General features: G+C 36.3%; 2 protein-coding genes across 4 annotated transcripts in view; one reads left to right on the plus strand and one right to left on the minus strand.

Moving 5' to 3' along the window:
* LOC106662709 overlaps window positions 1-5356 on the plus strand; it is an 8992-nt gene extending 3636 nt beyond the window's left edge. The window contains exons 3-4 of the mRNA XM_014386947.2: window positions 2193-2249; window positions 3756-5356. Coding sequence (XP_014242433.1) covers window positions 3801-5324 — 1524 coding nt within the window. The 5' untranslated portion in view covers window positions 2193-2249; window positions 3756-3800 and the 3' untranslated portion in view covers window positions 5325-5356. The remainder of the gene's footprint in view (window positions 1-2192; window positions 2250-3755) is intronic.
* Window positions 5357-12055: 6699 nt separating this feature from the next.
* Window positions 12056-56051, minus strand: LOC106662846 (mucin-3A-like). 3 transcript variants are annotated; one of them, XM_014387250.2, is made up of 4 exons: window positions 55857-56051; window positions 19296-19391; window positions 18236-18290; window positions 12056-15162 (listed from the first exon to the last, which is right to left on the minus strand). In XM_014387250.2, exons 2-4 carry the CDS (start codon window positions 19375-19377, stop codon window positions 12612-12614), a joined length of 2688 nt encoding a protein of 895 aa, XP_014242736.1. In that variant the 5' UTR covers window positions 19378-19391; window positions 55857-56051; the 3' UTR covers window positions 12056-12611. The 3 variants fall into 3 exon arrangements, 2 of the variants coding, with proteins under 2 accessions (XP_014242736.1, XP_014242735.1); XM_014387249.2 differs by lacking the exon at window positions 55857-56051 and adding an exon at window positions 24911-24996; XR_001339967.2 differs by lacking the exon at window positions 55857-56051 and adding an exon at window positions 24911-24996 and having other exon boundaries at window positions 15081-15162; window positions 15269-18290.
* Between the last annotated feature and the right edge of the window lie 6902 nt (window positions 56052-62953).

A 62953-nucleotide genomic window follows, 5' to 3' on the forward strand; every position in this document is an offset into this window, starting at 1 on the left:
GATAATGAAGATAAATGAAAACAATTGCCTCGACATTTCCACTCCGAAATAAATCTCCTCTTACAGTATGCGTTCGTTACCTTTGGTTCCACCTTGACCATGCTTGACATAGAATCATCATACTGAAACAGATGCTACTGTCTACTCTACAAACTTTTAGAACTACAATCCAAGATACCTACGAAAACAAGCTTGCAATCTGCCAAACGCTGATACAGCTGAATCGAACATAGGTATAATGATGGGGAACCACTCCGTCTTTCACTATCCAACATCTCCAATCCTATCAGTCTAAAGTCCTCAGATCATTTATAAATGCTCCAGGTTTACTAACCTCCACAACCACCTTAAAATCCCATTTATCCAAAACATAATTCCAAAAATTTCCAAATTCCCGATAATCTATCTCATCACACCAATAGTCTCGCCCAAGCATTATCCAACAGAATCCATCCGTACAATACCGCAGTCTCCTGAGGAAATGGCCCCATACCTCATTTCCGAGTAGTAGCCCGTGAGGTTTATTTAGTGAAGTAAAGTGGGAGAATAATATTGATTATTTTCTCCCCTCAAGGTGGAAGTTGTATTTATTAGCGTGAATGTACTTATTAGCGTGAATATGTAATGTGGGAGTTTCGATGGGGGAATATCGAGTACCCATCGATCCTCAGGGTGTACTGGTATGTAAATTGGAGTATTTAAGAATGAGTACGAATGGGTTTCGAACTGCATGCATTGGATTGACCCTAGCTGTTGACAGCACCCTCTCCCGGAGCCCAACTCCTGTGGCTGGATTGATAAGACTGAGTTCTGCCTCTAGACTGTCAACACCGATTAACGAGTCATTTACTTAAATAGCAAAAGTTGGAATTGCCAGTGGACTACAAAAAAGCGAATAGGCTCAGCTCGGCACATGTTTATATGTTGGTACATGTGCGGATTTGAGCCTATATAAATCCAAAATCAATGTAAATATGTAATTAGTTGTAAATATGTTTATCTATCATAAAATTACATATTGTAACCAAAAATGCAGATTGAACCAAAATATTGCAATATTTTCAAAAAATCTTTTTTTTAACTGTACAACTGTTTATACTGTATGATAAACTGGGATTATTTATGCAGAGGTGAATACACTAAATCTTTATTTTTTATTATATTTTTGTTTGTTTATGTTTAGTTTTGATTTTTCAACTTTTATTGCCTCATAAGAGTTTTGGTCAAATCGATTGTCTGGTTTTTTCATCCAGGTTTAATTTTTAATTTAAAAATTCCTCTTAGTTCTAGTTGTTCGTTTTTCTTTTTTGTCATTTTCTTTAGCACTTTACGTTTATATTTTTAGAGTAGATGATGAGTGTTGGTATGCGAGTCGGTCAACCCAGGTTGAACCGGCATAAGCTCACTTATTGGGTCCGCCTTCACTCGCAGGTTTGTTGAACCGACAAACCCAATGACATATATAAAAAAACTATATTATCTTATATTGATAATACTGTTGTTGTTATTTTATTCTGTAAGTTGTTGTTAAAATTTAGATTCCATAGATGTGAACAACTAAAAACAAGGACATACAAACCCTATAGCCAGTTCTCAATGAAGCTGCAAAATGCAAAACGCGTTTGATTAATTCAATTAAATAACTTTTAATTACTATAATTACAATTAAATAATTTTTTACATGTTGAAGCAAAAAAAAAACACAGCATAAACAATATAGAACACAGTTAAAATATGATAAAATTTAAGAGCAGAATTTTTTTCTTAAAAAAAATTGATTGGGTGGAATTTTTGTGCTTGTCGGAGATACAATTTACATTGGATGAAGGAGCTGTATCGATTTCGATTAAAAAAGCAGCTGCTGTTGCCGTCCTGGACCGTTCACGCTTTGAAAGGTCAAGGTTCCACGAATCACTTTCTTTCGGATGTTTTTCCCACCGTGACCCATTTATTTTACGTCGGTTGCGGATCGTATTTTTAGAAATTCGAAAGGGAGTAATTTCAATGTTACGAGTAAAAGTGTTGTGGATTTTTTTTGCTGGATATTCCTTTCGGAGAAAGTCGCCTTAATTCTAGTTTCAACCTTCACTTATCGTAATACATGAATAGATGTAAACATTTTCAACTTCCTTTCACCCCCTTCATCCCGTCGGATGTTATATTTTCGACTGATTGTTTTCCTCTCGTTTCAGATCGTCGCGGAAGTGTCGGTCGTAAGTGCTGAAGGAGAAAGAAGAAAGAAGACTCAAGTGAGTTGAAAAAAAATACTACAAACAGAAATTGTATAAACTTGATCTGTTTTAAAGATTATAAAATCTTCTAAAAGTTTTAACTTTTCTGGGCCCGTCTATTCTCACTAGCCTGTACGTTATTTTCATACGTTTTTTGGCAGTATTCCAACTAGGAAGACCGGAGAAAGCCGAAACGGTATGAGACAGCGAGATTAGACGGATCCAGAAAAGTGACCAGTTGACAACCAGCCCATAAAAAATTACCTAACGAATAATCCACAAACAATGTGAAACAAATGTATCCTTTGTTCGTAGTATTATTAAGTCGAAAATGATTTTAAAAAATTATTTTATTATTAACTTTAATATTAACTATTTATTACTACCTACCTTTTTTTAGTTTTTTTAAATAATTTTAATTATAATTTTTCCAACTAAAGCGAAGTACTACAGATAGAAAATAGGTATGCTTCAGAACTGAATGTTTGAAAGACGGCGCTGTGCCTAGGCTAAGCCATGCTGTCTGCCCTGTGTGACAAATTTAGTATCCGCCCCGGATTATTTTTTTTTAAATTTTGGATAGACAAAGACAAAAAAGACAAAAATAAATTTATTTGCTGTACATTGAATATATTATTTTGAGAAAAAAATTAAATGATGTTTGTAGAACAAAATAATGTAAAATGAACAGCTTGATCTCTGTAAGTTTAACTTGTGGAGCAGGAGTTAAATAGAGATAGACCAACTTCTACATTTTTATATTCTTAAAAGTCGATATTAGACTTTAAAAAGTTATTCTTTTTGTAGAACTTTTTTTAACGATATCTCAAAGTTGTTTAACAGAACGGGAATTTTGGCAAACGACAAAATAAGCGGTTAAACAAAGGAATAAAGAAATCTTTTCATGGTCCATAAAACATCCGAGAAAATGAGCCCGCGAACCATTACAGCCGAAAGTGGATCTGCGGAAAGTGTTTCCATTCCGGCCACTTTCTTTCTCCCCTCTCTCTACCACAAGCACCGATTGTTTGCATAGAAAATGACATGCTTCGTTTTGCACTGTTTTTCTAACTGTGTCAATTTGCTTTTTTTACACATCGAGTTGTACTGAATTTGCACGCCGTGAAGGCGTAACTTTAAAAATGGCACTGTTAGATTGTGCGGATCTCGTGTGTTTCTATGTAAAGTACAGACTCGACGGAAACGGTTCTCTTATTGTCTACAAGTTAATTAAGCCGTAAAGCTTTGTATTATGGTTTATGGGACAAGCTCTTGTTTAAAAACAGTACATACCCTACGGTAGCAATTAGACTTATATGATTATAAATTTGAAAAGGAGGAGAATGTTACTAAAAGAAGGTCAAAGAATTTATAAATAAATTAATAAATAATGCGTGTTTTCCATACAGAAAACAAACAAAAATTCTTGAAATCCAACTAAATCAAGAACAGAAAACTTTTTTTGTAGTAAACTATCAATAAATTGAAAATGTTCAAATCTAATAATTATTTTTTATGTTTTAGGTGAATTCCCAGTGATGAGATAAAGTTCTTATTTAAAATTAAAAAATGGGAATTTTGAGCATAATATGCATTGCTTTTGGTCTCATCCAGCTGGCCATAAGCACTGCTGAAACCTTTGAGACGCCTGTTCACCTTTACAAACCTCCTTCGTCCCATAAATCTCCAAAAGAGCACATTTTGATCAATGTGCAACCGAGTGATAACAAATCGACAGATAGGCTTGAAAACCGAGATTATTGGAAAAGGGAAATCGTCGAGATCACAGCAGGCGACCCGACTACCGACAGCACTTTGCACGTTCCGAATTATGGGATAGATTGTGTGAACGAGAAGGAATGCGAATCGGTCCGCGCGGAGACGACACCGATGCCGACGTTCAGGCCTTACTCTCAAGAAGAGCTCAACGTCTTTCTTAAAAAGTACGTCGAGACTAACGGCAAATATCCCGACCAGCCGACGAATAAACTGGCCAACCTTTACATGGACGAGCCCGTCAACGTTTTAGAAGGTTCTAAAGAGTCGGGTAAAACGCAAGAAAAGTCGAAATCGTGGCAGTTGATGCAGGCTCACGCCCACAACCACCCTTACGACGACAAAACCGGATGGGTGACTCTCGAACCTATCCCCTGGTCGGCGAGCCAAGTGCAGAAATGGGAGCCGAACAACCGTCCACAGACTCCACAGTGGGAAAAACCCGGATATCAACAGCAATACCAACAGCAAACGTCAAGCCCTCCGTGGAATAAACCTAATAATAAATGGCAAGACAGACCGTGGAGCAATAAACCGACTTACGAGTACCCTTCGAGCCCCAAACCCCAGTCCAACTGGAACGACAACAAGTTCAGCAGCAAACCCTCGGGGTGGCCGAGCGATAATTGGGGATCCAGTTCGGACATAATAACAGACGGGGGTCCGTCGCATTTCCCCAGCGATCCTCCGAAGAAGCCCACTTGGTACGACAGGCCCCACACGGAAATTGTGTACCACGAAGGAAAAGAACCTTACCAACCCAATTCCAACCCTTCAGAAGGGGACGGACACTGGGTCCTTTTGTCGAGCACCAAGGGTTACTCAGTCCCGCACAGAAACAGGGCTTTCCAACGGGCCCTCTTGATCAACTCGCAGTCGCCCACGAAAAACGGAGTTCCGTCGGTAAAATCCCACAGGAGTGTTAGGTTAACGGTCCTTCCTCCTATGAACGGTACAAACACGACGACTTCGCACGGAGGCCTCCTGGAAGTCGAACAGACGTTTCAGACGGTAGACGAGGCTCAAAGAGAACACGCTGCCAAAATGTTGCGCTTAGAAACTGTCAACAGGACATCGTCCGGGCCGCCCCCGCCACCCCCAGTCGCGGCGAAGAGATCGGGGACGGCCGTCAGGGTTTACCCTATTAGATCTCCGCAGTCGCAGGCCCGCGGAAACGCCGTTCTGGCGGCGGTCGGGGCCGGGATGGTGCCCGCGACGATGGCCATGCTCCTGCCCATGGTCCTCGGAAAACGACGTAGGAGGAGCATCGAGCATCCCTTCAACGTTTTCAGACCCAATCATTTATTTAACGACTAACATAACATAACTTTTTTACTGCTAATGTACAAATTTTTAACAATGTATATTTATTTTTAGATTGTATATAAACAATTTTTTTAAAATATTTTTTTGTACAAGTTTTTCTACTTTTTTAAAAATAACACTCAGGATTTGTCTTATCATTATGTTAAGCCAAAGATGTACATAAAAGAAATTTTTATCGTCATTTGTATTTTGACATTAACTTATTATATATTTAATAAACGTTTACACATTATCCAGTCGATTTAATTTTTGTCGCAAATTAACAAGAAAACCCTAAATTAAGAGAATTTTATATGTAACCAGAAATATTTTATGGTGGCCAATTACAACGGATTGTCTGTTAGTCTGGATAGACTGTTGGTAGCGCTTGAATTAAATAAATGTCTCTTGTATTTTTATGTTCAAAATTTCTAGTTTGTTTAAGTTTCTTAATAAACATAAAAAAATCGTACATCATTTAATGTATTATGTCTGATTTTATTGTTATCTTTATGTTTTACCAGTACACTTCTGTGATCTAATGTTAGATGTTTCTAATTTAGTTTTCAGTTCGTTTTTTATACTTAATATTGTTACATTTTATACTACATAGACTTTTCGTTACACTAACTTATTTAGTGCTAATATTTTAGTAAATTTTTATAATGTTGAACTTACAGAAGGCTTGGCAGTAAAAAAAAAGATCGTTGAAAGTTTTTTAAATAATAGAAAAAGCATCTAATTTTTATCCAAATTAACTTATGGATCATTGATCTGGTGGACCACAGCTCAACACAAAGTGGCTACTCAATCATAAGGCAACATACAACGACAGGGGCAATGAGAACAACACCTACAAGTGCACTAGAAACTGTGCTAAACCTACTTCCACTGGAAACACGTTTATACGAGGAGAGGCTAGGAAAAGCTCATTTAGGCTCCAAAAACTCTCAAATTGGATAGGAACGGGGTCTGACTATATGATGCCGGAACCATTCTTTGCAACATCCTGTAAAGTCTCAACGGACCATAAAGAAGAAGGACCTAGGAGAGCATCAGACACAATGGTATACAGATGGCGCCAAAACAAACGAAGGAACCGGATCGCGCATTTTCTGTACAAGCCCAAAACATGAGCAATCAAACTCATTAGGGAAGTGCACTTCGGTTTTTCAAGCAGAAATACATGCCATCAACGCTTGTGCCCTGGAAAATGTTAAAAGAATTTACATTGGCAAAAAAATGCTCATAAGATCTGATAGCCAAGCAATTTAATGTATTAGCATGTAAAAAAAATCATATCAAAATTAATTAGTGAATACATCCAAAATCTGGGGAAACACAACAACCTGATGATATTTTGGGTGCCAGGGCACAGGGGAATTTCGGGTAACAAAAAAGTAGACAGACTAGCCAGAAGAGGATCTGGAAGGCCCCGAACCTACATTGGGATAACAAAAATAAATATAGAATCCTCCATCGCAGAATTTGTTCCAAACAAAACAAGAAGAGAAGTGGATAAAGCCTAGCGGCCCTAGATACAGTAATCTTATGATGAAACAACCCTGACCAAAAACTCACTGCTGCAATTGGAGAGGACTAAACTCAGGGGAGAGATAGGTCTAGTAACCGGTGCCTGGCATCTGAGAAAACATCTACACAACATGGGCATGTATAACGATGATCCCATCTGCAGATTCTGCAATGAGGAGGAGGAAACAGCCACCCATATCATCTTCGAATCCGAAGCAACGCTCAATGATGATTTAATCTTGCATACGAAAACATCTCCAGAATGAAATTGTAGCAGCGACAGTCTATAACCTGATACTTCTGAGAAGAAGGATTGAGTATACTGCACTGAACTAAGGAACTAGGAAAGTACAAGACAGTAGGCTGCAGTGCCTGGGGAGCACAAACATCCTAGGATCCTTATTGCCATACCACAACGTACTATCCAATTTGAATGGAGGTGGTAACAAAACCAAATCAAACGCATTCTAAAAGTTTAGCTCACATTAAGATTGCTTAGTACTGTGGTCTTTATAAATGTTACTTTATAATATATTTAAAGTATTGATTATCTTAATTTTTAATTTTTTAGATTTTAATAGTTTTTTCTGAAAAATTTTACTTGACCAAAATCCTAATATTTATACAAAATTCTATATGTGAATCTGTCGTCCACTATAAAAATGGTAGCAGGCATGATCTGAATCTTAAGAAGCCCTGTTAATAATTGTCCTGTTATCAATTTTTAATAATATCAATGAGAAATTAATATATAACCTCTTAATAGACTTCACAGAACAGTTTGATTATTTTGTTAAAATTCCAGTTTGGGATGCCTTCTGATAAAATAAAAGGTTCAAAAATGAAAAACCTTTTAGTAGTAGGTACCTTTCTTGACCTAACTTTCTCTTCGAACATGTCAACCATGTCTTATAAATTATAATACTTGAATCTTTTGATTGACGTAAGTCATACCTTTCTGAACTCTCAAAAAGTATTTATAAATAGGCATTCCCAGTTCCACAATTTCTGTTACTACAGGGGTCTCACAGGGCTCAATTCTGAAACCACTTTTCTTTAACGTTATCAATGACTTAGCCTGTTAAGGATGGATTTTCGAATTTATTCGCAGATGATGCCACTATCATTGGGTACCAGTGTGCCTGTACTTCGTTTAAATTCAAGTAAACAGTCAAAAGGGTTGAAAATCATTTTACAAAAAGGTTTTCATGAACTTTAACTGTGATAAAAACCACTTACCTTTAAATACTAAAATATGGATTTTTCTTGGGCCGAATCAGTAAGAATTTTATTGTTGAATAGTGATTCTTACAAGGGAGGGTTATATAAATGATGCCATAATTAAACAGGGTTGCTTTTTTCAATGCAATAATGATGAATTCAAATGTCACATTCATAAATCTGTGTGTACAAGTAATTTGGAATCACTCCTCTCCTATGGTCTGGTTTTTCATGTACAGTACTGCCGCTATTAAAGTTTTTTAAAACCCAGAAAAAATTGGTCGCGTTATGAGTGGTGTAGGAATAAAACACACTTGTAAATAACAAAAATAATGGTATTGACTTGTTTATACATTTATAGAATAGCCATAGGACTTTTCTAAATCATTTTTTCTCCTAACTTGGACTTTCACACCAAAGGGTTGACTTGGTTGAAGTGGTGCCTGGATTGACATAAGTCATACCTTTCTGAACTCTCAAAAAGTATTTATAAATAGGCATTCCCAGTTCCACAATTTCTGTTACTACAGGGGTTTCACAGGGCTCAATTCTGGGACCACTTTTCTTTAACGTTATCAATGTCTTAGCCTGATAAGGATGGATTTTCGAATTTATTCGCAGATGATGTGCTAACCCTAAGGTTAACTAAGGGGAGTTCACATAACCCCCACATAAGCCAGGGGTTAAATTTAGACAGCTAGGTCATTTCAGTCCCTAACGCATCTATTATCTAGCCTAAAACTAACTAGCTTTTTTAATACAGCCGCTCAAATAAATACATTCACATTTATGTACATTGCACTCATTCTGATTAGTCGGTGAAGTACTCTATATTCCTCCGTCGACCTACACACAATATTAATAATCTAATCTAAATTAGGGTCTATGAGGTACTTTTATAAATATTCCGTCATCGACTATAAATACACATACACTACTGAAGGGGCGATGATAATGCTATATTTCACTATTCATGCTAATAAATACAAGCAATCAAACAAAGCACATAACCAAAAACACATAAAAAAGATCTATATATAATTTTTAAAACCCATGGCCCCCATAAAGGGAATAAGGGACAGGAACTTGTTACTGTGCTCGAGAACCATTCTTAAAATCGGCGGCGTAGCTACATGGTCTGTATAAGGAGCCAAAGCATGACGAGTGAAGTTTGGACACTATTTCAACACTATTCTTAAGTTAATTAAGGTTTTCAGTTGAGATACAAAAATGGCACGAGCGGGATTCGAACTTACGATCTTTGGCTTGATACGCTGCTGCTCTACCACTTGAGCTATCGTGACCTCGATCCACTCGGACACCAACTTCCCATCTCAACCACACTTTTTGAAATTTCCCTCCTTTTTGCCATTTTTCAATCCGAATCCCGCTCGTGCCATTGACTTTTTTATCTCAACTGAAAACCTTAATTAATTGGAAGATATTAATTGGTCAAGCGGACCACGAAACTAGTAAATTTACTATTCTTAAGATTTTATTTTAAAATGTTTATAGTGTTCATAACTTAGTTAATTACAACCCATACCTTTCTGCCAAAAGTGGTCTGAAAATGAATCTGAAAGGGGAATTAACCGTCTATCAAAATCAGTGTGGACAAAATGAGAGCGATATAGTTTAAAATTGTATGATCTGATGACATCTTCATGACACAAAATCCTTCCAATCTTTCGAAGGGAGGAGTTTGGATTTTCGAGAACATATAACAAAATGTATAGTCCTTCATCAAAAAGGTATGGCAGGTTTCTTGGTGGGCCTTCAACGGATCCACATCTCTTTATATTGTGTGCCACACAGCGACTGGTAAATTACTTCGAATGCAACTCGACTGCACGATGGGTAATTCCGCCACTTTCAATCATACCACATATCAACCCGATCATGAAAATCGCAGCCTTCGGCTCATTTAACCGATTGGTAAAATCTTATTGAAGAATATTTAACGGCCATAGAAGTAAACAAAAGTTGGAATGTAGCATGTTTTTCATGTTGTCTAAATCCAATAAGATCAGTTGTGTAAACAGTATCGAAACTATCATTCATAAACCAAAGAAAAAATGAAGAACCATATTATGGAAAATACTTATGAACTTCTTGGGAAGATATTGATGGGTCTGCTAGCAGTGGGTACGCACGTTTTTAAGAAACAGTTAAAAAAAATGTTTGCTATATGTTTAGAACGAGACATCAGACAACAAACTGTAACATAGGGGGAAGTTCCTGTAAATAAATAAATAGAAATGTTCGAGTCCCACTGCTAGTAGATCCATCACCCTAAGAAATTCATAAAACCAACTAGCACCAAAACATCAATAAAAATGCTTTTCCCCCTTTTACTTATTTATGTCACAATCAATCAGTATGTTTTGCAATTTACCCAGGCCCTAAAGATGACGCGAATAACGGGTCGAAACGTCGGCATAAAAATGAAAAGGTTGCTTTTCTAAACTACCTCATTCTTGACTGTTCCTCACGACTTAAACAAATTATTTATTTTACAACTGCTACAAAATACAACAAGGAAAAATTATGTTATTTACAATGCATATGCACATACACAATATTGTCTGCACGTTTACATGTCTGGTATGATTGATTTGAAAGGCCACTATCCACTTAAATTGGCCGTAATTGGCCATTGTCGTGAACCCTAGAATGGCCGAATTACAAAATCAGATAGTCACGTGGCCATCTGCGCTTCAGTCTTCTACGAGGGTTAGAAAGAGGTGTTGATCTGGACAGGTTGCGAATTAGCAGGTCGTCGAAAGGAGAGTTTGGAGTGAAAATTATTGTAACGGGACGTAGATGGTAAGTTGAGATCGGAGTGGATGGTATGTTTTGTGACGTAGAATGGAACATCAACTATTGTACTACGAATTTTGGATTGTAAGGATTGGATTTTGTTAAGTTTGGAAAGCTTGGCTGTCCCGTGAAGTCCGTATTATTATAAATGAGATTTGGACCTGGTGAATGGTCAAATATAAACAAAAAACAGCAATGACTTGCCAAGCTTTCAGCGTTTGTAAGGCCTCAAAGCAGTAATGCATCTTACAAGTTAGTTAAATTAGTTGACTTAGTGTGGTTGCCAGAAGGTTTTCGGAATGGACAACCGTTCCAACTCAGGATTTTGCTTTAAAGGTACTGATCCTGAATATTAGGATAAGGATGCCCAGTTGTTAGTATGTTAATTAGTGTTGATTATAACTGGGCCTACCGAATAAACTACGTTGCAACTTTATTATTTTCACATTTTTAGAACCAATACCTTTAATGGAAAATTCATGTGTTGGAAAAGTTTTCAATTCCGACAACCACACTATGTCAATTAATGTGACTAACCACAGGTGCAATACCGCCCTAGGAATGACCTTATAAAGGCCAAAAGCTAGGCAGTGGTTGCAGGTTCTTTGTTCCTGTTTGACCATACACCAGATCCACATCTTATACTAAATACCACTGGTCGATAAGAGACGTAGTCATCATAGGTGATATATTTTAAATAGTTATTCGTTCGTTTTTGTACTTATTATACTCATACACATTAACACAAATTCATGTAATGACAGACAAAGCTCACATTAGAAGCAATTAATTTCAAGCTTGACAACTTATTCAGTGTACATGAAAAATCATAAACGTATTGTCGTTTACTGGAACATCAGTACAAGAACAAACATAAATATAAAGATAAGACATTATTTTTAAGATGAGAAAAATCCTAATTTCAAAACGTTTTGGAATAACAAAGTGAAAAAATAAAGGCTACAACTATATACAAGACATCATCAAATTAAATTTCTGTATATCTCGTTCACTTTACACAATTATACTATGTGTGTGGGTATAGTTAAAACAACATTTATTATTGTTATTAAAATATAAAAATCTTTTATAAACTAACTGAAAAAAACAAGTACACTATTACATAAATATTAATAATTTAAGGAATTTTTTAGGGAATAAAGCACAAAATTGTACAAATAACTTTATTACTTAATTGCTATATACATTGCTATCCACTGTGCATTGTAGTTAACATTTTTCCCATGTGTGCACAAAAACATTGTTCAGTCATTGCTAAAATTAATTTTCCCAATGTATTCCTTGTGACCAATGATTCATTCAGAAATTGTATCACGAGAACTTGCCCTTATCTCGTGTCCAATATTATAATTTCAAGGATGAATTGGAGAATAAATAACGTCTTGACTTCAGGTAACGTTTTTATAAAACTAAATTGAAAAGAATGATAAGAATTGCTATCAGCAAGAACCCCTCATACCAGTTATACAAATAAGACTAAATTTGAAGAGGAATTCATCCTGAAGACACGTCTTGATGTACTTTTCCACAATTAAATCAGTCCCAAGAATGTAAATATTATCTTGAAGGTCTTTATGATTATCTAAAGCCGATATATTTACAGTAAATGTTAAGGTATGGCTTTTAAAATCATAAAAAGCTTTAACGACTACAAGTGATTCAAATTAAAATTGGAGTTGCAAATCATGAATAAATAAGAATAAATTAATTTTGTTTGTATTTTTTCGATATCCTTTTTTGATAAAAGGCATTTCTCCTTTCCCGTTTGTTATTATCGTGCTGTAGCCAATTTTGGTATGACATTCTCTTTTTCTCCATAGTCCTAACTGCGTTTTCCATCCTTTTAGCCATGGTGTTCAAATACCTCTGGAAGGCTTCCCCAGTCGTCTTGAGTATGCTGATTCCCAGTTGTAATTTAAGCTGGGCTAACCTGGCTAAAAATCCCAAAAAGCCGCCGTTGTGAGCATTGTCGCTAATTGGAGGTTCTGTCGAAACGTCGCCGAATTTATTGGTTTCGTCCGAAGAGCCAAACAGTGGATTCACAGTCGTCTCTGAAGTGTCGGTTGAGTCAGCGGCGTTTTCTGTCGTCGCCACCGGTTCTTTAGTTGTTGGAGTGTCATGATCGGTTGTCGAGATGGGTGAAAAAGTCGTCTGATCGGTTTTGGTGCTCTGATTCGACGCTGTGGTGACTTGTGGGTTCTTTGAAAGTTTGTCGTCGGAGTCGTCGATTTCATTAGAAAAATCGTCATGAACATCTCTTTTTGATATATTTTTCTCGTGTGTTTCTTTCGGTTCGCTGTTGAGGCTTCTCGGGCCGTGATCGGATGCCAAAGCGACAGTTCTATGGTGGACATCCTGGGTCCCGTAACCCCCCGTCAAAGAAATCGAGCTGACAAAGTCAGTATTTGTGAACTGAGGAGTGCCCACTAATGCCGAGAACTGCGGTTGGCTTTTGTCCGACTTGTCCTCGCCGACTGGAACGTCTGTCTTGTTTTGTTGAACGCCAGCTCCATAATTACTCGTTCCGACAGATTCCGGATTTGTGTATGACGTGTACTCGGTGAAACTTGGATATTTATCAACATTCGATGAGGTGTCTGTTAATTTGTAGTGTGAGCTGACGGGGTCCATGCTGTAAAATTTGGAAGATTCAGGTATGTAATCTGAGGTTTTGACGTCCGGTCTAGAAAAGTCAGGTGCAGTTTTAACCGGCTCATGAGATGAACTGAGTGCAGAGCTGTAAGAGTCGCCAGTTATTTTGTCGTGGACTCCGTAATCGGAAGTCTTTATCGAATCTGGTAAGGAGTAATCGCCGTTCTTAACAGAATCTGGCAGTGTGGAATAATCGTTGCTGCCGGCGTAACCGTTCACATTCCCCACGCTGTAGTCGTGCAAATCATATCGATATTTGTTATTACTGGCCGTGTATTTAGTAGAATCGAACGGGGTGCTGTAAGCGTTTTGGCTCATGCTGGTCAAAACCTGACCGAATACCTTTTCTTCGGGTTGAGCGTTTGACGACTCCTTTTCGGGAGGCGCGTAATTGTTGTAATAATACATGTGATGATCGTTCATGCTCCCGGTTCCTTTATCATAATTTCTTCTTGCTATTCCTCCCCCGAAAGGATACAAAAATAAGCCGGCGAGACCCGCTGTAAGCACTAAGCCCACTATTCCGACGCCGACGCTCGGCATCACTTCTCTTGCCAGGTAGTTATAAATCCTAGTAGAAATAGGTCTGTTCGTTTCTATTTTATTGGATGCAACCGACGTTTCCTGGATTTTGCTTTCGGCTGTCTCACTACCGGGATTAGACGGTCTGCGTCGGCGATTTTTGTTTTTCTTCTTCTTTTTATTCGAAGGTCTTCTCGTTCTTTTAGTCGTGTTCGGGGTTTCAGTAGTCGTAGTCTCTTCCAGGGCACCGATCGGATCGCTCTCGACTACAAGAGACGTCGTCGGTACGATATCAGGAACGTACTTGGTCGGAGACGTAGGGCTAACAGTCATAGGCTTTTTCTTCGGAGTCGGAGTAGTGGTCAAAGTCGAGTTCACCGCAGGCGGTCCACTGTTGGGTTTTTTGTATGTTTCCGTTTTGTTCTGTGGAGCCGGTACTCTGCCCACCACAACGGGGGTTCTATTCTTGAATTTCGAATCTTGAAGAACTATAGGCGACGCTTTCGACGGGCTCTCTTTTGTCGTGTTTTGCCTTTTCATCTGTAAGCTCGGCTTGACCTGCGGTTTCGGTACAGTGTTATCTTCTTTCTTTGTTAATTTTTCGGGCATTGAAGATGTGGATTTTTTAGGATCTGCCGTTGGAAGTACAGCAGGTTTCTTCTTATTCGAAGCAATCGTGCTTTGTTCTCCGTTGCTCAATAAAATCCAAGTGGAAATTCCTCCTGGGGATTGGGTCGACGGCTTGGGAGAAGACGCTGTCACGACCTCGTAAGCGGAAGACTCCTCCATGGCAACGGGGGAAGCCTCGCCTTTACCGTGGGAGACGAAACCAGGGTTGGCTTCCTGAGCGATCTTATGCTGAGATTTCACCCTCGGAGGTGTGCGTACATCTGTTGCGACCATGTCCGTCGCACTGGGAGCCTGTAACAACTGTTTCGTCACAGTCTTGAACGATTCGCCGATCGGAGCTGCTGTCGTCGCAGGATTAACAGCGCTGACTGCTCGCCCGTCCTCAGCGCCCAACGCTGCAGCGACCTCACCTCTCTCGACGATCCTGCTCTCGTTCTTAAGATCTCTGGTCCTAAAATAAGTAAAACAAAAGTTAAAAATCCGTCATTTGCATAATCATTATTGATAAAATATTCACATATATCATTAGAAGCAAAATTTTGACGTTTTATCATTACCTTTGAAAAAACTCGTGAAGAATTTTATTCTTGAATTCTTACAATTATAAAATCAATATTTACAATATGCAAGTATTGAAAGCATAAGTAGTTGCATACAAAATCGGTTTGAGCCATTATTACAAAATAATATAGCACTTGCTAGATATTATGATCTGTACTCATAAAGTACAACATTTTAACCACTGACAACAATATTTATAGCTAATGTTTCTACTATTATGTTATCATATATACTATTTAATCTTATATTTCTTCTATTTAAATTTGGCAATGATGGCAATTTAATTAAATGTTTGTCTAACCTTTCTACTTTTCTCAAAACTATAATTCTCAACTAAATCTAGACAAAATTGAAATAATCATTGAAAAAAAAAAGATTAACACATCAGTGAATAATTACATACAATATACAAAATAACTTTTGTCTTTACGCATTTAAATAACTGTAATTTACATAATGACTCATTATTTAATATGTTATAAGTTTGGAAAATTAAATGTTGCTGTCTTGGCACGAAATAGAGGAGAGCAAAAATCGATCATTCTTTCAAAATTATTATTTATACCTAATGGTAAATAAGTTCAAAGAAGACAGACGTAAAGAAATTGCCAGTAATTTTTTAATAGAAAGGTAAAGAAGGATAGAAATTATAGAAAAGAAATTTGTTAGTTAAGAAAAAGTATATTGTCTGAAGTCATCTAAATCAGATACATTTGAAGTATTTTTGGTTGTTAATGTTTTCATTGAAATAGGAACATGTTTGCTTCCTCATTTATCGAGGTAAGCTTGAAGCTTTCAAGTTAGTTACAAACATAACTCAGTTGTATTTGTTAAAATATCCTAATTTCAAGTTCCTTTCAAACAGTATGGCCGAATCGGAGAATCGAGTTTCGTAGCGGGCCGATCGTCGTCTACGTTTACCTACAACAGTCTTAGGAACAATCCATGGCAACAGCAAAGCTCCGATTCCCAAAGCTCCTAAAAGAATGAACACCATCGGCCCGAGCAAAATAATCCAAAGCGAGACACTGAGAGGCCCTAAGAACGGAATCGTGTGTGCTGCTGTGAAAATCATGTCGTTGAAAAAATTATGAGAAGTATGAAAAAAAAGATGATGATTCGGTCTGTGCGTAGGTTTCGGTGGTGGAGGCGGAGGCGACGGGGCCGTCGAGTTGATATCGTAATCGTAGTCATCTTCGTCGTCGTCGTCGTCCAGCGGATGCAGAGACGGATTTACACCGCCTACCGAATGGACTGGGTCTGCCGAAACTGGGGGACCATAAAGAACTCCACCATCAGCAGCTCCTGCTCCTGCACCTTCGGACGGCGCAGCAACTGCAGCCCCAGCAACTCCAGCAGCCCCTGCAGCTCCAGCAGCTCCAGCAGCCCCTGCAGTCCCAGCAGCCCCAGCAGCGCCTGCCGCTCCGGCTGCTGCAGCTCCCCCGACACCACCAGAGAGAGATCCTCCTGCTCCACCACCGCTACTGCTCGTCACTGTTCCGGTTCCTACAGCTACCGGAGAATTCAGAAAGACCAACACATCGGAACAGGCTTTTTCACTCATTTGATCTGTAGTACTTTTTGCATTGCTCACTACCTGCACTGTGCCGCAATTGTCCGTTGGCGTAGAATGAGTAGGATAGCCGCTGTCTATAATGACGATGCTCGGCGGAGGCGGTCTAGATGGGGTCGTCGTCAAAACACCGTGGGAAGTAATTATAGTCGGTCGGATGGGTTTTAAGGGTTCAGACGGCAGAATACTGTGAACGGGCTTTACAACGTGATTGTGAGGCTTGTAAGGAGGGGGTTCGGGATTCGGCTGAGGTTTCGGATACATGTGCACCGGTTTATAATTGTGTTCACCGACGTCCCCATATATCGACGTCGGGTCGTTAAAAACAGGTTTCGGCTTGCCTGAAACGTAAGGTGGTCTGTAAGGGTTGTGACCTACAGTAGTGGGAGGAGTAGATACGTCTAAAATAATTATACTAGGTTTACTCGGAGGTCTCGGACTCGAGCTTGTCATATAGGTCGGCTCGTGATGAAAATTGGAAACGAATGCGGTAGGGAAATTGTGAATTACTCCTGATGGTTTGTGAATATCCGGTTTTACGACCGGTGGCAAAGTCGGGGCTGGGTTTTGAAATATCGGTTTTTGTGTTACAGGCTTTGGATAATTGAATTGAGGTTTAGGAGAACTAGGGCCGTTTTGAGGAGGCCTTTTAGGCGGTTCGGGTAGCGGATCATACTCATAAACCGGCTTTATAGTAACAGGTTTCGGTCTGCTCGTGACAGGTTTCGTCACAATTTGCACAGGGCTATATTCGACATTGTTCGAAGACCAACCAGAAGAAGTTTCAGGTCTGTATGTAACGATCATAGGAGGCGATGACGACGGCCGATTGTTATGATGCCACGAATGCCACGGCGGTTTCGGTAGTTTTGACGGGTGAACGTCTTCTACCAATATCACCGATGTGTTCATGTTTACCGTGTCCAGCCATTTAGAAGGGCTACCTTGAGGCACCATCTGAATAGGTCTAGGACCACTCGTGTGCGACAAGATCAAATTGTCCAACGATTCTTTATCGCCCGCATCTTCAACGTGAACTTTATCTTCTTGAACTTTATCGCTCTTCAAATGCTGCAAAGAATTGGTCAAGAACTGCTTCACCATGTCCTTCGTCCGGCTGTGATTCGTTAAGGACGACACTAAAGGAACTAAAGACCATATTTCGTCACTGTTAACTTTTGATTTGTCAGTTCTGTTCTTAGACAACCAAGTTAAGACATTATCGACGTATGCGTGATCGCTTCGTCTAACCCTCAAACGATTGTAAATATTACCCATCACAACAATATATGGCGTTTTCTTATAACTAACGAAATTATTACTAAAACTTTTAAACGGGGGAATTCCAGATGAAGGGCTCACAGTTTTATTATAATAAATACGTTTATACCTGTCATTTCCTCGATAAATTGGCCTCCTAATATCCTCTAATGCAAAACCAGCATCTGTAATCAACAACAAGAACATTAGTAAAGTAGAAAAAAAATCTCGAGTATTTTAGCATTTCACACTTTACTCAATAAAAAATTATCAAATTAAAAAAGAATCGAGTATTTTCTAAGGTTCGTGCTTTGGTGTCGAAGAGGCCGAAGAGTGGACCGGGTGCAATGACATGTCAGGTATGACGGTTAAAAAAGAATGACGGGCGCGTACGCCTCACCGTTAGACTCCTTGTTTGCATCCCAACTAAAAACGTTGATCTATCAACATCACAACTTTTCACGTGTAACACACAAAAAAAAATTCTGTCTTAATGTGTGTAGATATGAGAAAGCTTTGTAAAATTACTTCATCTCTGATCAATCATACATCTATTTATTATGAATTTTAAAACTCTCATGTAAGGTTTATATACCGTCTTAACTATCCAGTTATTTTATGCATGCATTTATCATAAAGATATAAATCGTGAATAACAAAATTAAAGCAAATATGTAAAGAATGAACTCAAATAAAGATTTTCTGTTTTCTCTCGCAACTATAATTAATTATTTTCAAGGCTCAAATACTAAAAAAAAACAATATAAATATTAATTATTCAGAGATCGTGACAACAATATAATTATTATTTAAAAAATCATACATTATATCGTAGGTAGATTTGGTATGATATATAGCCGTGATAATAAATGGCCGTGAGAGAGTGTCATTAGGGTAAGTCATTAGTAAAAAAAATTTCAGAAATTACCCCTGTAATTAATTATGATAATAAATTGTGATTTTTAATTTGCTTAACACTTCTGATATAAGGCAATTGAAATTATAACAACCAATATTATGAATTTACCATTTTTTAAGTCTATGGTATTCTTATTAAAAAGCAGTAGTTCATAGAATATAAGTTTGACATGAAAACCTGTCTGCTAATAAAACAACCGGCTTTTATATGGTTAAGTTTAAACTTTTTATTGTTAAAATTATGTTTTATAATTATTAAGAAAAACACTTACAAGGGCTGGGCAAAGCCGCGACTCCTAGTAAGCTGACTAGGAAAGTCGCGGCTAACTTCCCCGTCCACTCCCTACTTAGCATTTCCACACCAACTCCTGAAAATTAAAGAAAAACTATATTAAAACTCGTCCATTTTTTCAATACAACAAAAACACGAATAAAACATATTTGCTAACATAAATTAACATAATGTGAAAAATAATTTGCTATCATAAAACTGTGCAGGAGGGAGAGAGAGAGAGAGAGAGAGAGAGAGAGAGAGAGAGAGAGGCAGACAGACAAATAAAGAGACAGAGAGATAGGCTGACAGAGAGAGAGATAGAGAGAATGAAAGAGAGAGAGGGAGAGAGAGAGAGAGAGAGAGAGAAAGAATGAATGTACTTTATTCTGCGACGAGTGTCTGTTAAGAATAACAATAAGGTCAGGAATTTTTCAAAATCTGGCCCTTGAATTAATGAAGGTGGGACGTTAAAATATAGTTAATTAATATGGGAAAAAATCGTATAAATTACTTCATAAAATATTAAAAAATACTACCAACAATTAGAATTTAGAGGGAAAAAATAATTAAATAATCCCCAGTCTTGTGCTAACATAATCACAAAATGTGAACTTAAAAGTTGAGAAAATGAAGGAAAAAGCTTTCTTATGTGACTTATGGGCCTAATAATATTGTTAGAGTATGTTGTCTCAGTTTGGAGGGAGATGAGGTGCTGGTTGTAGGAGGGATTTCAAAGAGATGAGAGAGTAGGCTTTGCGGATTGGCAAAAGAATGTAATTTCAGAGATTTATGGCTCGAGGTAGGAAGGACCGGTCAAATTGGAGGTTTCATGACGAGGGTGATATATGTCATTGGGAAACGAGTGGGAGATTGAGGTAGCTGGAACACAGCCAGGTCAGCGAGAATTTATGAATTGTTAAAGGAAGGAGCCTAAGAGATAAAGTCTAAAGCCAGGATAGGTTTGAATATGCGTGTAAGACTCTGGACATTCGGGATGTGCCGAAATCTGGCACAACAATTCATCTGTCTTCAAACGCTTATCTTCTTCATCCGAAAGTCCACCGTAAGCGACACAGCTGTAGAGGGAAAACGTCGGAATTCAATAAGGTATGCAAAACATCGGAACATTTGGTTGTGATTTCCAGAAAAGACGACCTAATAAGCTGAATTTCAGCGGGAATAAACTAACAGTTTCAGCTGAAATCCGCATTTTCTCCTAAGGAAATCACCTCAGAGTTCTCACCTGACTTCCTGTTTATGATTCTTCGCGTGTATCTTTCCCTACCTTTCTTTCTTGGAACTTGGAATGACTTACTTGTAACAGAAAGTCTCTGGATGGTTTAACAATTTTGGTGTTGAATCCGTAAAACCACCTCAACTCAGGTTGTATTTGCAAATTAACAATTCGGAAAATATAAGAAAAAAACATTTCTAGACATCTATTTTTGAAGTCAACTAATATCACTTTTACGTTTGAAAACTTCAAGTTACATTATTGAATTAAAATTAATTAAAGGTCTGATATATTCAATGTTCTTTTGCTAAAAAAGGTAATGAATCTTCAACAAACTTTGCAGCAACTACCAGAATCAAAATCGATCATAAATTGTGAGAAAACTGCGTTATTTTACTTTACATCTCAATATCAAAAAATTCACCTGATGCTTTAAAAAGGTCATTTATAATAAATATTAGTTATAACAATTTATTCTATTACAATAGATTATACCGTGTTTAAAATCAGCATAATTCATGGTTCCGTTGGGCCCGAATAGCACACAATTATCAATTTTAAAATACGGATTGGTGGTCTGCTGCAGCCTTGACCCTTTTCAAGGTCACTCGACCTAACAGTACCCGACGAGCTGGGAGGCCACCGCCGGCTGGTTTGCATCCAACCGCTAGCCCTCTTTCCTTCCATGGCCAAAGCCGGTTGACGATCCTTCTAGATCTTCACATCTTCTTTGTTTCCTATTTAAATATTTATATCTGGCAAGTTTGTTTACAATGCTTCCATCACACCCCACTTGTCGAAAGTTCATTGCCCACTTCCTGTCCTTCTCTTTCCTTGTACAAGGTTAATCATGGAATTCAGTAATGCAAGAGTGAACACATCAACACCATCGGTACAACTAGAATCCTCATTCCTCCTACTGACAAGCGAAACCTTAAAAACCGCCATATTTATTAAGGCAGTTAGGTTATTATAAGGTAGGTACTATAATAAAAGTTTTGGATTCTGATACAAACGGCTTATCCCCCAGGGGATTTAAACGACGTTCGCGGTATAACTTTCGCTCTGGTAACGGTATACGAATTCCCGAAGAACGACTCGTCCGGACGAGTGTAGCCGTTGTCGAGTGGGTTACGTAAACTATAATGTCAAGTCCACGACCGTTACAGATAACATCCTTTTTAATTTGAGAGAGGAAAAAAACTTTAAAAGATTACCGTCGTCGGAATCACATCTCTTTTTTAGTGGGACAGATACGTTCTGAAAATTGGTAAAGGATAGATCCTTTGCGGTCGAGATTTTAAAAGCTTTTCCCACCACTCCCCGTATCCAGGTCAGATTTGGGGCATATCTAATAGCAGGTGAAACCTAATTGCTTTTTACCCCTAGGAGGAAAAAAATCTCCACCGCATTCCGAGACGCGATTTTCGGGACAGGATATCAGCACAGGCCACAAAACACTATTATTGTGGATGAGAAAACGAACATACTACACCTGTTATAAATGCCACAGACGTCACACACTAACGTAAATATAAAATTTAGTTTTATAGAAGATTCGTAAAATAAACTTGGCTCGAACTTGATTATAGTTTACATTGTCTGTCCCAATTCTGTTGTCTTACTTCAATGCACAATGGCAGAAAACGGTGACCGTACATTTTGTTTTTAATGGACAAGATATAAATAGGACGGAACCCACCTACGCAAGAGGACCGTTATAAGGTTGCTTTCTTATGGCCGGGCACCTACACCTTATGGCACACTTATTCTGACTCACTACGATTCAATCGTTAATTAAGTTTACACTTGAACCTGGCGTATCAAGACTCATTAGATAACGGTCCGCACGCCTTTCAGAATCACCCGGGTAGCCGTCAGCTGGTCCGATTTTGGATCATTTCGACCGATGCCGTTAGCTAGAATTGACTTACCATTGCGTCTTGGATTTGTAAAAAAAAATCCGGAAACATCACGGCAAAATAATTGCAATAAAGTTCATCAAATTATAACAGTAAATTCAATGTCCTAACTACGGTCAAATTGACTAATTGGAGAAATTAATAAAATAAGCTATTTCAAAAAGTTTCTTAGATAACAAAAGTGTTTTAGCTCGATAATCTACTTAAATATAAAGACAGCTTTTCTTTAGTTGCACTTTTCCGCATGCACCCCGGAAAAATGCCGTAATTGCAAGCCGGCTGTCAACCAAAGCGTGATCCCTTTTGACGTAACTTCACAAGTTCCTTCAAAACGTGTCATTTTCAAACTCGGCGGACGAGCTCAAAATTGGAAAGCGCGTTCAAATGCTAGATAATAAAGCTAAAAGGATTAAGTTAATCTTCCTTATTAAATTTACTATCTATTGTCTTCAGTGTTGATGTCCCCTGTCTAGTCTCGCTGATTTCGTTTGTCAAACGATTTTCAGATTTTTCCATCATCAGTGGTAGTTTTTCAAAACCTATCCTTACCGGGATAAATAGAAATCAATCTACAAACTTGCTTGGTTAAATTATTAAATTTGATGTAGTTATTAACACGATACAAATGACAGCAGACAACTTTGTCATAGTTTGTCGAATCCGAATATTTCAAACTGCCTATTTTGGTCAGACATACGTTTCGGCTCTTCGGCCATCATCAATAGTACGTTTTTGTCTTACCTAACGCTACAGAAAACACACTTTGATCAACTCGATGATAACCATCCAAAATTGATAATGGTGAAAAGCAGGAACATGTCTGTCAGAGTAAAATAATAAATACAGGCAGACCAAAATTTTCCGAAATCATAAGACGAAGTAGTTCCTCATTCCGTAGAACACAACTGTAAATTTCGCAAAAAAAAAAAGTATTCCTTCCAAATAAAAAAGGCCATGGACGCCAACTCCTTTGTGGGATTGGTTCAACTACCGACGTTGTCTTTGGGATTTTCTTTCACAACTGACTAGAGCATGTACTGAGAACATCGTCTATTAATGCCGTTATGTATTGTTTTATTATCTAAATATTTGACCTTTCAACAAATCAGTTACTGCCAAAGGTTTTTGTTGATGATCGTTGTTCTCACGTAACTGTGGTCGTGGGTTCGACCATCGGTATTGCCCTTGGAATTTTCTTTCATAACTGAATAGAGCACTGACTACATCGTCTATTAATGCCATTATATATGCATTGATTACTAAATATTTGACCTTTCAACAAAGTCACATATAAATCAGGTTTTTTGGATATGATTGTTCTCACGTAACTGTTGTCTGTCAGTGGATGAAATTAAACCGGAAGTGATCATAGGTGAAGATGGAGCTGAGCCATAACGAGATTTCACGAGCCCAAAATTACCTTTTTTTAGGAACGTATATTGTAACCTTTTATTCTTCTACAAAATGTTGATCGCAAGATTTACCACAAATCTATAATTCGTCCAACAAAGGACTAATCAACATTATGACTGATTTGGAGCTTAAATTTTTGAATTAATTTAATTTAATTGTGTGTATCTGCATCGCGTTTTTTGTTTGCATGGCTGATCATTGTCTGTGCGTAAACGGTTATTACAGGAACAACGGGATTAGAGGCAAAAACGTGAGACCGAATAGGAACTGTGTCTCCGGGTCAGGTCAAACGGTGTGTCATGTCTCATCTGAGCCAGTGTCCACTGTTTTGTCCTTCGAAAACATAAAAAGCGCGTAGCAAAAACTCCTCCTTAATAAAGAAATTCCTCCACTGGCCCACGTATTTTAATATTATTTAATAGTTTATAAAATATTTTAAAATAGTTTTGATCCTCAGAGTAAATAGATTGGAAATTTACAGGTTGAACTTCAAATTGGTGAAAGATGCCCTTGGATGTATTAGCATTCTGAACTTTTATAGAATCTTCTTGGAAATTTACAGGTTGAATTTCAAATTGGTGAAAAAATGCCTTGATGTATAAGAATTCAGAATGTTTATAGAATCTTCTTCGAAATGTACAGATTGAATTTCGTTGGAATTCGAAACTTTTTTATAATCTTCTTGGAAATTTACAAGTTAAACTTCAAATTGGTGAAAGATGCCCTTGGATGTATTAGAATTCTGAACTTTTATAGAATCTTCTTAGAAATTTACAGATTGAATTGCAAATTGGTCAAAGATCCACACTCATGTACAGGAAGGCTTGTTTCATGTTCCTAAAAACTCCCAATTCTTTTTAAATGAATTTTGTTTAAAGGTATCGCTTGTAATAAAATTCATAAATAAAATCGCTACAAAGTAGTGTTTCAAAGACCAATTTAAAAAATTCTGAAAAAGCATATATTAATTTCCCTAAAGCGAATAGTGTCAGTATAAAAGCAATAACAGTTCAGAAATGTATTTGTCTTTTGGTTGGTACTCACTTGAAAATACAGTGAAATGTACTTAAAGTTTGATGGTCGTTCTTGAACTGAGCGAAGAAGAACGAGACCTCCAGGCCGAAGACCCCCTCCCCGGCGGTCATCAGGACCCCTACTCGTACCCGTACCATCCTTCCTGAGTACCTTTAATCCTTTATTTTACTTCCTTGCGCACACTGGCCTAATTGATTTTCGATTCAATAAAACAAAGAGTTTTTTTTATTCGACAAAGCAAAGTTGGATGACATAAAACCGTCTTGCGCAAATTGATTTTCAACGAGTGTCGAATACGATCTGATAGTCATTTTGATAAATGCAGTATTGTATTTAAATTCAAACCCACTACTGAAGAAGACAGTTGCCACAACCAGCGATACTAAACAAGCCACGATGACTGTAAAAGATCAAACAAGTTCATCAAGCGCAAGGCTTCACGAGAAACTATTAAAGTTGATAAAAACCGCGTTTTCAAAATGATATAAATGATAGAAGCTGTAGGGGTAGGAAAAGTTAACCATTTGACTCAATGGTTTATGAAATATTGAGTGTGTGATCGTATTAGATAGTTGTAGATAGTTACTTACATAGTACCTTAACCACCCTAAAAATGACTAGGTAGTAATGTCAATCTTTGACTTGCCCGAGGGAAAATGCAAGCTTTAAATAAAAGGCGTAAAACCTCGAACCGGATACCATAACATACATAGAAACGCTTATCTAATTTCATCCTCATTAATCTTCTAGCTTCAAATGTTACACTAGATATCCATTAATCATAATGGTCGCATATTAATGAAAGTATTGTTCTTAGATTAAATTTAATCCAAAATGGCTATTTATACTCTATTTTTAGCTTAGTTTCTTATCACACTGACGATATACTGAAATTAGTTCAGTCAATGTTAGTCAAAAAGAATATAAATTAATAATCAATATTTTCATTAAAGACGATAAGGGTCAAAAGAATATCGATAAAAGTAAAAATTGTGTAATATAACAAGCGTTGAAACACCAAGTACTAAGTGATTTACTACCAACCATTACTGGAAGTACCGTAAGACCACGAGATAGTTATAGAGGAAAAAGCCTCTGACCCATGGGTGTTCCGCAGGTAATTTTAGCATTTCAAACATTCCTATGAAATTTATAATTCAAGTTGCACATTATCTTTCAAATCGGTCTCTGTTTTATTTAGTCTTTCCTAAATAAATACGTTTTTTTAGTTGTCATTCTGCAGCACATCACTTTGTTGTTATACAGTAAGCATGGTGTGATGGATAAAGAGGATCAGGATATAAGGCACTCGACCAAGTTTGCCTCAGAGTCAATGTAGCATATGCACAACGCCAATGAGGCCTTGGAAATGTTGTTAAACCCACCACCGCTCCATATTTTAATCAAAAGTGAAGCCAGAGCAGCGGCTCACAGGCTTATAAATGGACAACAATGGAAAATGAGGTGGAGACATCAAACCGATGCACTACTAGGCATTCTAATCAATGCCACTACTTCAGTATAGCTTCACCAACCAATACAAGATACTAACATCAGAAAGGGAAGAGTGGTCCAAAGGAACACATCAGAAGGACAATTCCTACTGGTATACCAACGGCTCAAAAATGGAGAAGCCAGAGCAGCGGCTCTCAGGTTCATAATATTACGTCTGCTTAAACTCCGTAATCAACACAATAAACTTACTATTGTTCTGTTTCTAAGAATGCTTGTACAATTTGAAACCTTTTCCCGCACTGCTCAAAAAAATCGAAATCAGATTTATCCTAAACAGGTATTGGGAAGATTTTCTCAATAATAATTGTGTAGATTTGAAATAAAGATCCTTTTTAAAAAAGATGGTTCCTACTCAGTAGGAATCCTCTTGAGTAGGAACCATCTTTTTTAAAAAGGATTGAACTCCACACTCACCCCATCATTTATAATCTCTTGAAATAAAGATTCTTTTCAAAAAAATCTTTGCCCACGTTTAACTTAAACAACATCTGCAAGGATAGGTGATGTCAACGAACAATGGAAAATGAGAGCGTAGATTCCATGATGATGCCATACCAGGCATGCCAATCGGTGCCACTACTCCAAAAAATAACTTCACCAACAAATACGAAGTACTATACCAGAAAGGGAAGAGTGGGAAAAAGGAACATTTGTAAAGACCAACTCTTCAAAAACGGTATCCAACGACTCAAAAACGGATAATGGTAGGGGAGCTGGACACCTCGGGGTGAATCCGAAAACCAAAGTGGCTTTGAATTTCGGTAAATACGCGACAGTTTTATAGTTTGAGATCATAGTAACTCAACACTGCGTCAGAGATATAAAAAGGCTAGAACACATTCCAGGAAGATAGCCATTTTCTCTGACAATCAGGTGGCACTTAAGGCCTTACCTTATGTTTTTATGGATTAGCCAGTATTATATATTATAATTGCTGTAAATATTCTTCTTTCTTCATACGAAAATTTCCGTTTTATATATAAATAAAAAGTTTTCACAACAGAGCCAGGATTCTTGTTGGTCTACTGACAGTAATCTGCCGCTTAAGAAAGCACAAGAATACAAACACAAGAAACTCTATGCAGGTACTGCCAGGAAAAAGAAAAGATCAAAGAACACGATTTATGTTTTTCTCAGAATCTATGTAGGTGCAAATTCTTGCTACTAAGACAGGAAAAGCTGTAAACAAGTTCCTACTCTAAGGCGCCGCTGGCAAGGCTATGGCCGTTGATTGAGTTATAGGAAATAGTGGAGCACAATAGTTGTACTCGAGTATATATGGTGTCTTCTTCTTCTTTTGCATAAAATCCTTTTCTTCCTTGAACTTTTTCTACATTTTTTTTAAGACTTCGGACCAGTTGTTGGCCCCTCCTCAGTTCGTCTGTAATTTGCAGGATGGGGTTCAGGTTAAGATCTCGCACAAAGAATAAAAAGACTATAGACGAGCCAAAGCCCGAAAGCTTTCACAGAAAACAAAAATTCGGGGGAAAAGTTCAATGAATTAAATAATATTTATTATTGCTGTAAATGTTCTTTCTTTATACGAAAATTTTCGTTTTATATACAAATAAAAAAGTTTCAATTTCAACAATTTATTTTCTTCCAGTTTGTTTAGCGATATTTTCTAGCCCGTTGAGCAAGTTATGCTCAGTTGAATCTCAAGTGCTTCGTGTGCAACTCACACCGGCTAATAACTTTTTTTAAATGTCTGGTTCACTGTATCTTCGGCTCTACTTTTTATACTGTCCACCTGAATTTGATTTATCCGTCAGCACTTTCGTTTTGCAAACCGGATCCAGCGTCGGTTTAAACAAAAAAAAAATTGATAAAGCGTTTCGATGCCCGGCTTGAATCGTGGTATCAGTTTGAGCGGAACTAACGGGAATGGACGGCCCTCGAAGTTATGCAACAGAATTCTTCGCGTCTTATTTTGTTTACAAGTTCCCGAACCGTTCTTCTGTGAATCATGACCTTCCACGGCCAAGAGTTCGACCGGTTCCACTTTTATACCGTGATCAAATTAAACGGCTAAGGCTTGCCTGTATTGATTTAGTCGTTTTTAAAGCTTGATTTTATTTTTTCAAGTAAACCACCAAATACTACTTTTCTTTCTGTAGGAGAATAAATTTGAAAGTTGCGCCAAGGTGACGTCAGACAGTGACGTACTTAAATCTGTTGGTCACTTCTAAGAAGGTTATTGGTTACAAGTGCTTATGTATATAGAGAATAAAGAGCGTGTGTTTGAAAACGAAAAGTCTACGTTTTCTTTATCCGATTCAATCCTGAAAAGGCCCTACATTTCAAAAAACTTTTCAAAAAATGTAAACAAATAGATGACATTTCTTTGAACCAAAATTACAAAATAAAACTGTTACGATAATGCAATCTGGATGGAAATAAACTGTTTTGTTTTGATTATTCTGACCTAAGTCGACAACAAAAAGTCTTGCGGGTGTAAACGATGGAATTGGGTCATCCGTGTTGGTGAAACCCTTGAGGCAAATAATAATAAATTATACGTTTTTAGAGGTCATAAATTTAAGCATATTTCCTATTCATTATTAATTATTTAAATGTCCATTAATTCTTTACACATTCTAAATCCCTAAAGGAGTCCATGTTATTTTATTTACTTTTTAAATTGTAAACGAAGATATTGAAAAATACGGTGTTTTACGTTTTTACCAACGTCTGTTACGATTTGTAAACTAAGAATAATTAAGTTGGCTCTGGCCATTAAGATGGCTTTGCACCAGCTGGACATTCGGCAGATTTGCCCAGTGTTACACAAGGCATGTATTGAATCACTCTGCTGAGCTGATCCTTTTTTTTCCAATTTTTTACCAATTAATACAAGTTCATACCCTTTTTCAAAATCTTTAAAAACTGACTTGGATGTTATGGAAAAATACGATGTTTTGTCGGTTTGAAAAAAAATTGTCTTTTTCAAGATACTACGTAATCTCGACAACTCTCGGAGAGATGGAAAAGGCTTTTTAGGAAATATTTTTGGAAATTTCTGCGCTTATTTATTTATTTTACTTATTTCATCGTTATAACATATACAGTATTGCATTAATGCCTTTACTAAAAGTTCACAAGGCATGTACTGAATCCGTCTGCCGAGCTGATCCTTTTTTTCAATTTTTTACAAATTAATACAAGTTTATACCCTTTTTCAAAATCCTTAAAACTGATTTGGGTGTAATGAAAAAAATAGGGTATCAGTCTGTTTCATGATATACTACATAATCTCGACAACTCTCGGATAGATGAAAAAGTATTGTCAGGAAATTTTTTTGGAAATTTCTACGCACTCTTTGAATCCCCAGGTTTGTGCTGAATAGCAAATAACGGTTCTTACACCTATTTTAAATACCCTACATTTTGTTGGCAGAAATACGATTTATTTTCCATTAGCTGTTTCCATGTAGATCCCAAAGTAAATTTACTTTTCGTTTTTTCCAGAAAATGTTTCTAAAATCTTAAGGTGTTGAAATTATTCCAAAATAGCCTATTGTTTCACTAATTTTTTTTTAAATTTTACTTATTTAATATGTTATTATTAATATATTATTTTGTTCTTTTTTTGTTTTGGCTGTTTGCTATGTTTATTGTTTCTTTTTTATGTGTTTTGTTTCATTTTTCTTATTTTTTAACTTTGTTGGAAACGAAACATTGTTTCAATGTCTTGGATCAAGATATATAAAAATTAGTTGAAGTTTTAAGACTATATGAGTTGTTGGTGGCATGATAAATGTTGTTATATACCGTTTTCTTGCTCATCCGCCAAACTTAATTAGGGCATAAAATAACAAGTCAAATTAGCATTAACCGGAAGCCCCAGTGGTCCATATCTGATGGTTCAAACTTACACGGATGACTACACGAAGGCGAATGCGTCCGAACTGAAAAAAGCGATAAACTGATGAAGAGGATCATTTCAGACATTTTGGCTGTGCTCAGTTTATGCAACTGAGAATAAACTAGTTCTCAGTCATGATTGTGGGCATTAGAACCGTCCGTTTAAGCAAACGTGAAAGCTGTTCACGGCCTGTGAGTCACCAAAATGCCAGTGCCGTCCACATCCTGGCTCGATGGCTGTCAACAGTGATGATTTCCCAAAGCCGGAAAAAGACACGCTCGTCGAGTAATTCTTTCACTCCCTTACTCTAGTATTATTGAATCGCTGAAATGCAATCAATAAGGCGAAACTTTCCGGCTAAAGACACGTTACCGATAAAGAAACGCACAGGCGTACTCAAAACCGTGGTGGCGGATTCAATGCACCTATCGAAATTTAACACAGGGGCCGGCTTAAATTTCTCATCTTGCGAAAATGCTGTAAAATCCGTGAGACGTTAGCATAGCGGATTTGGAAAATGGCAGGTTTTTGTTGTGGGTAACGTGACAAGCCCATGGCGAATAATACGACAATCACAAACTAACGGACATTGCGCGTCCCCGGTGAGGCACCGTGTCATAATTGGTGCAGGACAAAACTGCTGACGACAAGCGAAAAAAGCACATCATCGTTCAAGCACCTTGCAATAATTTTTTCTTTCAAAATTTTCTTCTTTTTAATAAATCAAAATTAATATATTGAAAAAATCCACCCAAAATATCTCCCCTTCTAGAATACGTCTTGACTTCATTTTACACGGGTTTAGTTACATGTTACAAAACACTCTTTGACTTTTACACATAGGAAAAATTCTCATAAATAGATTTTAGCTCGGTTCGATTCTTCTCCAGGTAAATGCGTCTTAAGGGCAAAAATAGACGTCTGAGGAGGCGATTATGCAAATCGTGACTACACGGGCAAGCCCGAGGCAAAGTGTGGGTTCGGACAAAACATCCCTCGTGAGAACTGCATTATCTGCTTGGCTCTTGCCTTCACCCAGATTCACGAGAGTAACTGTTCGCCCCCTTTTTTACTGCATGTTTGTGAGAAATCACTTCCGATGGAATTCTGATCTGAATCCGAACGTTGTGACTAAATAAAAACGTCAATTATTATTCGTTCTTTTCGAGAGTCGATTAAAGATACGGTTATTTCCTTTATATTATTATCATTGTTACGTTCAATTATTTAATTAGATTTTTAAATTTCTTTTGTAACAAAATAGTAAGTTCGAAATCAGGGGTGCGGTCATCAAAAACAAAAAAGTTTTGTAACTTATGCCAAACTTTCAACCTTTATCATTTCACCTTCATCAGAGCTCTGCAAGTAATAACAACGACAGCATCCCTGATCTCGAACTTACTATTGATATCCTGACGTCGATTCATCCTTCCTTTGTCCCAAAATGCAATATACAATTGTGCAGATTAGAGCCTATATAAATCAAAAATCAGTAATTAAATTAATTAATTTGTTATAATTATCTAGCAGTAACAAATGGAAAAGTCAATACATAGTGATAATCATTTTTATGAATGAGTCTCTGATTTTATTAATTATTGTTGTGTTTTTCACCTATAGACTCAATTAATTACGTTGTTTATATTGAAATCAAATAGATTAAATCAATAAACCGACTTTTGATCCGATACCTTAAAATCATAAATGGGAATAGCTTTCGCTTTGAAAACCGGTCTTAAGTGCAAACGCATCTAGTTCAATAACCTTGAATCGTCGTAGTTCATAATCGCAAATCCACTTTATCGTTGAAACCTTTTTAATTCTTTGATATTTTATCTAATAATTCCAAGGTTCTTATATGTTTTTATTCAGACGGACAAAGGGTCTAATTACTATTCACGGCTCATCATTCTTTGTTTCGATTTTTTCTTTTTATTCCTTTTTCTCCAAGACAGCGTGATTTTTAACATGGCCAATAGCACATTTAGATGCAAGACGGATCGGTTATGAAAATCTCAAGGGCATTAACACTTTGAACTTACATTTCATTCAGAACAATAAACATAAAATAAATAAAGGTGCATCGTGGCCGCAACCGTTAAGGCGGATAAGCTCACACTGTAAGGAAATGGTCCCGGGTTCGAATCCAGCGGGCCTGCATTCCAAGCCGACATATAATCAAGGTCGTAACAACGGAGGCCATATTAAACGTATAATTATGAAGTGTTTCATTCAGGGTAACCAGAAAATCGAAAATTTTATAAATTAATCTATAATTACCTACCACTTAAATTACTAATGATTTGAGAAAACAGGTTTGGGCGTTTGATCCGTATTCCCTACGTGTTCGCGGTTCGACTACCTGCTTAGGGATTGGAATTTTATTTGAGATTAATTTGGAAAACGTATTTTTAAAGAGGTTCTATTCTGACCCCACGTACCTTCAACGGACAGAGAGGACGTTTAGCCCTTTTAACATGGCCAATAGCATATTTAGATGCAAGACGGATCGGTTATGAAAATCTCAAGGGCATTAATACTTTGTACTTACATTTCATTCAGAACAATAAACATAAAATAAATAAAGGTAAATAAAGGTAGGAAATGCTACTAGTGAGGAAAGATGAAAAAATACAAAGCATCCACATTTAGTAATAATGACGGATCAGTAATAAAAAAGGATGGACTGGGATACACTGACGTCTCCAAATTTTGGAAATATTTCTCTCTGTGTACGTGCAACCATCCAAACGAATTATTGATTTATATGGTAGATGATTCCACCCTTACATATTTATGTACAAAAGGTAGTTTTTGAGAGTTCTGAGATACAAGGAAATAAAGCCAGATGTAAAGAGGAGCCACCTCAAAATTCTGGAAAGAATTGGAGTAAATGAGATGGTTATAACGGTGCCTGAGAAAATTAGAGAAAAACAACTTTGACAGACCAAATGAATAATAGAGAACTTTGGAAAAAAGCTAGCACCAAGTTTCAGGAAGGAGCTCTAATATGGTAAACATAAAGATTGAAAAAAGGAACAGGATGTAGGAGTAAAAGGGCCGGACTATACCCTAGCCATTTGGACTAATCCCATCAATTTTCTAAACTGAGATTCATTCAGCACAACTCCGCACAGTTATTAAAGCAAAACGGTTATTTTTATATACTCTCGGACAATCACATAAAGGCACTAAATGCGTATGCTTTCAACTCCAAACTTGTCAAGGCCTGCCTAAATTGCCTAATGACTCTGGGAAAACAAAACAAGATGATCTTAAAGTGGGTTCCGGGCATGAAGGAAATGAGCCATCAAGTCCAAAAGAACATCGCTCTATCCCATGGGACCGGAACAACAACCAAATGCAACAGAGAGTGTGCTAACATTGGAACTGGAAAAATGTCTTGAGAAAGAAACAAATCAAAAACTGGTCAAACGCACCAGTTATGAGGCAAGCTAAGATATTTATAAATCTCTCAAAACGGAAGGCGATAAATCTTTCTCAGCAGGCAGGAATTGAAGAAAATAGTACGTCTCTATAGTGGCAACTGCCACTTAACTATCACTAATGAAGATGGCTAAGCAGAGCCAGAGAAATACCGACCTGTCAGGAGGAACCAGAGAGATCAGAACATATCCTTTGTGAAAATGAACCATTAACCCAGTTACAGCTGTTTCGGTAAGTCAATCCTCAGACCAAAAGAGGTGCGCGAAGAGGCGCCGAATAAAATGCTATTGTAGGAAGCAGTGCACTTTCGAAGTTATAGCTATAATTTATAGAGGTTCCACAATAGATCTATTTAGGTCGCAGTGGAGGAAAGATTTTTTGAAATCTTTAATCAACCCCAACTTCAAAAAATGGTAAATGAAATTTAAATGGCAAACTACCTTAATAACATACGCCTAAAAAGTACTATGATTACATTCAATAAAATATGAAAAAGTACTTGTAAATTTTATGTTTATTCTTTGCGATAGATTAGATATGAAAATTTATACAAAAAGGATTATCTTTGAGTTTATTAAAAACGGATTAGTTGCATTTTCATTAGATTTATTCAATATTAGTATACTTTTGTAAAATTTGGGCTGATTTCTGAAATTTCGGTTTTGTCAAATCGAAAAATGAACGTTTGCCGTTGGGTGGACTTGTTGGTCGGAAAGCGGTTAAAGAAAGCATGAATTTTGTAGTTATATCGTCAAAAAGGCGTGACCCCAAGATATAAACAGGGCGAATCTCAATAAACGATTGGAAAGAAGTGGGGCGTATGACCGCAAACGATGCCCATCTTTCACCATCGTCGTATACAGCGACCGGTCATTGAGCTTTCAACTCCTAGGAGGCCAGACCTACCACTTCAAAGGAGCCCAGACAGATAATACATGATATAGCATTCATTCCCTCCGTTTGTTTATTTATTATTATATTTCATGGGTGTTAGAAATAAAGTTGAAGAGTTTCAATGGGGTGTTTCTTCGGTTCGTACATGGAACTGACCTTCCGCAAATCGGACGTGAGATCTTTTCATACGAAAGTTGATCAAGTGGAAAAAACCTGTTCAGATAATTTAAAGGATGATAACCACATTTGCGTTCTCGTCCTTTGAGTTTTCACGATAATTTCACCGGCTGTGTGCACATTTCCAGAGACAATACAGTTTTTTTACAAGGGTTCACAACAACAGAGGTCAAATCAACCCTCTCGGTGTGAAGGACAGCTGGACCTTTACCTTACAGTGATGCGCGCCGTGTCAATACCTGAACCTTTGCGGCCAACGACGCTCCTACAACTATTTCTAAAACTATCATTACTAACTCATCATCGATAATACGTGATATGCGTTACACTTTTCCTAATATGTTTTTTCGCTTTTCATCCGGTTTTCTTATAATTTGGTTACAATCATGAAAATTTATAAGTAGACGCAATAATATTCACAGATGCGACTGTACACCTTTAATACTTAAGTTATTTTTTGAGATGAAAGTAAATAGTTCTATTGTTTGGAATATTTATAATATTTTTATACAGGGTGTTCAGTTCATCGGGTTAAAAAAAGTTTCACTGACAGTCCATCTAAACTGGAGCGGAATACCGTAAATGGCCAAAGAGTTGATGAGTCATGTAAATTGATAATTAGCAAATACATTCTGAAATAATTTATTAGTAAAAAAAACTGTTCTTCAGAATAAAAATTAACACATTTTAAAAGAACGAACTTCTTACGTATGATTAAAAAAAAGAATGTGAGACAAACGTTAAAAAAATTAACCTGCTATTTTATTTAGTTTTAAAATTTCTTCATTTTTTCTAATACAAAATCTCGCTCTTTTTCTCATTACTCTTACGGTGACTATTTAACTATCTAACTTTTCTCTAATATTTTTCTCGCGTTCTTTTTATCAAATGTAAGAAGTCTGTTCTTTTAAAATGTGTTCATATTTATTCTGAAAAACGTTTGTTTCTTTACTAACAAATTATTTCAGAATGTATTTGCTAATTATAAATTTACAGGACCGATAACTCTTGGAACATGCATTTAATTTCTAAGATACGTCTCGGACCACGTTTTTTTTTCCAACTTCCAAAATTGTCCATTAAAATATCCGAAGTTTCGAATAGACCGTTGGAAACGTCATAAATGTTGAAGTTATTAGTTGGTTTCACATTTTTAAAAATGTAATGTAAGGGAGTTACGGTTTAAAGAAGTTGATCCAAAATTACCAAGTCGCAAATTTCATGATTTTTGTGCAGTCATTTTGTAAGCAGACAGCCACATGTTATAACAAACATGGACTAATCTAAAAGGAAATTCGATGCTAACTTTACAAATGGGGTCAAAACTTGGGAAAAGTTATGTTAGAGTGGAGAAAATTCAGGTTTTATGTAAAGAAACGTGTTTTTGATAAATAAACAGTAAAGCAATCTTAACTGAACAATGATGAAAGAAAACATGATCGTCACTTATATTCCTAGAGAACTGATTAAAGGCACTTGCAGCATATTGTACATTACATTCGACAATCTTAACTTTTGAACAGATAAAATCAAGAGGTTTACTCCACTTTAGATGACTGTTACCGAAAAACATTAACAGGACGAGCTGTATATCCAATTCCAAGTTTTAAATAAAACGAAATTTTAAATGTCTAAAAAACTGTTATTATATGAAAAATTAATAGTTTTTCAATATTATATGAAAAATTAATAGTTTTTCAATAATAGTCAAAATTGTATTTTTTTTTTTTTTTTTTTTTTGGGGGCTTGTGTTTTCACATCTGCCCTATCAATAAAATACTTGTAAAATATAAATAAAATACTTTGTAATACATAAAAAACAAAAACGGGACTTTCATTTGGGGCAAGCCGGCCTATGCTCTCTAATTAAGTACAGATAAGTAGAAATATTTCAAGAACATAACATTAAGAAGAAAAAACCAATGATGATCATAGTAAACACGCTCAACGCCGGTACAATCGACTGGCCTCAAGTCCAGGGAAAAAATGAACCTCAGTGTAAGACCTACTTAAACTTAACCTTGCGGGATCTGGATGTCGGCATCTGACACCGGTACAAAAAGATGCCATCTTTGCAAAATAAGTTCCTTCGTAAAATTAAGAATGCACTACGTTCTACTCGCTGTCATGCTGTGACCACTGTCCGTAAATTCGAAACGTGTATTATTGTAAACTGTAAGTTCTAGAAACTGTGGACAATTAAAAATCATTAGCACAGAGGTTGAAATTCAATTCTCAAATCTAAAGTAGATCCTTGTATGCATTTAGCAGTCATCATTGACCTTATTAATTATTTTAATAAGTTGATTTTTTATTATTTATTATTATATTTCCATGTAAAAAATATTAATAATTGTACATCCTTACGGATTTGGAAGGGAATGCGCAAGGCCTACTGCACTTGACCTGAATAGATTTATTGTGCTCTCCTGTTATTTATAACCTACTGGCCAGCTTCAGGTTGTTAATCAACCTCAATAGCAATGCCAGCGGCTCCCTTGGTGTAGGATCTTGCTTGCAGCATTTCCTTTCCTAATTGCAAGAATCTGCACCTACATAGATCTTTACAAAAACATGTTCTGCGGTCTCCGCTTTTTCCTGACAGTGTGTACACAGTGTTTCTTCTGTCTGTAGTTTTATCCGGTGCCTGTGCCTTCTACTGCAGGGAACAGGGTTGAGAATTGTTCCACCAGGTTTTGGACTCATTAAGGATCAATTTTTGTATATGTCCTTTTGTGTGATACTAGGTCACACTAGGTTTCTGGGCCTAGAGAATTCATATTGGCTCGTGTGCCTGCGGTCTTTTCTTTATCCTGGCAGGACGTTCACAGTGTTTCGGCTGTTTGTACTCCTGTCCAATGCTTGTGCCTTTTTGACGGCAGTGCTCTGTCAGGAGACCAACAAGAATCCTGGCTCTGTTGTGATTACCGTCCAGTAGTTCTCTTCGCGTGCCTCAAGCCGGGGGTATTTTTCAATCAGGTTTTGGACTCATTGAGGATTCATTTTTGGATGTGTCCTTCTTTGTTTGTTAAGCCACAGTAGGGTTCGGGGCTCCTTTTTTGCCTAACATTTCCAACGTTCCCCTCTAAGTCCCGAATGGCCAGGACCCATGCCCGGGTTAGATCATTGGTATCACTGTCTTCTGCTAGGACCTCCCTGGCTAATAGAAAGGTGTCCTTAAGTGTCACCTGATTGTCAGAGAAAATGACTATCTTACTGGAATGTGTTCCTAGCCGTTTTGTTTCTCTGACGCAGTGTTGAATTGCTATGCTTTCCGACTATGAAACTGTTTAGCGTATTTATCGAAATTCAAAGCCACTTTGGTTTTCGGATTCATCCCGAGGTCTCCATCTCCCCTACCTTTATCTGTTTTTGAGCCGTTGGGATACCAGTAGAAGTTAGCCTTCACGGGTATTACTTTGGCCCACTCTTCCCTTTCTCTAATCAGTACCTTGTATTTGTTGGTGACGTTATATTTTAGCTAGGCATGCCTAGTATGGCATCAGCATGTATCTCTTTCTTCCCTCATTTTCCAATGTTCGTTATCACGGCCAACCCTTGCAGATTGTTGTCCATTATGACCCTGTGAGCCACTGCTCTCATTGGATTAAAATATGGAGTGGTAGAAGGTTTATATAACTCTGTGTATTTACTTAAATGAATGAATGGTATGTTAATACGAAAGAATGAATGAAAGGAGCTGAAATGAACTTGCTGTCGAAAGATTAGAAACAAAAACTTTCTAAAGATCATCATTTTAAAAAAACTCATAGATAAATAAATTAAGAAAAACTCCCCTCCCCCAACCATCCACGACTCATTACTAAAACTTCAATCCATAAAAATCACCCTAACTCTGTAGATGGCGGCTCTGAAGAAGAAATGCGGCTGAACCAACAAACAGCAAGGGTAGGCAGACCAAAATGATGGTGACTATCAAACGAGTTGAACGGTGGGTCAAGAAAGCAGCGGCCTCTCTCGGTGCAACGAGGTTTCATTCTTCAAGGAATCCTAAATTGAATCGATCCTTGAGCATTTATCATGCCACAAAAGTATAACTTTATCATATATGTAATTATTTGGATTTTATTAAATATTAAACTGAAACTATTATTATCTTTATTAAGATCAAACCACGTTATTTATGTATTGAAATACCTTCAAAATTACTCTTGGGAAATCTTGAACTGGTGGTCTACACAGGAAAATAAATTATTTCAAGTTGGTAATCAAAAATTCATTCATCATTCTTTCACCAAAATTCTGGAATCAAGCAATACAGAAAATAAAAAATCGATCGAATACACTACAGAACACAATAATAAACAGTACCTTTTAGCAAATACAAAAAGTAAAATAATATAGAATTCCCAATAATACATTTTACAATATTAGATTGACTTTGCTCAATATAACTGGTAATTGATTGAACAAAATTCCGCATGAAAGGGGACATGGCAAGAAATTCTAGAAAAAGGAAAACAACTAAAAATGTAACAGGCGGTGATAACCTAGTGTTTGATCACCTATATATTAAAAAATGTAACAAAGAAACGTATGCAATCATCATTAATCATGGTGACAGTAGAGGCATTCGTAGACATTGTATTGGTTTTCAATAACCCAACAACAATCCTGGTATGTTATCCAAGGAAACTGGTTTAAAACCTTTCTACCAACAACCCAACATTTAGGGATGTTTCTGGATTGCTGTCGGGTTATTGGAAATCCTTTAAATATCAATGAATGGCGGTTCAAAACTGAATAAAATTTATTGGAATCGTTTTTACTATCATGCTACAAAGCTGAACTTTTGAGAAGGGTTCTGCCTTCATTGTTCTGAAACCACTAACTCAACATTTTAAGAGGTTTCTGGTATGAGTACTGGATTGCTGTTGGGTTTTTGAAAAACCCTTCAAATATCAATGAATCGCTGTTCAAATCTGAATAAAATTCATTGAAAACGTCTTTAATTTCATGCTACAAAGCTTAGCTTTTCAGAAGGGTTTTGCCTTTTTTGTTCTGAAACCACTAACCCAACATTTTAAGTGGTTTCTGGTATGAGTACTGGATTGCTGTTGGGTTATTGAAAACTCTTTAAATATCAATGAATCGCGGTTCAAAACTGAATAAAATTCATTGGAATCGTCTTTAATATCATGCTACATAGCTGAACTTTTGAGAAGGTTCTGCCTTCTTTGTTCTGAAACTACAAACCCATTCTTTAAGAGATTTCTGGTATGAGGACTGGATTTCTGCTGGGTTATTGATAACTCTTTAAACATCAATGAATCGCGGTTCAAAACTGAATAAAATTCATTGGAATCGGCTTTAATATCATGCTTATAAAGCACAACTTTTGAAAAGGGTTCTGTCTTCATTGTTCTGAAACCACTAACTCAACGTTTTAAGAGGTTTCTGGTATGAGTTCTGGATTGCTGTTGGGTTTTTGAAAAACCCCTTCAAATATCAATGAATCGCTGTTCAAATCTGAATAAAATTCATTGAAAACGTCTTTAATTTCATGCTACAAAGCTTAGCTTTTCAGAAGGGTTTTGCCTTTTTTGTTCTGAAACCACTAACCCAACATTTTAAGAGGTTTCTGGTATGAGTACTGGATTGCCGTTGGGTTATTGAAAATCCTATAAATATCAATGAATCGTGCTTCAAAACTAAATAAAATTTATTAAAATAGTCTTTAATATCATGCTACAAAGCTTAACTTTTGAAAAGGGTTCTGCCTTCATTGTTCTGAAAGGGTGGCATTTATGCATATAGACAACAGCAGATTTGTTGTAATGAAAAGCAGGGCCATGCAAACTGCAAAAAGTGTAGAAAATTTGTGACAAGCCAAAGAGCACAAAGTTATGCTCCGAGCATATATTCATATACATGTATGATGATACACCCAGAATATAATGCAGATCAGGCAGTTAAATTTTTTTTAAACAGCAATTGCCACTAGCTGGTACATTGTGGTGTCCAAAAGATCCTGGCCAAAAAAATGATATTTAGTTACATCATCATCACAAGCTTTAACAATCAACAAGTAACAACTATAACCAAATCATATCAACACAAAGCCTATGAAAACAAACCATACCAATTGAAGACTATCTGGTGAACTAACAATTGATTGACATATAATAAGTCAGAAAACTCCCTAAAGCCTTCCATTAAAAAATTGACAATTTGATCAATTGATTCATGTGTACTTTATTTCTCACAACAAAATGTCAAATATATGATGATATGATGATGCACTACATGACTGTAAATAGTCGTCTGAATGCTTAGTTTTAAATTTGGCAATAAAAGATTTTTTAATTTTTAATTGCTTAGTATTTTTCATTGTTTTGGGTAGATATTTATCACTGATGAGTTAAGCGCAAATTTAGACTTGTAAACCTGCGAGCCTAAGCGGACCGAGACTTTATGCCAAACCTAAAACAGAGCTCTATCTGACGTCTAGTCGAGAAATCAAGCTAGTTGAATTTTCCCACACGGCATAGGATCGCTGCACACTAAAGAATGGGAAGATACTGTAATTTCCTCGTTGGCTGACCCTGAAATCGCCGGGTCTTTTTAAGATTATGCGAATAGGTACACCATTGTTCTACCTCGTGCAAATTTATTAATGTAGCTAAGTATGATTAATGATTAACAAAATTTTATTGTCAGCACTTGCTGTAGATATTCTTGGTATTTTATTTTATATTTTTATAAGTATAACCATTTGAAAAATTATTGTAGGAGGTCTTTATCGACAACAAAAATTGGTTCCTGGTGGACATAAATCTATAAAAATACAAATCTAATTTTAGCTCATTAGTCATGCAGTCCTTCAACGTAAAATCCAATTCAGTCAAATCTTTCAACATTGCATCACAGAATCAAAGAAAAATATAGCACATGCCTACTAAATCCCTGGTTTTTTATAGCACATAAACTTCGGGAGCAGTACTGGCTGCAGTGTCAGTGTAGTGACCAGGAGGAAAAAAAATTACGAACACATTTTATGACAAGACATGCAAAGCAATTTAATGGGAAATAACCAGCTGAAAGATATGTTTTAAATTTCCAAAATACCAGACCTTATGGTCAAAAATAACTATGAAAGAGTATTTACACGGTTCACATAATTTTTTTTTGTGTGTGTGTGAGACATCAAGCGTAAATGTACATTTTAAGCTTGTTTTACTGCTGAAAGTTTAGTAAATTGATCCCTCGTACCATTCACGCTTCTGTTTTTAACAGAAATAAGTTGCCCGCATAAACTCGCCTGAAGAAAAGTTTATCGTCAAAACTTTTCTCTGAAATAAAATATCTTCCGATTAACGAACGACACAGCAAAATAAACAGCCAAAACGAATTTGAACAATACAACGATCCCAAATTGCAACCGAGGAAATAATGGCGCAGGAGAAGGCAGGAGCACCCCTGCTCTGGAGAAATCGTGGGATAGCCAGGTGAGCTCGTTTGTTGTCAAGTAAATGGACAATGGCAATGGAAAGGCGTCGGTTCATCCATTTATTGTTATCCCATTAACCGACCACCCGGACAGTCCGAATAGTCCTAGTGAAACTCGGACCGTTGAAAAACAAACTTTTGTAATATTTCTGTGCCAATTTACTGACAAAAGATTTTTTTCATAACACTTAAATAAAAAGCTCAATTACTTACTTCTTCTCCTTTATCGTAAAAAAAGAAAATATCGGCAATCGGTTATTTTTTATAAAGAAAGTTGAACGTGATGCGAGTTCTTAATAAAATTGAATTTTTAAAGAAATACCCTCGTCAGTTTTGTCTGGCCAGGACGTGGCTAAGAACAAAACCAAAAATGGTCGACCCTAAGAAGCTAGCAACTCAAATTTATGTAAAATAATTTTTAATTTAGTAATATACCTTTTTAGAAAGTAAGGTTAAGAAGACATGAAATAATCCAGAAAAAGTACACTTTCCAAGGTGTAGCAATAATTTATTGAAGTTCCACAATAGAACTATATAAATTTTAGTGGAGGAAAGGATTTTCATAATTCTTAATCTACCCCCAACTTAATAAAACAAAAATTAGAAGAAAAAACTTAATAAATTCGAAACAAATATCGTTTGAAGTAAAAAAATGTTTCCCTTGGTTTCATTTTTCGCGTAACTGTACTTCTTCCATCCCCAAAATTCCTCATTCAAATTTTAAAATTGAATAGCAATTTATCCCCACTTGAAAAGAAATATTGCCGAGCCATTGTCAACGTTTGAAGTGGAAAGTGTTTAATTGGAGAAAAGAAACAATGATGAGAAGATTCCCAAGTGTCGTGAGTACCTGTAGCTATTCAAGTTGGTTACAATAAGATATATAACGAATTATTTATCCGCTCTGCCCCATTTGCTAATTAAAGAGCGACTGCCTGCCGTAAATTGATATAAATATAGTTTAACACAGGTTTTTTTTCGACTACAAGTTTATAACCTTAAATTTTACTAAAAATCATACTCTTCATTTAATCCATCGTAAATATTAAAAAATACCAGAAAAATTCATGCTATCTATGTATTCTTTTATCAAACGATTTTAACGAAATTTTTGTTGACTTTGGCCAGGGGATTTTTCTCTATACATCATAAACAAATCTTTAGCATTTTATAAAAAAAAACCTCTTGCTGAATAAAAATTTCTCTGTCGAATATAGAAAGACAAAAGTTTAAGTCTAGTTATACAGGACTTAACGTCCAACTACCAGTTGGGTGTCGCGGACGAGGGGTCAAACAACTTTATAGCACTTCATTTATGCCCAATTAAAAATCTATGGGCTAACCATGCCTTAACCACACTTAAGTCTAATAATGTAACAGACATTTCCATTTCAATTTGTAATGTCCAATTTATTATAATTTTATAACAAATTATTTATAAAAGGGTGTTTATCAACAAAATTCCCACCCCGAGGAAGATCAAGTATCTCGGTAAGTTTGTAGTGTCTGGAGAGTAAAAGTAAGTTACTGACGAGAATGGAGTGGATTTGACCCCGCCCCGAGGAATATAGAGTACGCTGGGGTAGTGTGTGATGTCTGGAGGGTAAAAGTAAGTTACTGACGAGAATGGAGTGGGTTCAACTGCGCCCCAGAGGAATATAGATTATCGGGGAAAATGTGTGATGTCTGGAGAGTAAAGTAAGTTATTAATGAAAATAGAGTGGGTTCGACTCCGCCCCGAAGAATATCTAGTACTCTAGGATAGTGTGTGAGATGTGGAGAGTAAAAGTAAGTTTTTGACGAGAATTGAGTGGGTCCAACTGCGCCCCAGAGGAATATCGAGTATTCTGGGGAGTGAATGTGATCAGACTTCTACGTTTGTAATCATGTATATATTTATATGCATTTATATCTAGTTTGCATTTTAGTATATCAACATAGTGAACATACAAAACACATCGAAATGCTCAAATCGTGCCATTTTGAAAGACCAAAATAAAGGAAAACACCCAGAGGGCAGGCGATGACTTCAGCTGTTTGTCAGCCCATAAACCTCCCACTTTATTTTACAATCTATGTGCTAATACAATATTGATAAATTACTGAATTTTGATTAAAAAAAATGAAACTGGTCAAATTGAAAGTGTAATGCGAATGCTAAGATTGTATAGGAAAAATATTAAATTTTTAATTTTCATGATACTGAGGTACTTAAAAATCTATAATTCACTGGAAGTACTTCTTGTGGTGCATCAGATTATTGGGCAATAAAGTTGTTTAACGCTACACCACTGGAAATAGCTGAACTTCCACCAAAAGCATAGGTAAATAATGTGAAGAGGTTGGTTGTGGAAAAGTCTTTCTGTTCTGTTGAGGAATGTTTGACTGTACAAAGCTAATCATAAGTGAAAATAACTGAATTTAACACATAATTTATTATTTATAATTGTATATACTAAATATACATATTTCATACTATTATAACTCATTTATATCATTTATCCACTCCCTGACTCTGAAATGCCTATTTTCGTCTCTAGAATAAAAAAACTTTGATCTGATTTGGTTGCAATAAGAAGATATGGATTTCTAAACCAGCGAGAATAGACGGACCCAGTTAAGTGAACAGTCCAAGACGAATCATTATAAAGCTTTTTTTTGAGAGATTTCTTCTTGATCTTGAATGTTGTAACTGTAGTTGAGTGAAGTGAGGTTTTCGGTAATTCGTATAAAGATAATTTATGATGAAATGTGAAAGTAGTTCATAATAGGTGTTTTACCAGGTTGTTGAAACGTGTTTTTATTCTTGACCTACAATATATATTCGTCGAAAAAAAGAAACACAATAGTAAACTTTTTGCAATTTTGTTTTGGATTGAGCAAAAAAAGATCTGTTTGAGGACGACAGTTATATTTGATGTCGAATGGGATGGTACAATATGACAGCAGGTGGTATTCGAGACTCTGGACAACCGGGCTGAGACGAAGCATCATCACTATCTGGAGGATCCCCACTGGGAAAATATAAGTATTGTAGAGAAATCGAAGAAACACACGCACAAAGACCAACTGGACTTGTAAATGTGAACGGTTTGCCTGAGTACTATACTCTCTCCTTATTTTTCCTAAGGACCGTTTTATCACTTATCCAAACTTATTCGAAACAACGAGGAAAACGATTTGAGAAAAAAGTTAATAAGGCGAAGAGACGAACGATTGAACTCAAAATGGTCGAAAGGCTTACATAAATTGTCCAACGACAATAGTGCGTAGATATTTTTATTAGGCAGCTCTTGTTCATTATATTTTTGTTCTTCCAATTAAAAATTGTACCCACAAAGGCTATGACGGTGTATTTTGTACCCTCCATTGGATTTCAGGTTCAGGGGCACAAAGTTCCCGCCATTGTTCTTGTGGGCTGAACTTGAATATAAAATGAAGCCCGGAGAAGGAACAATGCCAAGGGCCGCCATGTTCGCCTTTCGAACACGTACAACTTGAGGAAAAGTACACACATTCGGCAACCACATCTTTGCGAAAAGACGCGATGAACTCATTTTTTGTTTCCCGGGGCGTCGACATTTTTGCCGCGACGTACGTGGCTTTCCCGGATCACTGAAAATGGGGAAAATCAAACAATAAAGAGCACGATTCTTTTTAAATGAAACCAGACTGAAAAGTTGGATGTGCACTTGGAGATCCCCTCGTTTAAAAATCGAAGAACTCTCACTCTCTCTTGTCAGATTTTTTTGTAAGTAAAAAAACAATAATTTTTGATATATTATTGTGTATTTACTGCAAAGGCAACAGTTCGTATCAGCTCTTATTTCCCTTCTAATGAATAAAAAATAAAATAAAAGGGAAAAGTGTTGGAGTGAATATTTTCAAATAACAGTTTAATAAGAAAGAAAATTTAGAAGCATCCTCCCAGTAATTCAAACCGAAAAGTAAATAATTATAGTTCAATTTTGGCCAAGAAACACAACTTTAATGAAACTAATTACTGGCAAAATTGAATTCATAAAAATAAAATTTGTTTTATTAATAAAAAATTAGCTTGGTGGGTTCCATTTTCCGTAACTTTTCAGCTTTTTCCTATACACCACATTACAAAACAAACCTTAAAAATATTTTTTTTGTATATCAAAAAGCTAAAAACAAAATTTAAAATAACAAAATAAATTAACAAAAGCCATGGCGTTTAATCAATTCTTTTGTAAGGTCTGTTGTTATTCCAGCATTTCTACAATTTTCCAGGCCCTACATTAAAAATTTAAAACGATAAATGAAAACATATTTTTGTGCAACAATACGCTAAAAGCAATATAGAAATTAATACAATAGTTGACAATGAACTGGTTTCTAATTTAAACAAGATTGTTTTTGTCCGTCAGTTTTCAAATTTTTGACAATTAAACATGAAAAATACAAGCCTTAAAGACATTTTTTCTGTAGGAATAAGCTACCGTAAAAGAATACGAAAAATAACAGAATAAATGAGCCGTAAATAGCCTGCACTTTAACGTTGAGTAGGGATTTGTAGGTACTGTTGTTTCCTCAAGCAATTTTCAACTTTTTCCGTTGGATTCTGTTGTTACCTCAGGCAATTTTCAACTTTTTGCTTTGGATTCTGTTGTTTCCTCAAGCAATTTTCTACTTTTTTCTTTGGATTCTGTTGTTTTCCCAAGCAATTTTCTACTTTTTTCTTTGGGTTCTGTTGTTTCCTCAAGCAATTTTTCTACTTTTTTCTTTGGGTTCTGTTGTTTCCTCAAGCAATTTTTTTACTTTTTGCTTTAGATTCTATTGTTTCCTCAAGCAATTTTCTACTATTTGCTTTGGGTTGTGTTGTTTTCTCAATAATTTTCCACTTTTTGCTTTGGTTTCTATTGTTTCCTCAAGCAAATTTCTTCTGTTTGCCTTGAATTCGGTTGGTTCCTCAAGCAATTTTCTACTTTTTGCTTTGAATTCTGTTGTTTCCTCAAAACATTTTTTATTTTTTGCCTTGGATTCTATTGTTTCCTGAAGCAATTGTCAACTTTTTGCCTTGGATTTTGTTGTTTTTTCAAGCAATTTTTCGTTTTTTGTCAGACACACTGAAGATGGCTAAATGCCGAAACACGTCGGAGAGACCAATCAAGATAGGCAGACCAAATAGTATATTATACATTTAAAAAGATCTGTTAAAACTTGTTACATTATTGGAAGCAAAACGTATGAACATATGTTTGCAAGTTTAATTGTTATTCTTTATAATACCATTATATTTAAAGTAGACAAATCCTCATTTATTCCTCATTAAGCTTTAGTATAAATTGGATGTTGAAACCTTCGGAGAATTAATTAAAAAGGGAGTAGAAAGGAATGGATCTTTCGCGTTTATCTTTCCGCTACAAAGAAAACGGTACCAAGGTTCGCATGTTCCCAACCGCTCAGAAAACATGTCCTTGGTTCTGCAATTTACCAAAAAATTGTGCTAATCCAATTCGACTCACAGATATAAAGAAAATGTACGGGATTTGGACGGAAAACAGTTGTCCAGGTACAGCTGCTGAACATGCTGACGTCTCAATTAAACGGAAATGAAGGTCGTTCCATTCAGTAAGACCTCACGAACCGTGAAGTTGTTTTTGGCAAATAGATGAATAGAAACTCGTAGACGAAACTCGGTATTTGGAACACAGACACCGTTAATTTATTACAATTAAATTTCAGAACTAGTTACATTATTTTTCCCCTTTTATCAAGAACAATGATACAAAGCAACAACCATTTTACTTTGGAAAATATATATTTTAATGAACAATAAGAAGGATTGTATAAAACAAAGAAAACATAGAATTTTAGTTAAATTTGATACAGAAATTATTCATATATATTAAAATTTAAGAAAATTTTATTGTTTAGGTAAAAATTTTTTTAATGTTTACAATTATTTTCACGATAATGACTTTACTGCTATTTTTGCAGTTCCTATTAACAATTGTTTCGAGTCACTTGTTGTTTGAGTGAGAGTGAAATGTTAGAGAACAGTGCGTGAAGTCCCCGTTGGAGACATAAATTCTGTCGAAGAGTCTTCGTGAGTTATTCAGAGCAGAAAACTTTAATATAAAAACACTTAACAGTTAGGTGTTTTGAAGCATCCACGACGAATGATGACTATATCACATTCTGACAAATCCGTTAAGTCTCCAGCAGGAAAAATAATTGATTATTTACTAAAGATTTTGTCAGAAAGTAGCAAATTTATATTTGGATCTTCTTACTCCAAGATAAATACATGTTTTATTTTTCTATTTTTTGCGTTCGGTTTTGCTGTTTCTTTAAGAAATTTTCTACTTTTTTCCTGACAATGGCAAATTCGTGTTTCATGTTTTCTTTCAGCATTATGTATATATAGTGCATTCTTTCCTACTATGGCGGATAAGAGCTTATTTAACATAAAGATATTTTTTGGTTTTAAATTTTGGCATTTGCTCGATACACGTTCCATAGGGAGATCGTCTGGAGCAAATAAAAAAAACGCCAATTGACATGATCTGCGGTTATCCCAAACGCAATGTTATCCAGAAAAAATGTACTCTTTATCGATTGAACCATGGGTTCATAACCGCATCGAACCCTGACGATTTCGGCTTTCACCGTGGGACTCGCCGTGGGAGGCTGGACAATGCGAATTCTCGACTTCATTCGCAAATCTCAGCCACGATGTTTCGGCTATTATGCTCAAAAGAACACGTCAACAAAAAGTCCTGACATGTATCTGTGTAATGAATAGTTCGACCATCGTTCAATATAATGAAAAACAATTTTATATTAACAGCAACCTTTAATAATAGTTGGTTAATTAATAAACAACCCTAGAATTTTGGTTTTCTGTGATGTTCAACATCTTACTGAAACTTTCTAAGGATTACTTAATGAACAGTTTGTTCTCGAGTAATGGCCAACCACGTACAGAAGCTTTCTAGGAGTTGGTTAATTAATAAACAAATCTAGAATGTTGTTCTCGAAGATTGGCAAACCACGTGCAGAAGCTTTCTAGGGGATGGTTAATTAATAAATGAACCTAAAATTTTGGTCTTTTGTCAGGATAAACTCCGCACAGAAATTTTCTAGGGGTTGACTAATTAATAAACACAGCTAAAATTATGGTCTTATATAATGGTCAACCACGTACAGAAGTTTTTAGAGGTTGATTAATTAACAAACGTTTAGTTAGTTACGTTTAGTTTTTTTTAGTGGTCAATCAGGCACAGAAGCTTTCTAGGGGTTGATTAATTAATAAACAAACTAGATTTGTGGTCTTTTGTCATGATCAACCACGCGCACAGCTTTCTAGGGGTTGGTAAATTAATAAACAGAACTCTAATTTTGGTCTTGTATAATGGTCAACCACGCACAGAAGCTTTCTAGAGGTTGGTTAATTAATGAACAAATCTAGAATGTTGTTCTGGAGGATTGGTAAACCACGTGCAGAAGCTTTCTAGGGGATGGTTAAGTAATAAATGAACCTAAAATATTGGTCTTTTGTCAGGATCAACCCCGCACAGAAGTTTTCTGGGGGTTGACTAATTAATAAACACAGCTAAAATTATGGTCTTATATAATGGTCAACCACGTACAGAAGTTTTTAGTGGTTGATTAATTAACAAACGTTTAGTTAGTTACGTTTAGTTTTTTTTAGTGGTCAATCACGTACAGAAGCTTTCTAGGGGATGGTTAAGTAATAAATGAACCTAAAATTTTGGTCTTTTGTCAGGATCAACCCCGCACAGAAGTTTTCTGGGGGTTGACTAATTAATAAACACAGCTAAAATTATGGTCTTATATAATGGTCAACCACGTACAGAAGTTTTTAGTGGTTGATTAATTAACAAACGTTTAGTTAGTTACGTTTAGTTTTTTTTAGTGGTCAATCACGTACAGAAGCTTTCTAGGGGATGGTTAAGTAATAAATGAACCTAAAATTTTGGTCTTTTGTCAGGATCAACCCCGCACAGAAGTTTTCTGGGGGTTGACTAATTAATAAACACAGCTAAAATTATGGTCTTATATAATGGTCAACCACGTACAGAAGTTTTTAGTGGNGTAATCCTGTAAACGTAAACAGAATATTTTATATAGATTTTTTTTAATGAAAACTTAAAATCCTGCATTATTTTCCGGACAACCCGATATATTGGTCAACCACGCACAGAAGCTTTCTAGGGGTTGATTAATTAATAAATAAAGCTAGACTTTTGGTCTTTTGTAACGGTCAATCACGTTAGAAGCTTTATTGGGGTTAATTAATTAATAATTGACTTTTGGTCATGTGTAATTGTCAACGATGTGCAACATATGTTATATTAAGACGGTGAGGTAAAAGGATTGAAAGAAACAACAGTGTAATTTGCGTGATAAGAATAGTTTATACTGAATATACTGGAATATTAATAAACCTGTCTAAAATAAATGAGAAAATAGGAAACATATTCAAATGAAATGGCCAAATTACATCAGTCCAAAATATTGGTTAAACAATGTACACATACGGGTTTAATAGAGTTCAGGTCTGGACGAAAAAAGTCCCGTAAAAACGAGCAAAATCAGTTACGTTAGAGAAGAAATTATAAGCCAAATTTGCGATACTGGAAGATTGTTACCTGAAGCTTCCTTCAATTTACGTCTCTTGTCCATTGCGTCCTGTTTCACCAATTAATTGTTCCTGGAAGAAGAGGCCCTGTCACTCTCCTTCAAGTCCAGTCTTATTTTCCTCTTAACAATATAGCCCTTCTATTGTTTCGACGTCGGTTTCCGTTGTGTTCGGACGGTTTATTAATAAAGAAAGCCGTTTTAAACGTTTATAATTGTTCAGTGTCGCTATGAATTCTTCAGAGTAGAAAATGTTTAGGTTAATGTACATTTTAACCGCCACGCGTTTGGTTCGATTCGAGGAAGCAAGGAATATGTTATATTTTCTCTTGACAGAAATTGCCTCAAACGGAAAGGACTTTCAGAAAAGTTGCCCATTAAGAAAGGTTACCATCTCTTAGGTTTTTAAAATATTCTACTTAATTAATATGTTCCTTTTGTTTCTTTTTTTTATGAGGGTTCGCAACAGCAGAGGTCATATCGACCCTCGGGGTGCCGGTGTTTTTTAAAAAAAAAATTTTGTAAGTATGTCGGGTTCGAATGCAGGGCCGCTGGATTCGAACCCGGGACCTTTACCTTACAGTCATGAGCGCCGTGTCAACGCCTAAACCGTTGCGGCCACCGACGCCTCCTCTTAATTAACATTCTTAGAGGAATGGACAGAATTGATTTTATTGTTCACGCTTTTTTTTCCTAAATATGTTGGTTGTGGTCGTTAAGACAATTTCAACATATTGATAAAACAGCTTAAGCCAACTTCGGCTGTAGCTTTTTAACTGTTCCACCCATCTATCCTTCATGATACCATAGATTCTAAACATCGGTTCTTTTCAGAAGAGCTGAACTTTATTAAGGTTTAATATTTGTATTATGGACTGGAGGAAATCGTCTCAAACGTAAGGACATGCGGAAAAGTTACCTGATAGCACGGATGCCATCTTTTCGAGTTAATTTACTAAAATTGCACTAATTAATCTGCATATAGAAAACCATTTTATGGATCATAACATTTTAACAAAATTGGTTTTGGCCACTAAGTAAATTTTGACATCTGGAAAAAATAGCTCAAGCGCTAAGTTGGATGTGCCTTTTAACACTTCCATCATACATTCTATGACCTATTTCTGTTCCGAGTGTAAACTTAAGTTATAAAAGTTTAACTTTGTATTATTGAGCAGTTGGGGTCAAATTTTATTTAACCAGCATATCATGATATTGTTCGTTGACTGTCATAGAAACATAAGACATACAGAAAAGAGAATCTTTTAGGTTAAGTTGTTACTTTAAACTATTTTACTTAATTAATCTGTTTAGTGGAATTCATATAGTGAAGCGATTTTATGTATCATGTTTTGTTTTTCTGAGCGACATTTGTTTTGATAGTATACCCAGTTTTGGCATCTGGTTAAAACAGCATAAACAAATGGTAGAAGGTCTTTTAATTCGGCCTTTATTCTGTCTTCATCCTTTGGGATGCACTACAACTTCAGTACAGTTCTTTTCGAGCGTTTTTGAATTTGATAATTTCAGCCTTCCAGGGGGTGGTAAGTATAATTTAATTTCAATTAACGTCATCGACCAATGCCAATGAGGCCCGTTGTAAAAAGGAAAGTATGACCCGAATATCTTTGCGATCCTTTCTTAGCCATTTTCACGCGTCACCATTCCGTTTCTCAATCTCCGATCACTTTTCCCTTTTATCCTCGTCGAATCGCCCTATTTACGACCCGGAGGCATATCCATGTGTTAAATCTATGTCCTTTTTTTCCCTGCACCCGGTGGTTTTCGGATCCGCAATCAACTCTCCGTAGTCCCACTTTCGTTTTGTAATTAACTGTGCGAAAAAGATTTTGAATAACAAAGCGGGGTCTGGAGAATGTAGGAGGGTAAAAGGGAAGATCGGATCCGCTGGCTCGGCTTGAGCTTAATGGCGAAAAGAAACGGGTTCGCTTATATTATCATCACCAAATCTAAACTGTCAAGTAAGAACTTCCTTCTGGCCAAAATACAAATATGTCTGGAAAAGATGACGGACATGCATAGTTTATACAATATGAACTTTTTTTTTTTTTTTTTTTTGACGAGGGTTCGCAACAGCAGAGGTCATATAAACCCTCAGGGTGCCAGTGTTTTTGAAAAAAAGCCCATTTGTAAATATGTCGGGTTTGAATGCAGGGCCGCTGGATTCGAACCCGGGACTTTTACCTTACAGTGATGAGCGCCGTGTCAAAGACGAAACCTCGCGGCCACCGACGCCCCCAATATGAACTTTATAGATATTTTATAAAGATGCTATCGTCCAAGGCGTTTCCTTTTCATACGATTTCTCTTCATCCTGTCTTTATTATAATTTTCAATGCAAAGGAGGAAATGGCATAAACACTAACTGTATTTTTCAAAATCTCCGAGTGTTACACCTCAGATTCTGTTTTGAAGAGCATGATGATTCAGCGATTCATGGATGGAATATTCCAATGATTATGATTACTACAGGTCAAGTATAAAAATGTTTTGTTTGCTTTTTTTTCAACTCATGAAACGAAATTACTCTTTTGTTAAACCGTCATATTCACGGTTATTACCGTTCCGTGTTGGGCTTTTATACTGAATGCTCTCTGAATGGCCGACAGGTAATTGTTTTCCGGGGTGTTGAAAGCGATGAAAAATCAATCGCAGAAATAAAATGCCAAGGAACGACCCTCTTTAAAAAAAGAAAATATCGAGACATTCTTTTAATTGAAGATTTCCTCTTAGGATCTGCAGGATCATAAACTATCAATCTTTGCCGATCCTCGCTGTTCGATCAATTTATTAAAATGAAATGATAAAAGACTAAATTTTCCAGCGAATCTACTATAACAAATTGACAGTCGGTTCACAAGCGCCATTTGAAGTAGATCTCAAAAATTCGAGCTGGAAAAATGATAGCCCACCAAAATGAACCGTAAAACCCATTATTATTTTGTACCGTAAAGAAGGGTGACAAGGATTTATCGGCAGAGATAATTTATCTCGTAGAAAAACTTTTTTCAACTACAGAGCTTTTTCTTAACGAAACAATCATACATATACTTAATGCTTTTGTTTCACATTCAAGGAAAGTTTATACTCCTTTTTACTGTGTTTTTAGGAGTAATTATGTCTATCTAGTAATACAATTAAAGTAATAATCAAAACGGACGTGCAATGCCATTTCACAATATATGACAAAGATGTAATTGATCAAAATCTAAGAAAAAAAATTTTTATGTTTATAAACATTACCTTACCTAAACATTAAACTTACCTTTAATAAATTAGTTTCCTAACAAATATTTTAATATTATTTAACTGTTTTGAAATTTTTAAAAGTATGAAAATTGAAAAATAATTTGAAAAGATTCTCATAGATCAAACCATCAGATTGGAAAGGATCATATTTCCTCAGATCAAAAAAAAAAAACCACCGCCATGAAAACCTCAACGAGAAATCTCATAATTTTGCATTTATCCTAGACCACACATAATAAAAACCGTCGGTTTTTTTACAAATATATTTATTACTTAATACTTTTCAATAAAGTTTTTTAACCACGTTTTGTCATCGAAGTTCAAGTCGACAGGATCGATCTGCGAGAAGGCAATCGAACACAGCATGGTCAAATTATATTTTCTCATTCAAATTTATTAAAAATAATGTAAAAAAACTTCTGAATATAACAAAGAGTACTTATTTCAATCATGCTTATCCAATACAAAATTATACAAGACGACCGTAATAAATTGTACAAAAGTGATTTCTTGGTGCACTAGATTGTCATTTTCTTCTTGACCCTGTCAACATGAAACATTTTATCGAAATACTTTTTCTGTTTTTAATTTAGAAAAAGCCATTAACAGCTGAACAAAAAGAGAAACAGGCCCAACATAAAATTTTTGTGTATCCACAATCGCAATACGTTATTTAAAAAAATGCCATTTCATAAAATTTTATAAACAAAAAAAACAAAAAAGTTGTAAACATTTTTATTCCCAAGTATAGCTCTCGATCTTCCCACGCTTCAATGCTAAAGAATAAATCTGACAGAGTGAAAAGGAGAAAAAATTAAAATAACTAACACCGCTCAGATTATTAATATTATGAGCTTAAGCACGCCATATAAACACCCCTACACATTTGAAAACATTTAAATTTCATACTGCGAACCAACGAGTTTTCACTGATAAAAATAGTCAGTCGAGACTTTTTGGCAAAACAATTTTTGATCAAAATTTCCCATAAAAATGAAAAAACTGCGCATACTTGAGGGTTCTAGTAATAATCGTGCAATAATTCTAGTAATTGTACATGCGATAGCAAAAAAAAACTTTTGATCTATGTGAGAAATAAAATTATTATTTCAATGTTTACATAAAAAATTTAACATTAAGATCAAATTAAATTTCTCTTTAAACAAGAATATTTATTATTAAGGTTTAATACGCAATAAGAGATTAGACTAGTGCTTAGTTCTGTTTGTTGCTTACTATTTTTACTTTTGTGCTTAATAATTAAATCTTTGGCATGTCGTTCGTTATAAAATTTCTATGGATAATAGAAGTAAGATTCATGCTGATGATAGTGATGAAAACGGGTGAGTCCATCAGATAAAAAATAATCTACAATGAGAACAATTTGTATCGTACCACTCCCATGAAAATTGAGGTAACTAGTCCAACTCCATGTGAATTACCGTAAAAAACCCGTTTATTAATTTTTTTATTGTTTTACAGTAAATCGAATCAATTGGATCACATATTTAAAAGTAATTTATCAATTTTTTTCCCTTGGGGGTGAACTGAGTTCAAATTTAAGAATTCAGCAAAAAAAAATTACATGCTTCTAGAGAGGAAATATTTCGGATTCCTCCACTCGCCTCGTTAAATTTTAAATTACTTTTAAAATTTATACAAAAAAAAGCACTGTATACTCACTTTCCTTTAATCCGGGGGGAGGTATTATATTCCCCACCCTCCCCCCCGTATACCCCGTGCCACCGTCGCAATTTCCGTCATGAAGTCCTCGGCGAAGTACCGTGGGATGAGCTGCGTCGAGTTATCCAGTGAACGATCTTCTGCCGATGGGACGAATCGAATGTGACTCCTGCGAAGCGCGCCGCGGTAGCTGAGAATGTGATCTGTCGGACGAGGCCCCGCGACGCCACGGCCACCGCCTCCTCCTTCCATCTCGGCCGCCCTCCTCCTCGCCCTCGCACTTTTTCCTCATTGAAAACCCAACAAGAAAATCAATCTTCGCCTAATTTAACCAGGGACGAAAAGTCGTTCTTTGTCGATGTTTTTAGCCCTTCAACCCTGCCCAATGAATCGAAGGATCATTTTTCTTTTTTTTTTCCTTACTGCACTATAAAAACTGTCTAATCGTAATAATTTTAATTTAAAAGAAAAACCAACAAACCTAAATATCGACGTTTGATATCAATCACCCATTCACCACTCATTGATCCTCCCCATAGTTAAAATAGAATTAATTAAATATAACAATTAACAATTGACCTTCTCTATAAGTAGGGATAGGCTCAGCATCCTACAAAAGAGGATACAACTTGAAATGATGAGGATACAACTTGATGAGTCCAAAACCTTGTGGAACAATACCATACATGTACGAGGTACGCGAAGAGGTTGATAGAAGGATCATCCGCAAAACTTACGAAAGAATTACTGGAAGGAACCGGACCAGGATTCTGGTTGGACTCCTGACAGGGCACTGCCACTTGCGTACAGGGAAGATTTTCGCAATAATAATTGTGTAGATTTGAAATAAAGATTATTTTCAAAAACGTCTGTGCCGGATTTACACGTTTAATTTAAATGGACATCTGTAAGGATAGGCCATGTCAACTAACAATGGAAAATGAGAGAGATGCTGATGCCATACTAGGCATGACAATCAATGCCACTACTCCAAAAAATAACTTCAACAACACATACGAGGTACTATACAAGAAAAGGAAGCGTGGGCCAAAGGAACATTTTTGAAGACCAACTCCCACTGGTATCCCAACGACCCAAAAATAAATAAAGGTTGGGGAGCTGGAGTCCTCGGGATGACTCCGAAAACCAAAGTGGCTTTGAATTTCGATAAATACGCTATAGTTTTATAGTCTGAAATGTTAGTAACTCAACACTGCAACAAAGAACTAAAAAGGCTAGGAACACATTCCAGGAAGACAGCCATTTTCTCTGACAATCAGGTGGCACTTAAGGCCTTAGCCTTATGTTTTTATGTATTAGCCAGGGAGGCCCTGGCAGAAGTCAGTGATATCAATAACCTGACCTCTGGCATGGGTCCCTGATCTTTCGGGACATAGAGGCAAGTAGAACATGGACATGTTTGGCAAAAAAGGAGCCCCGAACTCTATTGTGGCCTAGCAATCAAACAAAAAAAGGAAACATTCAAAAATGGACCCTCAATGAGTACAAAACCTGGTAGACAGTAGTCCAGGCTTGAGGCACGCGAAGAGAATTACTGGACGGTAATCACCACAGAGCTAGTTTTCTTGTTGGCCTTAAGAATGCGCGAGCATTGGGATAGGAATACGAACAAAAGAAACCCTATGCAGGTACTGCCAGGAAAAAGAAAAGATCGCAGAACACATTCTATGTTTCCCTAGGTCTATGTAGGTGCAGGTTCTTGCAATTAGGACAAGAAAAACCGCAAGCAAGATCCTATCGGGTTGTCCGGAAAATAATGCAGGATTTTAAGTTTTCATTAAAAAAAATCTATATAAAATATTCTGTTTACGTTTACAGGATTACTCATTTGTATGAATGTCAACACTTATTAATCCTCTTCCAAATGATATTGTTTGTTTACCTCTGTAGCATTCCGCTACTTGGAAATAATTCAGTCATCCTTATAATGTCAAAGCGAGAATTTCGTACGATTTTCTTTTACGAGTTTAAACTCGGCCGAAGCGGAGCCCAAACGGCTAGAAACATTAACCAAGTCTGGGGCGAGGGTTGTGTTAATGAGTGCACTGTGCAAAGGTGGTTTAAAAAATTTCGGGAGGGAGATTTCAGCCTTGAAGATGAAGAAGGTCGTGGAAGGCCTTCCTCTCTTAATGATGATGTTCTGCGATCAGTGGTGGAAGAAAACCCCAAAACAACTGTTCGAGAACTTGCAGAGCAACTCAAAGTCAGTAAACCGACCGTCGCTGACCACCTCAAGGCGATTGGAAAAGTGAAAAAACTCGAAAATTGGGTTCCACACTCATTAAACGATCGCCAAAAAAATCAGCGCTTTGATGTTTGTGCATCACTTCTTTGTCGAAACAAAAATGACCCATTTCTGGCCAGAATTGTTACATGTGACGAAAAGTGGATTCTCTACGATAACACTAGACGTTCTGGACAGTGGCTCGACAAAGGAGAAGCTCCAATACATTTTCCAAAGCCCCCAACTCATCAAAAAAAGGTAATGGTTACGGTATGGTGGGCTTCATTTGGTTTAATACACTACAGCTTCTTAAATCCTGGCGAAACCATCAATGCTGAATCATACTGTAACCAAATTAATACCATGCATCAGAAATTGGCAGTAATGAAGCCCTCTTTGGTCAATCGGAAAGGGCCCATTTTGTTGCATGACAACGCTCGACCACATGTGTCACGTGTAACGTCACAAAAATTATTGGAGCTTGGCTATGAAACTTTGCCTCACCCACCCTACTCTCCGGACCTCTCGCCTACTGACTACCATTTTTTTAGACACCTGGACCACTACTTACAACACATAATATTCAAAAATCAAACGGAACTGGAAAATGCATTTATTGACTTTATCAATTCTAAAAATTCTGAATTCTACTCAGACGGAATTAATAAGTTACCAACACGTTGGGAGAAATGTATTGAGAGTATGGGAAATTATTTTGATTAAAGAACATTGCTTTAAAGTAACTAGTTTCTTTTTTTTGTTTAATACCAAAATCCTGCATTATTTTCCGGACAACCCAATACATTAAGGAGCCGCTGGCAAAGCTATGGAGGCTTATTAACAACCTGAAGTTGGCCAGTAAAATAACTGGGGAGCGCAATAGATCTATTCAGGTCGAGATGCAATAGGCCTTGTGACTGCCTCTTTTGTCCCTATCCCTATCCTTCTATAAGTAAGTCTTCGTCCTGCTTTTTCTATTATTGAAAACATCCCCCGATAAATTCCGTACGCTCGTGGGGTAAACTTGCTACTGCACCCGTTGTCAAGTCGATAAAACAAAGCGACAGAGTTAAATACCTAGAGATAGAGCTGAAAAAATCATCATCAAACTCAAGTGCACTTCTGTCTTCCAAGCAGAAATGCATGCCATAACGCTTTGTGCCCTAGAAAATCTTAAGAGGTTACACTGAAAAAAAAATCCTCATGAGATCTGATAGCCAATCAGCTATTAAAGTATTAGCATGTAAAAAAATCACATCAAAACTTGTCAGTGAATGCATCCAAAATCTCCAAAACCTGGGGAAACACAACAACTTTATATCTTAGGTGCCAGGACACAAACGAATTTTGAGTAACGAAAAAGCAGACCACTGGCTAGAGCAGGATTTGCAAGACTATACATAGGCCCCGTACACTTGGGATAACAAAAACAAATATAGAATCCATCCTCCATCGCAGAATGGATCCAAACAAAACAAAAGGAGAAGTGGATGAAGTCTAGCGGTGCTAGACACAGTAAATTTATGATGGAACAACCTTCACCAAGACTGGCAAAAGCATTGCTGCAATCGGAGAGGGCCACCCTCAGAGGAGTGGTAGGACTGCTAACAGGTCACTGGCATCTGAGAAAACATCTACACAACATGGGCATATACAACGATGATCCCATTTGCAGATTATGTAATGAGGAGGAGGAAACAGCCACCCATATCATCTTCGAATGCGAAGCAACAGCTTAATGGAGATTTAACCTAACATATAACTTAAAACTTAGGGAAACAAATTGCATCAGCGACAGTCAATGACTTGGTATTTCTAAGGAGAAGGATTGAGTCTATTGCACTGAACTAAGGAACTAGGAAGGTGCAGTAAGCTACAAGGCTGCAGTGCCTGGGGAGCACAAAGCCCGGTTCCTGGTATCCTCATCACCATCACCATCATGCTGGAACAAAGTCATAAGATATCCTTGCTAAGAAGTAACAAAGCCAACAGGACGACATCAACGCTCGCCCTACAAGCAATCGCCTACGCCTAGCCGATTGACTTAATCCTTCAATGTCTCCTCTTCTTTCTGGCAGTATCTGCACAACGCTTCTTCAGTCTTTACTGCTACCTACCAGGCCTGGAGTCCAACAAGAACCCGGTTCTGTTGTGATTCCCTTCTAGGTCTTGCGGATGACCCTTCTACGAATTGTTGTTTCCCCTATTGTTCCACTAGGTTTTCGACTCAGTAAGGATCCATTATTGGTCGTAGCCTTTCTTGTAACAAGGTGCTAGGCCATAACGTAGTTCGATGCATTGCGAATCCATATTGGCTCCTTTTTAACATATAAGGTCATTTTGAGGCAACGAGGGACAAATTTAAGACTAGACAAGTCAAAATGATATGAAACGACAAAACTACAGGTTCGCCTTCTTAACATAAATAAATTCAAAATAATTTGTAAAATCTGCCTACTTTTTTATTACACTTTGATTTTATCGTTTTGAGTAGTTTTCACGACCTGTATAAAAAAATATTATTTTTCACTTAGTATGAAGCCTTGAAAGGCCCCTATCATCCAGTCAATCGTTTACCAAATAATTCATGCATGAATAAAGGACGCCGAGAAAGAAAGGCTCTGTCTTCTTAGGCAAAATGATAGTTCTAGGTCAATAAAAGTGATTGTTTGACTGTTGCTGGACATATCATGGAAATTAATGACCTTTTAACGTACACCATGAATCAAATACATAGCAGTTACATAAAACTATAAAACCAATTTGTAAAAAGAGGTCGACGAGAAAATTTACGGATCCAGCGTTGATTAACGAGTTATATACAAATATAAAAATTGTTTAGACAAACCCGTAAATTTTACTTTTTCTTTGCCAAAAATGGTCTTTAATGGTTTAAGCTTTGTGCAAATACAATAAATAAAACGGGGTATCTTTGTTAAAATTTTGAGATTGGTTTGATTAAAAAGTACATCGCGTTGCTTGTGGTATCTAAATTTACTTTTAAGTTTGATTACACATCATGCAATAGCTCTACTAACATTCAATACATTATTTGTTTAAATTACGGAGCAAAGTTACCTTCAGTCAATGTTTAAATTAAGCAACATGACTTCATACTGCTTTTGAAGCAATACAATTAAAAGTTTTTTAATTTTGCGTAAAATAGCACACAAAAAATCTAGCACTGCATGTAATCCTTTCTTTGATACAAGAGTAGGTGGAATGATTTTTCAGAAATTTTTCAAATATCGGTTCAGTACATCTGTTGAAGGCCATTACCACATTTGATCATTTTCGTCTTATTTTGTCATGATTTTTGATCATTGCTTAATAGGTTTAAGTGTCAAGCATTTCGCCATATTGACTGAACGCCAGACAAATTTCTCTTCATAAGAAAGGCCACGGGGTTTGTTTATGTTTATGTTTATTAGTTTAGTATACGTCTTGGTATTTTGAAAACTTCTGATGCATTCCTCTGCGTCATTGAATGAGATTTAATGGCTTTAGATCTTATATTTAAGCCAGTATAGCTTGGTCATTGTTTGTTTGTGGGTAAATTAGTTGGAATGACGTGGCATTGTAGATACTTAAACGTGAAAATAATGAAGACCTGAACTACTAACAAACATTTAATCAAATGTCCACCCTATTTTCAGATAAAATTAACCTTATTCTTAACGAAATCTGGTGTAATTTCGTTTTATTGTGCTGTTATCCTTTTTTTAATTTTTTGATAATTGAAAAAATAAGAGATTCTCTTCCTTATTGCTAATGAAAACAAAATGTTCATGTGTTTTCTTATTAATTGAAAAAATTATCTTTTACCTTATTAATTAAAGTATTTATCTAATAACTAAAACGACACGAAGGAAAGTAGAAATGACAGACAGGTCAGACTTCTATAAAATGATAAAACCAAAATTTAGTCATCGAAAATATGTGTCACGGATAGGCATGAAATTAAACCACGTTTAGCACTTCTCCTTGCCAATGGATCTTTAAAAAATAATTGTCTTATTAGTTTAAATTGATTTAAAAATTTTATGCGTGATTGAAATGAAATTTAGTGTCACAAACTGGACTCGAACCCACGACCTCCGGCTTTATGCCCCGCTTGTTGCTCTAACCTAATTTTTCGTCTTAATCACACTTTGCATAAAAATTATAAATCAATTTAATTACTTTGGTTACCTAGGACCAATTAAATTCATTGATGGCCACATTGAACACACCACTCAATGTATTTAGTTAAAAATTAAATCCATTATCTTTTTAGATTAGTTACAGGTAAATAGGAACTATCGTAGTCAAAATAAACAGTAAATGCTTTGTTTACTTCCTTTGTTTAATTTTATACTTATTAATCCCATTTTCAGAAAAGTAGCATTATGCCCTTCCATTCTGCTACACCTAAAGATCGCTTTCAGTTAATCTTTTTCCTTCTTTGACTCCATTTTATATTATTCTTATTCTTACTCTTTTTCTTGGGCACTCTCAACACGACACACAGGAATGACACGGAAAACAAACACTTTGAGCCCTGAAGATGATCTCAATAAAGATCAAAACGTTGGCACGATAAGGAAAATGAAAATGAATATAACCTTAGGGCCCGGCACCCGGCTCCTAGACTTCTTCCTACCTGAGCTCAAAAAAGCCTGGGTTCAATTCGCACGGGAACGTGTTAATTGGGCATTGGAAGATCGGAATGAGTTAGTTACAGATGAGAGTTGGCTTCAAATTTTCGTGGCGTAATTTCATATGGAGACGCTCAAGAGAAAACGGTACGTCCCATGCTGCATGGTTCCTCAGGTGGCATTCCATGGTGGGTTATTGATGTTCTGGGGTGTCA

Source organism: Cimex lectularius, unplaced genomic scaffold (assembly GCF_000648675.2).
Source record: "Cimex lectularius strain Harlan isolate CLEC.00 unplaced genomic scaffold, Clec_2.1 scaffold45, whole genome shotgun sequence".
Lineage (NCBI taxonomy): Eukaryota > Metazoa > Arthropoda > Insecta > Hemiptera > Cimicidae > Cimex > Cimex lectularius.

Bases quoted from the DNA above. Each gene is read 5' to 3' on its own strand.
- LOC106662846 (XM_014387250.2), bottom strand. From the start codon at position 19,377: ATGCTAAGTAGGGAGTGGACGGGGAAGTTAGCCGCGACTTTCCTAGTC. The intron at 18,291-19,295 runs GTAAGTGTTTTT...TGTTGATTACAG, and splicing joins CGCGGCTTTGCCCAGCCCTT to ATGCTGGTTTTGCATTAGAG. The intron at 15,163-18,235 runs GTATAAACGTAT...TACTTATTTTAG, and splicing joins ATTTATCGAGGAAATGACAG to GACCAGAGATCTTAAGAACG.